Below are 72,089 nucleotides of genomic sequence, written 5' to 3'. Positions count from 1 at the left end.
TTTAAAATGCTCTAAAAAATGAGATCTATTTTTTAAAATCCTGGAGGATTCTGGAAAGATGATGGAGCAGGAAGCACTAAGCATCTGTCTCCTCTACTAGACAACAATGGTACTGGTGAAATTAGTCTTATGTAACTATTTTGGAACTCTGGACAGTTTACTGAAAGCTTTTACTGTCTGGGGGAAGACGTGGACAATTAATTTTGGTCTCAGTTGTGGGTCTTAGCACAGTAGCAGCTACTCATTCCCCACCCCCAGCCATGAGGCAGGCAGCTGTGCACACGCTCCTGAAGCAGCTTGCATACAGCTTGCAGGAGATAGGGTAAGGAAAAGGGGCCCTGTCCTCCAAATATCGGGGATCTGTGCTCTGATCCCTGATGGCTGCTTCTGATCACAGAGGTGCAGACAAAGAGGCAGGCAGGCATTGCTGTTGCACCTCCCCCCATTAAGCAAATCTCTCCCCATCTGGGTGAAATGACATCCAGGAGATTTAAAAGAATGGGCCTAATATAACACTGTATATTAATTATACTTGAATTAAAAATTTAAAAATAAATAATAAAAATTTTTTAAAAAATAAAAGGTTAGCGCCCTTTCTATACCCTTTTCATTTTCCCTTTCCCCTTCTTAGTAGTCAGACATTAAAGACCAGAACATTAAAAAGCAACTGTATATATAGGGAAAATCAGAAAGTAACCAGGCAGCCGGGAAAAGCTTAGAAAAGATCTAAGAAGACCTTAAATGTATACCTTGACCTACAGACTGTCTACACAATCAAAAACAAAAACAATAAACAAGTGCAATAAAAACAACAATAGCAACAACAAAAACAATAAACTCTGGGAAAGGTGGAGAATCTGATTTCCAGAGTTACCACACTATTAGAGTCAAATGTTCAATTTTCAGCAACAAAAAAATCAGAAAGCATACAAAGAAACAGGCAAATATGGCCTATTCAAAAAAAAAAAAAAAGATCTTTAGAAACTGACCCTAAAAAAGAACTGATTGCAGAAATACTAGAAAAAACTTTAAAATAGCTATCTTAAAGATGCTCAAAAAATTAAAGGAAGATATGAGAAAGTTGAGAAAACTATGTATGAACAAATTGGAAATAGCAATAAAGAAATAGGAAATCTAAAAAGAAAAAGAGAAACAAAATAGAGCTGTAAAGTTCAACAAATGAAATTAAAAATTCACTAGAGGAATTCAAAGGCAGATTTGAACAGGAAGAAGAAAGAATCAGTGAATTGGAAGAAAGGACAATGGAAATTATTGAATCCGAGGAACAGAAAGAAAAAAGACCAAAGAAAAATGAACAGAACTTAAGGGGCCTGTGAGACACTATCAAGTAGACCAACATACACATTATGGGGGTCTAAGAAGGAGAAGAGAGAGAAAGGGGCAGAAAGAATATTTAAAGAAAATAATGGCTGAAAACCTCCCAAACTTGATTAAAGACATGAATATAAACATCAAAGTGTCTCAGTGAAATCCAAGTAAGACGAACTCAAAGGGACTCACACCAAGACACATTATATTCAAACTTCCAAATGCCAAAACCAAAAAGATAATCTAGAAAACAGCAAGAGAGAAGCAAATAATCACATAAAAGGGATCTTCAATAAGATTATGAGCAGATTTCTTATCAGAAACTTTGGAGGCCGAAGGCAGTGGGCTGATATAGTGAAAGTACTAAAAGAAAAATAACCTGTCAACCAAGAATCCTATATTCAGAAAATTCTATATCCCTCAAAAGTAAGGGAGAAATTAAGACATTCTAAGATAAAAGCTGAAGGAATTTGTTACTACTGGACCTGCCCTGGAAGAAATGTTTAAGGCAGTTCTGCAAGGTAAAATGGAAAGACACTTGAAGCCATAACAATAACTCAAAGTTGTACAGAGAAATAAAGGTAATTGCATGAATAATTATAAAACCTAGTATTATTGTAACAATAGTTTGTAATTGTACTTTTTGTTTTCTACATGATTTAAGAAACTAATATAGTTAAAGAAGAAAAATTATAATTATAAAATTATAAGAAAAATTATAAAATTATAAAAATATAAAAATTATAAAGAAAAAAATTATAAGAAAAATTATATACCAAAAGCTGGTATTATTGTAACTTTGGTTTGTAACTCCAAATCTTGCTTTTTATATTTTTTAAGAGAGTAATGCATTTAAAAAATTATTAGTTTATGTTTTGGGACACACAATGTATAAAGATGTAATTTTTAAGATATCAATAGCTGAAAGAGGTGGGATAGAGCTATAGAGGAGCAGAGTTTTTGTATATTATTAAAGTTAGGTTGGTATAGGGATGCGTGGGTGGCTCAATCAGTTGAGTGTCTGACTCTTGGTTTTGGCTCAGGTCATGATCTCAGGGCTGTGGGATCGAGCCCCACAAAGCGCTCTATGCTGGGCATGGAGCCTGCTTAAGATTCTCTCTCTCCCTCTGCCCCTCCCCCCACTCAGGAGTACAAGCGCACGCTTTCTCTGTCTCTCTAAAATAAATAAATAAATAAAATCTTTTAAAAATAAATTCAAATTATAGTGTTATAACTTTAGTAGGACATTAACCACATTCTTTGTTACCACAAAGAAAATAGCTAAAGAATATTAAGAAAAGGAAATGAGAAAAGAATGTAAATATGTTACTACAAAAATTCAATTAAACACAAAAGAGGACAGTAATGTCAGAAATGAGGGTTAAAAACAATCTATAAGGCATTTAGAAAACAAATAGCAAAATAACAGAAGTAAACCTCCTAATTAGTAATTCCTTTAAATGTAAAGGGGTTAAACTCTCCAATCAAAAGATAGAGATTGGCAGAATCCAATCCAACGATCCAACTATATGTTGTCTACAAAAGACTCACTTTAGATCTAAAGACACAAATAGATTAAAAGTGAAAAGATGGAAAAAGATATTCCATGCAATTAGAAGCTACAATTGAGCACAGGTGGATAAACTATTAGACAACATAGAATTTAAATGGTAAAAGTTTACAAGAAGTCAAAGAAGCACATTATATATTAATAAAAGTTCCAATATAGCAAGAAGACATAACAATTATAAACCTTCGTGTACCTAACGACAGATCAAAATATACAAGGTAAAAACTAACAGAATTGAAGGGAAAACTATGACAGTTCTACAATAATAGTTGGAGATTTTAATATCCATTATCAAAATAACAACAGAACGAGACAGAACATAAGTAAGGAAATAAACACTTAACACAACAGACCAACTCAATCTAACAGACATACAGAACACCTTTGCCCAACAACAGCATACCACATTCTTCTCAAATGTGCATGGGATATTTCACAGGATTGATTACATGTTAGGCCAAAATTAAGTCTCAATAGATTTTTAAAGGTCGATTTCATACAAAGTATCCTCTCTAAGCACAATGGGTAAAAGTTAGAGATCAGTAACAGAAGGAAAACTGGAAAATTCACAGAATTGTGAAAATTAAGCAATACACTTTTAAACAATCAATGAGTCAAAGAAGAAATTACAAGGAAAATTTGAAAATCCTTAGAGACTAACGAAAACAAAAACACAATATGCCAAAAGTTGTGGGATGCAGAGAAAGTGGTGCTAATGGGGAAAGTTGTAGCTAAAAGTACTTACATTATAAACAAAAAGACCTCAGATCAACAACCTAACTTTATAACTTAAGGAACTAGAAAAAGAAGAACAAACTAAATCAAAAGCTAGCAGAAGCAAGGAAATAATAAAGATTAGAGCAGGGATAAATGAAATAGATGATAGTAAAACAATAGAGAAAATCAATAAAACCAAAAGTTGTCTCTTCAGAAAGATCAACAAAATTGATGAACAAATAAAAGGGACTAAAAATAGAAAGAGAAGAATCAAATTACTGACATCAGAAATGGAGACATTACTACTGATTCCACAGCAATAAAAAGGATATGAGAGAGTACTATGAACAATTGTATGCCAACATATTGCATAACCTAGATGAAATGGACAAATTCCTGGAAATGCAAAACCAACCAAGACTAAATCACAAAGAAATAGAAAATCTGAATAAACCTGTAACTAGTAAGGAGATTGAATTAACAATAAAAAAACCTCTTAACAAAGAGAAGCGCTGGACTCAATTGCCTTACTGGTGAATTCTACCAAACATTTAAAGAACTAATACCAATGTTTTTTCAAATTTTCCAAGAAATTGAAGAGAAGGAAACACTTTTTAATTCATTCTATGAAGCCAGAATTATCCACACACCAAAATCAGACAAAGACACTAAAAGAAAACTACAGACTAATATCTCTTGTGAACATTGATGCAAAAATCCTCAACAAAACACTAGCAAATCAAATTCAACAGTATATTAACAGGATTATGCACCATGACCAAAAGGGATTTATTCCTGGAATGTAAGGATGGTTCAACATACAAAAAATCAGTCAGTATAATACATCACATTAACAGAATAAAGGGTTTGGGGGGGAGGATATGATCATCTCAATTGATGCCAAAAAAAAGGTACCTAACAAAAATTTAACATTTCAGGGTAAAAAAACACCAAAAACAAAACAAAACAAAACAAAAAACCCTAACCCCCTCCAAAGACCTAGAGATAGAAAGAAACTACCTCAACACAATAGAAACCATATATGAAAAACACACAGTAAACCTCATACTCAATGGGAACGATTAAAAGTTTTTCCTCTAAGATCAGGAAAAAGGCAAGAATACCTGCTTTCACCACCTCTGCCTTACATAGTACTGAAAGTCCTAGTCAGAGCAATTAGGCAAGAAAAATAAGTAAAAGGCATCTAAGTTGGAAAAGAAGAAGAAAAATGTCTCTGTAGATGACATGATCTGATATGTAGAAAACCTTAAAGATTACACACACATATAAGAAAAAAAAGCTATTAGAATGAATAAACTTAGCAAAATAGCAGGATACAAAGTCAACACACAAAAATTAGTTGCATTTCTATATACTAGCAATGAACAACCTGAACAGAATATTACAAAACAATTCCACTTATAATAGCATGAAAAGGAATAAAATACTTTGGAATTAAGCTAACCAAGGAAGGAAAAGACTTGTACAATGAAAAATATAAAACACTGTTGAAAAAAATTAAAGAAGACAAATAAGTGGAAACACATCCCATGTTCATGGATTGGAAGACCTAATATTGTTAAAATGTCAATACCCAAAGCAATCTACAGATTAAATGTGATTCCTATCAAAATCCTAATGACATTTCTTTTTGCAGAAATAGAAAAGCCCATTCTAAAATTCATACAGAATCTCAGGAGACCCTGAGTAGCCAAAACACTCTTGAAAAAGAAGAACTGGAGGACTCACACTTCCTGATTTCAAAACTTACTACCAAGCTACAGTAATCAAAACAGTATGGTACTATCAGAAAGACAGACATATATGCCAATGGAATAGAATAAACCCTTGTATATATAGTCAACTGATTTTTGATAAGGCTGCCAAGACCATTCAATGGAGAAAGGACAGACTTCAAATAGTGCTGGGAAAACTGAATATCCACATGTAAAAGAATGGAGTCGGATTCTTACCAATATTGTATATAAAAAATTAACTCAAAATGGATTAAAGACCTAAATGTAAGACCTAAAACATAAAACTTTATGAAGAAAACAATCAAAAGCTTCACAACATTGGATTTGTCGATGATTTCTTAAATGTGATACCATATTGGACTTCATGAAAACTAAACAATTTTGTACATCAAAAGACACCATCAACAGAGTAAAAAGGCAACCCACAGAATGGAAGAAAATATTTGCAAATAATATATCTGATTAATAACTGGATTAATATCCAGAACTCAACTCCTAAAACTCAACAACACAAAAACAATCCAATCAAAAATTGGCAAAGGACTTAAATAGACATTTCTCCCAAAGATGTACAAATGGCCAGTAAGTACATGAAAAGATGTTCAACATCACTAATCATTAGGGAAATGCAAAGCAAAACTACAGTGAGATACCACCTCATACCCATTAAGGTGGCTACTATGAAAAAAAAAAAAAACCAACCAACTATTGGCAAGGATGTAGAGAAATTGGAACCTTTGTGCTCTGTTGGTGGGAATATAAGATGGGACAGCCACTGTGGAAAACAGTATGGAGGTTCCTCAAAAATTAAAAATAGAATTATAATACGATCCAATGATTCTTCTTCCAGGTATATACCTAAGAAAATTGAAAGCAGGGTCTCAAAGAAATATTTGTATACCCATGTTCCTCACAGCATTATTCACAATAGATAAAATCCAAAAGTCCATCAACAAGTGAACAGATAAGCAAAATGTAGTGTATATATACACTGAATATTATTCAGATTTAAAAATGAAAGAAATTCTACAATATACTACAACGTGCATGAACTTTGAAGACTGCCAAAATAAGGCAGTCACAAAAAGACAAATATGTATGATTGCACTTATATGAGGTTCTTAGATTAGTCAAATTCATAGAAACACAAAATACAATCATGGTTGCCAAGGAGTGTGGAGGGGGGCAGGAATGGAGGGGGGCAGGAGTGTGGAGGGGGGCTGTTACTGTTCAATGGAAATAAAATTTCAGTTTTATAAGATGAAAAAAGTTATGAAGATGGATGGTGGTGATGGTTTCACATTATGAATATATCTAATACCATTGAACTATACCCTTCAAATGGTTAAGGTGGTAAATTGTATGTTGTGTATTTTACCACAAAAAAAAAAAATTGAAAAAAACAGCAGTAAAATGCAAGAAAGAAAGAACAAATGAACTCTGTGGCAATTTTCTAGCTTCTTGAATGTTAATGTGGCAACATGGTACAGTGAGAACAGCAATGGTTTGGGGGTGAGAGAGACTGGGTTTAAATCCTAAAGTCCAACTCTACAGGATTATTACTTCACTTCTGTATAAAATCGACCAGAAGAGAACATGTTCATTTAGGCTTCTAAGGTACTCTATTGTCTTCAATAAATTGCTTAATCTCTCTGAGTCTCAATCCCATTTGTAACATAAGAGAACTAGTAACAGTCTCAGAGATTTGTCAATAAAGGCAGTGTGGCTACAGGGTAAATAATCAGTAAATGTCAATTCTCTTTCCCTTTAAAGAAAAAAACTATTAGGATGTTCTTACGTGAACTCTGTCAGATAAATTCAATATCAGCACAGAGACATATAATGGCCTTGATTGTCTGTAGCCATTTTTTATAAGAAATGCTGAGTTCTCATGATACAAAATACTCAAAAGTTAAATCTTTAAGCTGGCCTATAGCTTGAGACTTAAGATACTCACTTTTCCACAGTAAAGAGGAAGACGGAGTTACACAATACCTCTGTGTTCTAATTGCTCAATCTGTACCCAACTGAAACTTTGCTTCATAAGAGATTAGCCATAGCCCCTGGGAGCAATAAATATCCTGAATTGCAAACCCCGTTTTGTCACCTCACAAAACCCTTATAAATCTCAGTTGCAGTGAATATATCTCTTATATTATTTTATGAGATGAATATTTTGAGAGAATTTTTACAATAGTTGTCATCATTAGTCCTTCAGCCAACTCTCCAATATGGGAGAAGAAGAAATTAATGTGCAACATTAGTATTTCTATTTTGCATTTAAAGGGAAGACAGTTTGCTTTTTTTCAAGGAACAAGGACAATTTCCGGGATGTAAGACGAATAGATAATTTCCAGATTTGGGTCATTGCTGTTTCCATCTCATTTTGGAGATGGGCAAAAATTATTTATCACCAAAAGACAATGGACAAATGCCCTACAGCAAACAAGTGTGCAGTATCCACCAAGGGGGTACACAGTGCTAACCATTTGCTCCCTAGGAGGGAGACACCTAAGCAAGAGTACTTGAAGTGATGGTGCTCCACCAGTATAAGAGTCAGGGATAAGAATGCCAGGGTAAGTCACAGAAATACACATTCTCTCTGATAGAGAGAAAGGGGCAAAGCTCCACATTCTCCTACAGTTACCTTGAACACCGCTGACAGAAAGAAGTACACTTCAAGTTTTGCTCTTTTGTATGAGAACACTCTACGTTTTCTTCATTTAACCCAATTACGTTCTCTTTCAAATTACTAGTCCCTTTTATTTGATCACATGAGGGGGTCTGGTTAGGAACTGTGTTTGGTAGTGTACTCCTTCCTTTCCCACCCCTTGTTGAAGGACCTTCGGAACATCATCTTGCGGCCTCACTATGGCCCATCCCCCCAAGAAGAAGAGAAAGCAAGGACCACAGGAGCTGTAAGTTTGCTATTTGGTAAAATGATGTGGTTACAGTGTACTTGGTGAAACTGCATGGTCATAGATAATATGACTTGTTTCCTAAGGTTCAGGGCTATGAGACACTAGAATGCATTACAGAGAACATAATTTAGAATTATCTTCTGCTGATTTTAAAGAAGCAAGTAAGAAGATGACTTTCGGGGATGATTTGTGTTGAATCTAAAGAGAGGCACCGATGTTACAGAAGAAGGCCCAGGGCTGCTTGGATGTAGCCTACAGGATGGCAATATGGGGGCAGTGGTCACAGTGTTGTGGGGTCTGCTATTCAGCTGTGTAGGTCGAAAGAGTGGATTTTGTTTATATTGCTAGGAAATTAGGTTGCAGAACTAACTTATGCTAACCAAACCCTCAAAAGATTGACATATCAAATAAAACACAAACGTATTTATTTGTAACAGGTGTATAACAAATCTCTCCAGGGACCTCCAAACTTGTTCCCTCAATCCTGCCCATTACTAGGGTAACTGAGAAACGGAATTCATAATCAGAATGTTCCTTGTTGAATAAACATTTAGAACAAAAGAGTTGGATAAACTTAAGGAGTGTTTCATCCGGGTATTAGAAAAATCTTCTGAGGGGAATGTGCTTTCTAGGTGATCTGAACACTGGTAACCTCCAGGAAATGTGTCTCTCTCCTCTGGAAAATGTGAGATGATCAGCAACAAATTCTCACTGCTTAGTCTCCCCTATTCTAAACAAATGCAAATGACCTATCTACCACCCCTCTAGCCAAATTAATCCCAGTTTTCTTCAAAAGGAGCACAACCCAATTCTCACTGCTCTGTTTTATATCCAGTCATTTTCCTGAACCAGTATCTGGCTCATCTGGACTATCCCCAGTCTTCTCAGTCAGTACCTCATTACCAGCTCTCAGAGAGGGTTACTGATGGGCTGTCTCTTCAATTACGTGTTGGTTCTTATTACTTCCTCTGACAGAATGATTTTCAAGTGCTGGAGGCACTTGAATATACATGTGACAAGCTCCTACAACCTGCCTGGGGGCAGGAAGATGCCTCCCATAGGCTTGTTCAGCGCCATTTATTCTGTTCATCTGTGGAATGCGTTTGTAATGAGTTTTGTTTATTTAGCCTCCACACATTCCTGCCTTCCTAGAGGAAGAGATGAATAAACCACCCTGCCTTTTCCCCCAAGAAAGTAATTTTTTCACCTTAGGTGGGCCATCTGTTTCTCCTAACACAGCTCTGCTTTGACTTGAATACATCTTGTCCCAGGCATTTTGCCAGCTGTAGGCTCCAGGAAATGGAGCAACTAAAAGTGGTTTCCTTGTGATGTCAAGGCTTTTTTTCTTTTCTTTCTTTCTCTTTCTTTCTTTCTTTCTTTCTTTCTTTCTTTCTTTCTTTCTTTCTTTCTTTCTTTCTTTCTTTCTTTCTTTCTTTCTTTCTTTCTTTTTTTTTCTTGAAATGCAACTTATGGAATTAACCTAAAGGAAATTGTGCATCACTGTTCAGAGGAGGGGTTCACAGAATGGCAGGAATCTCAAAGTAACAACCAAACTATTTATGAATTTTCTAAGAATTAATCCTGTTGAGCCATGAGGGTACATCTGGCAGTGGGCCTAATAAATGGAGGGGAAAATGAGTACTTGCTTTGGAGCCAAAACAGACCCCTTAAGCTAAGGGTTCCCAACCCTGGATGCAGATCCAACTGACCTATGGAGTTTTCAGTCTTCATGCCTTGGTCCCACACAACTAACTGACTGTTTCTGAGGCCCAGCTATGTTGAGAACAATTCTCCTGTACCACTGGGGATCAAAGATCTCTTCCTAAGCTCTCAAGCTATTGGGGGAAAAAGTTATCTGGGACAAAAGAGTGTCAAAATCTATAGGCTGCACAACAAAAGAAATGATTAATAACCTACAGAATGGAAAAAACATTTGTAAATCATATATTTGATATCTAAAATATATAAAGAACTCATACAACTCAATAGCAAAAAAACCCCAAAAACAAATAGTCCAATTTTAAAAATGGGCAAATTTCGGGCGCCTGGGTGGCTCAGTTGGTTAAGCGACTGCCTTCGGCTCAGGTCATGATCTTGGAGTCCCTGGATCGAGTCCCGCATCGGGCTCCCTGCTCGGCAGGGAGTCTGCTTCTCCCTCTGACCCTCCCCCCATCTCATGTGCTTTCTCTCTCATTCTCTCTCTCTCTCTCAAATAAATAAATAAAATCTTTAAAAAAAAATAAATAAATAAAAATGGGCAAATTTCTATTTTTAGTTCCATAAAAATAAGAATACCATATGATCTAGCAATTCCACTTCTGGGAATATATGGAAGGGAAATGAAAACAGTATGGCAAATAGATATCTGCACCCCTATATTCATAGCAGCACTATTTACAATAGTCAAGACCCAGAAACAACACGTCTATAGACAGATGAAGGGATAAAGAAGCTGTAGATTGGATATTCATCCATAAATAAAAGGAAGGAAATCCTGCCATTTGTGACTATATAGATGGAACTTGAAGGCATTATGGTCAGTGAAATGAGTTGGACAGAAAAAGGCAAATACTGTATGATTTCACTTATATGTGGAATCTTAAAAAAGAAATAAAACACCGAACTCATAGAAAAAGAGATCAGACTTGTGGTTGCCAGAGGTGGGGGCTGTGGGGTGGAAGAACTGGATAAAGTTGGTCAAAAGGTACAAACCCTCAGTTACAAGAAAACTAAGTAGTGCAAATGTAAGGTACCTGATCACAATACACTGCTGCATGATATATTTGAAGGTTGTTAAGAGAGTAGACCCTAAGAGTTCTCATCACAATGAAATGTTCTTTCTTTTTTTTTATCTATATGAGACAATGCATGTTAACGAACCTTATTGTAGCAAACATTTTACAATAAATGTAAGTCATTATACTATACATCTTAAACTTATACAGTGATATATGTCAATTATATCTCAATAAAACAGAAAAGAAGACAGTGAGCTATGGGAGGCAACAGCAAACTGAGGATGGTATGATGCTCAGGTTGTTTTCTGCTATAGTTATCCAGAGACTCTGGGTTGTAATAGGAGTAAGTCACAAAGGGAGTAAGGCAGCCTTAGTTTGGTAACCTTGGGCAACTCAGGCCAATGAAGGGAATTTTCTCCAGCGTTCGCTCAGAGATAGAGCATTGGCAAGAGCAACACCACTTGAGTGACTTTAAGAGATGAAGCAAAAATCAGTAGCTGCTTCCAGGAATCAATACATGAATATGGGAGTCATTTTATGGCAGTGAGAGACAGAATAAGAAATGGCAGCTATCTTGAGATAGAAACATTAGAGATTTTCTGAACTACTCGGAAGAAACTGGGCCATGGCTGATATTCAGCTAATACATACTGGCGTAGCATTCTTACAGGTTAAAATATCGAAATACTGCCCTAATGGTTGGTAAATAGCTTACATTAGACCTCACGTCACCGAATGACATGATCCGATGGCCACTAAGTAGGTGGTAATGGGATTAGTGCCTCTGGACATTGGGGCATGAGTTGAGCAGACCAAGGTGGTGTCTGGGGGGACTCTGGTCTCTGTCTGCTGCTCAGGAGGGGCCCAGCGGTGGCAGGAGTGTGGGACCGGCCTGCTGGGAGCAGTTTTGTAAGTGGGGGGCACAAGCAAAGGTCCCCCAGGTTTGGCTCTGTGAGAAGCACTAGCATCTAGAACATGAAGGACAGTCCACCCAGTCACCCTCACACTACAGCAAGTGCCTGGTACGAGATTGAACGACCATCAGTTTCATGAGGAATCAATGAAAGAGTCTGGTGCTGTTTCCTCCATAAAACTGTAGCTTAGAGACAGGCAACATTTAGTTTCGTGAGAGCTTATCAAACATAAGACCACAGAAGTAATTTCTAAAAAACAATAATGACTTAAGAAATCATTAGAAAGATTTGATAACCATTTTGCCTTATACCAAATGGAAAGTAGTTTCATGATAATTTAGAGAATAGAAAGGAAACATTTTAAATTTTTTACCTATATGCTGATTTATTGAATTGACTTTATTTATAAAACTTACAGTTTTTAAATATGTTGCAAATCGCCCTTAGATTGGGCACAGAGTGGAGCTGGAGAATAGTGATTCAGCTGGTGGGGTTTGAAATGGCTTCATTGTACCCCTGCCCCCAATCCCAGGTTGGTTTGACTTGGGCAAATACGGGTTTCATTTGTTTTATAGATGAAATGTTATTTTCCATTTGTTTCAGGGAATTGGGCCTACCAAACCCTGTCAAGCTTTTCCAGTCATTACTCTTTTCAGACTTCCTGAATTTTCAGAAGGATCTGCTCTGCAGCTGCTAGGTATAAACTATGCAAAAGAAAAAAAGAAAAGAAAAGAAAAAAGAAAAGAAAAGAAAAGAAAAAAAGGCCATGTTAAGTTTGCTGGTTCTTTTTTTAAATATTTATTTATTTGTCAGGGAGAGAGAGAGAGAGCACAAGCAGGGGGAGTGGGAGAGGGAGAAGCAGGCTTCCCGCCGAGCAGGGAGCCCCATGCGGGGCTTGATCCCAGGACCCTGGGATCCTGACCTGAGCCGAAGGCAGACACTTAATGACTGAGCTACGTAGGCATCCTGGCCGTGTTAGGTTTTTAATAACTTTGCCAGGTCAGTGAAGGCCAGAAGTTCGTTCATTCAACAAATAGCTATTAAACACCTACATGGTACCAAGCGGAGCTCTAGGCACTGAGGATACTTAACACAATAAAACAAAAGTCCTTACTCATGGAGCCAACAAGAGATGGCAGTGGTGGTCATTATACAAAGGCAAAGGATAGATGGAGTCAAGGAGAAAGCTGTGTTTTTGTTTCAGCACCCCTTCTCTGTGCACTCTGCCCTCCTTGAGTCTGAGTTACTAGAATATTGTCATTAGCATCACAGAACTGTGGAACTCGTCTGTCACAGTTAAGCAATCATTTGAGTGGGTGCCAGGCAAAGGTCCTTGTCCCAGGTGTGCTGCTCCTTTGTCACGATTTAGTATCTAAAATTCTACCATTTGAGAAGCATTGTCCAAGTGTTCCTTGGAATCTAGTCCCTCAAGATGCTTGGTTAAGGGGAAAAAATGTTTGGTGGTTAAATAAATTTGACAAACACTTCATCTCTTGGAAATTCACGATAAACTAATATTACATGTAATCTGCATGACCTCCATCAGTTTGGATTGCCAAATTGGGCATCTTCTTTATTTTTCTAATTACTTGCTTAAGCCTCCATTCCTCCATATTGTAGGTAATCTCCCTCTCTCAAGCACTCACCATTCCTCAAACTGTCCAGGAACCCTGGGAAGTTACTTAGTCCAAAGGGAGCAGTATTGTTTCAAAGTTCCACACAGGAAGAACTAATCAGTCCATTTAAAGTTCTGATTTTAATTACTGCTACACTGTGTCATTGTTGAAAACTCATTCCTGAGCCTCCAATGTGTCCTTGACTTGCTTATAAGGATGTCCTGTCAGCTGTAGAACCCTGCATGGGCAGCAGAGTGACACTGAGGACACGGACTCCCAAAGCTCACTGGTTTTACACTCACAGAATCAGCCACTGTTCCCCAGACATTACAGCTTTGCCAAAGTGGCGAGGTATAATTGGGTTTCTAACCACAGCTACACTCTGTATCTAGAACACCCTGTCCCCACAAACCTCTGGGCCCTGGTGTTGAGCCTAAGTCACTATGCCAGACTCCCTCTTTCTTCTTGGGGGAACTTCAGTGGGTTTTGCTACCAGGGGACCTCTGTCAGGGTTTTCTCAGCCCTTCAGAAAGCTCTAATGTCCAAAGGACAGGGGATAGGGTCGTAATCCCTTTCTTCCTGGAGGATCTTTGGCCTTAGGTGAGTTTAATTTGGTATATCAGGGGGATACTGGGAAGAAAATCTCTGTAAATTTCCTTTCCTCAGAGACGTGTGTACTGACTGACCTCATATTGGCATAATTAAGAGTATTCAGGGAACTATTAAAGAAGATCCAGGGAATAAATGTCTTATTCTGTCTTGCTGCTTCTCCACCTAAACAAACAAAGGAACAAACACAGTTTCAAATCACCATGAATGTTTCTGGGAAGTTGGAACACTTAAAAATTATTGGTTATAAATAGTTTGACCCTATTTGAGAGGTAGCTAAAATGTGGGAGTATCTGGAACCTATCATTTATAAATTTTAATGGGAACAAAGGGTAGAAAGAGATTCTAGGACTTTGGAGGTAACTAAGCATCTGAAGGCCCCCTGTTACACGGGGAAGAGAAAATGAAAGAAAAAGACTTTTCCCTGTTTTATTTTTTGTACATTAAAAGGGTCATGGTCTATCTACAGAAGCCCCCATGTAATACATCATAAGGTATGTTCTGCTTCAGAGAGAATCAGACTCCCAAGAATTCTCTCTTAAATTCCTTCCACTGAACTAAAGCCCTAAAATCCTCCAGGCTTCTTGGTAAACCAGTCCTCATCTCTCAGTGAGTCAAGCTCCTAAGAGAGAAATCCCAGAACCTTTTAGGTCAGGAAATGCCAGCATTTGACAACATGGCTTTAGAATCATTAATCTTCTGATACTAAAAAAGTCACGTATTGACCTAGTATATTCTTAAGCCCCTCATTCTCACTGGTACTTGGCCTTCTCCAGTTTTTCAAATATTTTATGTCAGGTAACTAAATACACAAAATAAAACATAACATTCAATGTTAAAGCTTTCTTGATGCCAGGATTTTTATACTCGAGCTTTGCTAGACCAATCAGCATAAGCCACTTGGACACTGTGGGAAAATACAGTGAAAATTCTGTAAGGTGGTAACAATATGGGGGCAATTTTTGTTAATTCATCTCCAAAGAAGGAACCATCTTTGAATACTAGTATTAAAGGCAAAGACTAACTTGCAATTTAACAGAAGACGGTGTTTTAGAAAGACTTTTTTCTTTTTCTTTGGTAGAATTTCTACCATGTTTTAGACTTCAAGTGAATATACGTGTCTCCTGCTCTAATGTATACCCATATCCTATGGAATCACAAGTTATGTTTTAATAGGATTGGCTGTATGTAAAATATGTCATGTGTTAAAAATGAAATGTCCAGGGAAAATATTCCCAGTGCTTGTTATTTCTTGGTACTTCATGTGTCCTATCTGACATGGATACATGTAAAGGAAGCTGGGTTTACTTAATCTAATACGGTGTTGTATTTATTACTTCAAGTTGTAAAGCCTTGTATTTGGATTTCCAAACATGTAATTTTTAACATGTTTTGTTAGTGAGGGAGCAATAAAAGGAATATTTTGCAGTTAATTCAACACCTATAAATTCCCTGTTTGTGATATGAAAGAAATGGCCTTGGCAGACCACAGGTCTGCTCATATTTCAAAAAACATTAAATGTAAATAGTTCTAAATTGCCCTATATTTAAAGTTCTCTTATTCCATAAAATATTTTATGGGGTTATTATTTATACTTTTATAAAAGATGGTACCTGAGTCTGAACAGATTTTTTATGTGCAACTGTTCATTGCTTTTTAAATAACTATATTTGAGAGGTGCCTGGGTGGCTCAGTTGATTAAACGTCTGTCTTCTGCTCAGGTCATGATCCCAGGGTCCTGGGATCAAACCCCACATCAGGCTCCCTGCTCAGTGGGAAGCCTGTTTCTCCCTCTTCTGTTCCTCCTGCTTGTGCTCTCTCTCTGTCAAATAAATAAATAAAATCTTAACAAATAAATAAACAAATAACTATATTTGAGAAGCCATATAAAAGCTAGATGATTACAAACCAACAATTACAAACTGAAAAATAAATATCGAAAAGATATTGATCAACTTATTTCAAAATTCATGTCCAAACAAAACCTGCACATAAATATATATAGCACTTCTATTCATAACTGCGAAAACTATAAGTAACTGAGATGTCCTTTAACAGGTAAAAGGATAAACAAACCCTGGCATATCTATATAATGGAATATGATTCAGTGATAAAAAGAAATAAACTATCAAACCATAAAAATATGAGGATGACTCTTCAATACATATTGTTAAGTGAAAGAAGCCAGTCTATACAGTCTACATACTATACGATTCCAATTATATAAGAGTCTGGAAAAGGTAAAACTAGAAATGGTAAAAAGATCAGTGATGCCAGGAGTTCCAGTCAGCGGTAAGGCTGAGTAGATGAGGAACAGGAGATATTTTGGGGCAGTGAGACTATCTGTATCATAATGTGATAATCATGGCTATGCAATAATGCAATGTGTATAGTAGCATCATAGACCTTTATGGCACAAAGACTGAATCTTAATGCATGCAAATTAAAAAAAATTAAGAGGTTGGGGTATCCCTGGATAGAATGCAGAATGTGACAAAACAACCTAACTATATTTAAAATGTAAAAAACAACCTCACTGAAGGGTGTGGTGAAGGGAAAGGTGCTGACCTAAGTAACTTTGGAAGTAGAGTCTATAAAACCGAAGGCAAAAAGACAGTATACATAAGTATTGTACTCTAGTTGATAAAATTTTTTATCACAGGATGCAGGTTAACAATTCTGACACTGCTATACATGTATATTTGAATTTAACAACTGAATAAATGGCAGATGGTGTAGCCCATAATTTGAGTGTGAATGAACCACACATACTCTCTGTGACTCCTAAGAGCCATCATTCTCTTTTCGTGCCTCCTCAATCTATTTCCTGTTATTCTGATGGTTTCTTTAAATTTATTCTGACAAGCCCATTTAACCAATCTCTCATTCTACTCCTTTTACTGCTTATTGAGGCAATAAGTTAAGAGTATAGTTTTGTCTTGCTTTCCAGTTTCAGCTGTGTGATCTTGGCCAAGTTACCTAATCTTTTTGAGGTTCAGTTCCCCCATCCGAAAAATTACCTCATAAAAGAATGTTGCTTAGACTCAGTAAACCAACATTTCTAATGTGTTTAGCACACTTGGCAATGACATTATTACTACTAGTATCATTATTGTAATAATAAACCAACCAGTCAGATGCTTGTACCTCTGAAATAACTTTGGGCAATAACTCAAGATCTACAAAAGAACACACGTTGGCACACTTAACCTTTTGAATTTTCTAGGTTTAATAAGAGGGGTTGTTTCCAACAAACCACAGAATTATTGTTGGGATCTGGACTATGACTCTATTTACTGTCAGTCCAGTGCCTTTTTTAGACTGCTAGGAAATTAAAGGGGTTATTTTCAAGTTCCTTTCCTTCTTGGCCTTTTTTCCTGCCCAAGTGTGTTTTCATGTTAATATTATCATTCATTCTAAATATTCCATGGCCTCCCTCAAAGTGGATAGTTGTCCTTGATACACTCTTCTCCTGATGTTCATCTTTTCGCTTTATTTCTATCATATTTAAAGATCACATTACTCAGGGTGCTCACAACCTCTACGTATAAATGCTGAGAAAAAGTCCAGCACTCCCAGAGGGTGCCTCCCTCTCTGTGCCCAGGTAAAAGAGATCTTGTGTTTGTTATTCTGACTAAAAGTGTCAGGGCACCTGGGTGGCTTAGTCTGCTAAGCGGTTAAGCGTCTGCCCTCGGCTCAGGTCATGGTCCCAGGGTCCTGGGATCGAGCCCCGCATCGGGCTCCCCGCTCAGCGAGAAGCCTGCTTCTCCCTCTCCCACTCCCCCTGCTTGTGTTCCCTCTGTCAAATAAATAAATAAAATCTTTAAAAAATAAATAAAATAAAATAAAAGTGTGCGAGCAAGAATTCTCCTTCTGCAATCCGCACTAGCGCCACGGCTGCCTGCCTGTGTGGGAATCCCAGTAGTTCCCCAGGACATCAGCCCTTTAGACTGCACGGGCATATGAATGCCTCTTGGAAGCAGTGCTCTCTGCCTGTCGTTGTGGTGGTACCAGCTCAACACCTTCACAACAGCTCCTTGGTACTTCAGCTGCCTCCTCCAGGGTCTCCCTTGAGACTCTTACTGGAGTCTGTTTTCATAAGTTCTACCTCAGTAGCAGAAAGCTAAGTTTGAGTAATAGAGCTTATCTTGTTCAACCCAGTTGCAAAAACCATTCTAAGAACAAATGTTCCAACTTCAGAGAAAATCTTAAGGGAAACAAATTAGGTTTAATCAAAAAGGATACTCTTTTACAGGGTTCAAAAATAATTAAGTTAATTGTTTCTTTTTAACTCATTTTAAAGGAATTTTAAGCGATCATTTTATCTGTGGCTCATTATTATTGCAACAAACAGACTGAGGATTCGTTTTCAACTAGCATAATTATTTTGAAACTCCTTTTGTCAAGAATAGTCACGAAGAACAGGTCCTACTTCTCTCTTAGGAGAAACGTGTGAAGGTTGAAACGAGCTGCTGCTTCTCCCCACATGGCCAACCTTAGTGACTTCAGAAGGATTTAGGCCTGAGGGAGATGAGAGAAAGGGGTCAGTTATGGAACACAGATTCTAAATCGGGGCGTATGCATGAGCTCCCCAGTAGAAATCAGAGGAAGTGCTTAGGTGTGTTCCCATTTTCTTCATAAGCTTAAGCTGTCCAATACCTAAAAATTATTTGTATCTAAGATACCTCCTGAGACTTCAGCTGATTGGAAGGATTTTGTTGTTGTTATTATTTGTTTGTTTGTTTATAAAATACTAACCAGCTTGTTTTTCAAATTTAATAACAATACTTTTAACATAATTGCTTAAGTTCTACATCAAATGTTTCTCTACTCATGAATTGACTCTGTCACTAATTTGTGGGGATTTTCTATTTGTAACAAACCTGATTGGACATAAGGGTGATAACATATATCTATATAAATCACACACACATACATACAGTAAATACCACATGAAAATCTAGCAGAACATATTTTCTAGAAATCTGGACAGTATATTTAAATGTCCTAACCTACCACACATAAGAGGTTTACTTTGGGAGGCCCCAGAGACTGTCTCAGATGGTCTCCAGAGCAATTTAAACCAGGGTTTGATGAGGTCTGAGTAACTAGCCATCAGGAAAGAAAACAAAAGCAAACAAGATGCCTTAAGTCTCCTTATATAAGAAGATAAAAAGTGGTCTCAGATTTGAACCCCAAATCAAAAGTCACAAGGGCACCCTCTCCAATTGCTGGCCTTGGTTTGCAATTCCATTGCTTTTCAAATGGGCAAATCTGTGTAAAGGACATCAGGATAAATAATGGCAGATGTTTTTAGATTTAAAAACATTCAATAATTCTCCCTAGAAATGGTGGGAAGTCTAGATAGTAATAAGTAAATGTTTGAGACACAACAAGGGACTAGGAAGCCAAGATCAAAAATGTGTTGTTTAGGGGAAATCTTTCCTAAGTGTCTAGGAACATGATCCAGAGGCATTAGATAGTTACTTCACTATCTAGGGCTGTTGGCACCACTTGAAGCAGGCATGCAAGAAATATGGTGGCAGGCATATTAGGATTTGAATATTGCTGAATATAAAAATGAATCAACAATTCTGGCCAGCTATGGAATAAATGCAAGGAAACAAAATGAGCAGTGCACTAAGGTAAATAAAAAAGAATCAGACACACAGGGAAATAACAGTAAAACAGAGGAAAAGAGAGAACCTGTTTACCAGAGAATCAGTTTGGGTTGGCACCATACTTCTGGTCTAGATTGATTGACATGGGGTAAACAAGATGGATAGCTCTTAAGATGGAGTGAAGGCTGAATAGTTTCCATTTTCCTCTTCAAATTCACATATTTCTACACTTTTAAGTTATACACATAAATTAACCCTATCTGTGACATAGGCTTTTTTTTTTTAGTAAGTATCATAGGAAACTTATTTATAAATATGCAAAGAAAATGTGCAGTCGATTGCACATATGCCTCTCATCTCTTTTCTTGAATTCCATGCCATTTGCTTCAGATTCAATAAAATTGAGACCAGAGATTTGATCTTTCCTAAGACTAATAACTGCTTCTGGTCTTACTGGTCTTCACTTTGCTCTACATACCTCCATATCAGGGTGTGCCTGTATGGCTTCCCTAAAACACCGGTCACGAAGGGCCTTCCACTCACCTCCATTCTTGAAATACCCTTTCTTTGACTTCCACGATAATACGCTTCTGATTTTTCCACTACCTCCTGTTCTCAGGTCAACCCTTAGATGCTGATGGTCCGTAAGATTCTGATTCTGATTAGTCCTATTTTCTTCTTACTCTATAATGCATTCTGAGAAGCACAATGGTAAAAAGCATGAACACTAGAACCATACAGCAAGGGTCTTGCCACTTTCTGGCTGTGTGTGAGATTTAGGGCAGGTTACCTAACTGATTCTCCTCACTTATAAAAAGGGACTAATAATAGTATCTACTTCATAGGCTCATAAGGAAGAGTAAATGAGTTCAGACATGTGAAGTGCTTGGCACACAGCAAGTACTTGGTAACTTTTAAGGGGTAAAGTTATGGCTTCAATTACATTTAGTTGAATAACTTTTAGTTAATTAGTTAATATTTAGTTGATTAATTGATAAACCATAATTCTCTAGCCCATAGTTTTTTTCTGGACTCCAAGCCCATTTAACCGACTGCCTACTAACCATTTCCCCACTGCATCCAGGGCTCCTTAAATTCAACATTCATAAACTAACTCATTTCTTGAAGTAGCAGAAAGAGAAATTAAGAAAACAATACCACATGTAACTATACCAAAAGTAATACATAAAACAAATTCATTCACAAAACCATTCACAAAACCCATACACAAAAACAAATTCAAAATAGATTAAAGACCTAAATGTAAGACTTGAAACCATAAAAACCATAGAACAGAACACAGACAGTAATTTCTCTGACATTGGCCATAGCAACATGTTTCTAGACATGTCTACTGAGGCAAGCGAAATAAAAGCAAAAATAAACTATTGAGACTACATAAAAATAAAAAGCCTCTGCACAGTGAAGGAAATAATCAACAAAACTAAATGGCAACCTACTAAGTGGGAGAAGATATTTGCAAATGACATATCCAATAAAGGGTTAGCATTCAAAAAATATAAAGAACTTACACAACTCAACACCCCAAACCTAAATAATCCAATTTAAAAATGGGCAGAAGACATGAAGAGACATTTCTGCAAGAAGACATCTAGCTGGCCAACAAACACATGAAAAGATGCTCAGTAGGGATGCCTGGGTAGCTCAGTTGGTTGGGCATCTGACTTTAGCTTAGGTCATGATCCCAGGGTACTGGGAACCTGCTTCTCCCTCTGCCTGCCGCTCCCCTTGCTTGTGCTCTCTCTCTCTCTCAAATCAGTAAATAAAATATTAAAAAAAAAGATACTCAACATCACTTATCATCAGGAAAATGCAAATCAAAACCACAGTGAGATATCTTCTTACACCTGTTAGAATGGCTGAAATCCCAAACAGAGGAAACAATGGGTGCTGGCGAGGATGTGGAGAAAAAGGAACCCTCTTGCACCATTGGTGGAAATGCAAACTGGGGCAGTCCCTGTGGAAAACAGTAAGGAGTTTCCTCCCAAAATTAAAAATAGGGGTGCCTGGGTGGCTCAGTTGGTTAAACGTCCGCCTTCAGCTCAGGTCATGATCTCCGGGTCCTGGGATAGAGTCCCGTATTGGGCTCCCTGCTTTGTGGGGAGCCTGTTTCTCCCTCTGCCTCCTTCTCTCTCTCTCTATGTCTCTCATGAATAAATAAATAAAATCTTTAAAAAAATAAAGTTAAAAATAGAACTACTCTATGATCCAGTAATTGCACTACTGGGTATTTATCCCCAAAATACAAAAATGTTAATTCAAAGAGATATATGCACCCCTATCTTTACAGCAGCATTATTTACAATAGCCAAGATGTGGAAGCAGCCCAAATGTCCATCAATTGAAGAATGGATAAAGAAGATGTGGCATAGATATATATGCAATGGAACATTATTCAGCCATAAAAAGAATGAAATCTTACAGTTTGCAACACCATGGATGGACGATGGGAGTATAATGCTAAGTGAAATAAGTTGGTCAGAGAAAAACAAATGCCATATGATTTTATTCATATGTGGAATTTAAGAAACAAAACAAATAACCAAAGGAAAAAAAGGGAGAGAGAGACAAACCAAGAAACAAATTCTTAACTATAGAGAACAAAGTGATGGTTCCCAGAGGGGAGGTGGGTGGGTGGGTGGGAGGGTGGGGGAAATAGATGGGGATTAAGGAGTGCACTTGTCATGATGAGCACTGGGAGATGTATGGAATTGTTGAATCACTATACTGTACACCTGAAACAACTATAACATTTTATGCTAACTATACTGGAGTTAAAATGAAAAAAAAATTCAAACTCAATAAAAAAAATAAACTAACTCATTTCTATCTCCCTTTCCTGCTCCACCAAAACTGCTCTTACTTTTGTATTCTTTTTCCTAGATGGATAATACATTATCCATTCAAGGCTCCTGAAAGTTAATAAAGTCTCCTCGCCTTCTTTCAACGACCTCTACCCTAAACATAAAACCTAATTGGTCACCAAATCTTTTCCGCTTTGCTTCCTATCTTCTCTTCTGGGTTACTGCAAGGGCCCCTCTTCTGTCCCTAGCTTCCTTCTTTCACACTGCAGTCAGGGTCGTCATCCTTTTTAATACTTTTCACCATCTTTCCATTCACTTTTAGGGTAAAATCCAAAATTTTCAATGTAGCATATGAGGTACTTCATCAACTTGCTTCTTTCTAGTCCTCTAATTTTATCCCCTGCCATCGCTAGATCCAGCTACATGAAACTACTTGTGATCCTCAGAGCCTTTACCCTCTCCTTCACCTTCCTGCCTTCCTTTCTACAACCTAGACTGCTCTTCCCTCCGTTCTCTGTCTTAGATCATCCGTGTTCTAATTTTTCCAACTCCTGCAACATTACTCCAAATTGAATTTTTAAAATTAGCCAACAATTAAAGGATAGTTAACAGATGCTACAATTCCAGTGCAGTTTGCTCAAAACAGAGTGAAATTCCTTTATTTGAGACGCAGATTTCTTTTTTAGTCATTTTATTTTTTACTTTCCACTGACTGGTAACGACTTGTTGGGTGAGGATTTGGAGACTTTGAACATATATTCAACCAAAATATTATAATAAGAGATCTAGATGGTGAGGAAAACTTAGTGAAAAAACACAAAGAAACCGTGAAAGAGGAAGAGGTGCTCAGCTATTTGCCTAAATCACATTAGCCATTTCTCCTCCTCTCCTTCTCTTCTCTCTCTGCTCTCTCTGTTCCCATCTATCTCTCTGTCTCTCTCTATCTCTGTCTCTCTGTCTCTGTCTCTCTCTCTCTCACACACACACACTTCTCCTAAAGTTGAAATCACTCTGTGTTCCCTCAGGTTTTACATTTTATTGCTCCAAGAGTCTGCCTCCCTGAGGTTCTTGTATAGACTAGTTATTTCCCTCTGTAAAGAAGCTGTTCAGTTCTTCCTCGCCTGGTTTGGAAGAATCCAGGGGAGGCAGTTCTTTCAGCCCTGTCTCTCTTCCACTCCCCTCCTCCCCCAGTCCTGGCTGGAGCAGTGAGTCTGTCAATCCCAGGCAAGAGACAAGGCAGACAAAGGTTTATTTGTAAAGAACTTCCTTCTAGCACCTCCTTTTTTCTCCTTTTGCCCAAACTCACCCAGTGAATTGGAGCATTTAAGAAGATTCCTTTGCCAAGAAGACCAAAAGGAACGGAGAAGAAAGGGTATGTATTTTTTCTTAAATATCATTTTGTATCACTTATTCTACTACAAATTATTACTGTATTTATGTGTTGAATCAGAAGAGAAAGAGAGAAAGGGATGGATATACTTTGAAAAAGATAATGCTTCCTAGGATAAAAGAAAATAATCAGATTAAAAGGGACTAGAAAATGTACATTCCTTAACTGGGAAAGTCACTTAATCATAGTTTTAAAAAGAGACAGCTCCCTCACTGTGATTCCTGATTGATGCCCACGTCCACTCTGAAGCTGATCCCATGTAACAGGACCTTATTATTCCACATCTCAGAATCATATGAGAATAATGAAGTATATAAGGTTAGTCTTTTAACGCAGTACCTATATTACCTACTCTATGTGAAGTTAACTGCAATGTCTAAGAAAGGAAACGTTTTTTGTTTGTTTGTTTGTTTGTTTTTGCTTTTAAAATCCTGATTCCTAAAAAGGAACTGTTATAAATGTGTGATACAAAGAGGGAATTCACTGAATTCATCCTTGGTGTCCCCACCATAGAACACACTACAGTGTCTGTACTGCTAAGATAAAGGGAACACTTTTTCCCTTTCAGGCTTATAAAAATTCCTCTTTAAAATTCCTTAACTTAGTTATGCAAGCTGTGAAAAGCTCCCCCAAATGCTGGTCCTTTTCCCCAGGGATGATGATTTATTATAGCCAGCAAAACAAGTAGAATGATGCAAGACTGTGAACATTAATATCATCTTACAGCATTCTCCGAATGCATTCTCTGAAGGAAGATTACTTTCAGGAAGGATGTGAACTTCATGTTTCCACTGATGAAGGTCTCTTGGGTACTTGGGCTGATTGTTTCTTGTTTAATGATGTTTGAAAGGCTTATCCACTTTCTCATACCACCTCTTCTGTAACATACGCTTTCAGAAGTTCTACTTCAGGGCACATTCTATCACAAACCTCTTCTAACACAGTTAATAAGAGATTTTTTGAAATGACAGGGTTTTTTTTTCTTCCCATCATCCAAGAAAGATGAATGGGAAATATCACGGACTAGATGGCAATTTTAATCTTTTCCAGCTATAATTTTTGATATTTTAAATGTCAGGTTCTGGGCTGGAATTTTCATTTGTTTTTGCAGCCTTTGCTTCTCTCTTGCTGTGTTTTGAAAGAAATCTGAAAATGGACTGCCCTTTCTGTCGAATTCATCAACTCTGTTTCATTCCATTGCTCTTAATACCAGTTCCCAGAATTGACATCAGTTGCCTGTATGAGCACTGCACCATAAATCTCTGAACACTTAAACTGTATAGCCCTGTTAGTTTTGGCCATTAAGTGGGATAATTTTTCTTTTTAAGTCTTCATTTAACTCAACCATTCAAAAGCCTTCTGATGGCAAATACCCTCACATAATCAAAATTTGCAATTCCCTATTTTATGATGGTGGCCATGATTTGTTGCTTAATTGGAAATACCTTGCCCATGATTCTATATCCTCTGCATTGATCCTTTAAAAATTATGCCACTATTGGGATATGAATGGTATCATACAGTGTTAGGAACAATATTAATTACATAAATTTGAATCAAAAAAACCAATAGATAACTATCTAAGGATCTCTTGCTTATTCCTTTAGGTATTCAGTTTTTAGCTTTGTTTTCTTTTGTAATTTGGATGTACTCCAGGAGGAATTTTAAGTGCGTGTACTTCAAACGAAATAGAAAAAAAAAAATAGAGCAGTTTGCTTCAAATTTGCCAAAGTCATCTCACTCTTGTTGGCACTTGAAAATATATGGTCTTGATGGATTGCCAAGGATTAAGTTTGGTGTCTTCTAATGAAAAAAATAATCAAAGTATCACATTGGAACATACTGGTTGAGACATTTTCCCACTTGCTAAATCAAAGTTAAATCTACCTGCACTCAAGTAAAAGAAGCAGAGAAAACTTCAGTTCAAACATGTAATTTATTAAGTGTTAAAAAAAAAACTACCAGTAAGTGCTTGCCAGGTGTGGAAATTTCCATCCTAGTATGTGACTGAGACTGACAGAAGCACTATTTTGTGCTCTGGCATGGACATATTCAGAAGAGGTGCATGGTATGGCAAGTTTTCCAGCAATTTATTTGTTCATTCCTTCAGTGAATGTTTTTGGAACATTTACTGTGAGCCCAGTTTTGAAGCAGGCACTCTGAGAGGTGCAAAAGAAGTAGAAGTTATAGTCCTTGCCTTCATGATGCTGGCATCTCCTCTTGCAATCCTCTGAATATTGGCTTGCCCCAGGTCTCAGTCTTTTGTCTCTTCTCTTCTTCATCTATACTCACTACCTTGCCAGTCCCATAGCTATAAATATGATCAATAAATATCCTGATGACTCTCAAATTTTTATTTCTAGCCCTAACCTTCAGACACATACTGCCTACTCAACATCTTAACTTGGATGTCTAGTAGGCTTCTCAAACTTAACTTGTCTGAAAATTTACTTTTAAATTTTCCCCAAATTGACCCCATCTAATTCTTCCTCAGCTCAAAAAATGTCAATATCACTCATGTCAAAAACCTAAGAGTCATCTTTGATTCTCTGCCTCTTGCCTCTTATCTTCCATCGACTGTCACCAATAGCCTTTTTCTTCTTCCAATTTTGTCCCACCACCACACATCTTTGTAAAGCAGTCAGGGATTATTTTTTAAGGCATAAATCAGATCACGTTACTATTCTATCAAAATCTTCTGATGGTTTCATAATATCTTAAATAAAATCCAACCTCTTAATCATGTTCTATAAGACCCTTTATGACGTTTCCATATCTTCCTTCCTGGTTCTAGGTAAATACACAGAGTGACCAATTTACTCAATGGCCAAATGCCTTTCAGTGAGTTTCCCACTCCCAACGGTAGCCATATTCTCTATTGCTAACTGGCTTATGAAAAATGTTGACAATGACAAGGCATTATTTATTCAAATTCACAGTTCTTAAAGAATGGATTACACATGAGTGCTATAGGCACATAGAATAAGGGAGCTATTAGAGTGGTATGGGCTAGATTTGGGAAGGCTTCTTAGAAGCGATGAGTTTGAGGTTCATCCTCAATAGACGGTTTGGTCAGAAATTATAAAGGGAAGAGGTGAGAGGGAACAATAAGGCAAAGACGTATGTGTAGGATTGAAGAGATGACTGGTGTTTCTATTGGTTGAGCTATAGTGAATGGCAGATGTGGAGGGGAAGTGGAAGGAAGGTCTTAGGATTAGCCTTAGGAAGTTCACCATTTTTTAGATACCATGAAACCACTGCAGGCTCTTCCCCAGGATTTAAAAAAAAAAAAAAAAGTGTTTTCAGAGAATCATTCATGTAATACTACACATAGGGGCCATGCATTGTATTAGCCACTGGGTATGTGGTGGTGAACAAAATAGACTGCCTTCATGGAGCTTTCTGTCTTAAGGTAATGATAAACATAAAATGAGTAAATTCATAAATATATAATTTAAAATGTGATAAATATCATTAGAAAAAAGAAGGCACTATGAAAGAATCAAGTTGAAACTACTTTAGGTTGGATGGTCAATGAAAGCTTTTGAAAAAAATGACATTTAAAATGAGAACTGAAAGCCAAGAATAAGCCAGGCAAGTAAAGAGCATTCTTTCTAGAGAGGCAGCATATATAAAAATCCTAATGGAGGAAGAAAGATTTCTATTTAATTATAAGGAAATACTCTATATATCTTTACTGCAATATATTTTTAAATGGGTCAGATGAGCTATTTTGTGGCTTTTGGAAAGATATAAATTATATCAAAATATAAATTATGAAAATTAACTCAAGAGATAGAAACTATGTAATATTTAGGACATATTTATATTATAAATTATTTATTGTTTATCGGAAATTCAAATTTAACTGAGTATCCTGTATTTTATCTAACAATTATATTTTAACAATATTGAATATCATCTGAGTGTCAATATCATGTATATAATCAGAGACAAAGGACTGTAAAAGAGGTCAGGGAGTGGTGATATATGGGTTTTGAATTTATCTGCTTTAATGTAGAAAGGTGTAGTGGAGACACTCTGAGGAATATACGTCAGTTAATACCAATCTTTGTGATGAGTTTGTCCTCAGCTTTCCACCCATTTATACTTTTCCCCTTTTCTCATTATCTTATGACCCTGTACTTCCTTCTCAATACCTTTCACTGGTATAACATCTTTCTCTGACTTTTCTTCCACCCAGTCTACAAATGTTAGTTTCCCAATGTTCTGTCCCTGACCATCTCAATTTCTCCTTAATACCCTCACCTATGCATACCAAAAAGAGATATACCAAAATGCTAACAACCCTTATCTCTACATGGAAACTCTAGTTGTATTTTATTCTATCTATTCTTTTCTGTGTTTTCCATGTTTTACACTGAGTATTATTACTTTTTTTAAAAGTATTTTTTCAAAAAAATCCAATCAGTTTTCTGGATATAATTAGACCCATCTAATGGAAAGAAAGCTTAAGCAGGTAACAATCATGAAATGAGCTCACAAACAAATTACATTTATATGCAGGAAAAATATAAAGGGTAGTAAGAGCCTAAGCTTAGTAAATGCACGACTTTCCAAAAGCCACAAGAATTAGACAAAATTAAGCTAATTACTAAAAATAAGAACAACATGATTGCATAGTAAAAAAAAAAAAAAAACTATGGAGACACAAACTGTAAAATACATGAAAAATGCTAATGACTAATATGATAGAAAAATTCTTCAAACACAATTGGTAAAAAGGTTACAAAGAATTTAAAACTCTCTCTCCACCCATCTCCCTACACCCAATTTTTTGATAAGAAAGTAATCTGGTAAGGGAGGTTAGAGAAAAGGGGAGGGATCTTTGTTATTGTTGAATCTTCTGATAAAAGCACACACACACATACACATTTTAAGATTTATTTATTTTAGAGAGAGAGAGAGAGAGCGAGAGAGATAATCTCAAGCAGACTCCCCAGTGAGCGCAGAGCCCAACCCAGGGCTCGATCTCATGACCCTGAGATCATAACCTGAGCTGAAATCAAATTAGGTGCTTAGCCGACTGAGCCACCCAGGTGCCCCTATAAATATATATTTTTAAACAGGTATGAGCTGACTAGAATAAATGATAGTTTTTTTTTAAGATTTTATTTATTTATTTGACAGAGAAAGACACAGCGAAGAGAGGGAACACAAGCAGGGGGCATGGGAGAGGGAGAGGGAGAAGCAGGCTTCCCACAGAGCAGGGAGCCAGATGCAGGGCTCGATCCCAGGATCCTGGGATCATGACCTGAGCCGAAGGTAGATGCTTAACGACTGAGCCACCCAGGTGCCCCTAAATGATAGTTTTGATAAAAAAAGGAAAACAAAACAGAAATCGGGAAGTACATTTAAAGTCAGACTATTTAGAAAAAAATACAGTACAATTTAATCAAAACAATAGTACTTGATGATATCCAAATTTAAGAATTTGACAGCTCACTAACATCTTCCCATGATAATTGTTCCCTGCAACTCGATATTGAGTTTAGCAATCTGAGAAACTCCTCCTTCCCTGACTATATATAAGCATCTAGAGATTAGGGTATATTATTTATTCTTTCACTAACATGCCAGGCATTGTTTGAGGTGCTTGGGATACACATTTGAGATAAAACCCTGCCTTCCTGGAGCTTACATTCAAGTTCTGAGAGACATAATAAGAATATTTTTAACAATTTAGAGGTTCATAAATGCCATGGAAAAGTGGAGCAACTAAGGCAGGTGGGAATATGTGAGGTGAGATACAGTTTTAAGTAGAATAGATCTTAGGAGCAAAGTGAACAAAAACTTGAAGAGGGTGAGGGAGGTAGACATGCAGTTAATCTGTTGGAAGAGCTTTCCAAGCAAAGGAATTAACCAGTGCAAAGGCCCTAAGGCAAGAATGTGTCTAGTATTTTTGAAGATTAGCTAGAACAGAAAGAACAAGGGGAAGAGTAGATAATTTCAGAGAGAGATAACAGGAAGCCAGATTGCATATGGAGGCCACCACAATGACTTTAGCTTTAATTGAAGTAACTGGAGTGATTGGAAGAGGATAGGTTTCGTTATTAATATTTTTCTTAATTCCTTTGCACTGCTGGTACTTAGGACAGTGCCTGGCATAAAGGAAATAATAAATAATGTCTGTTACATTGAATCAAATTAAACCAGCTTGCTCCTGTTTTTCTCTCTCTCACATAGTTACTTAATCACTTTATCAGCGAGTCCTACATCAGTGCTATTCTTTGACTCCCTCACTTTCTCAATATTGGCTGCTCTCCTCCTGAATACTCTTGCCAGCTTGGTCTTGGTATGGGCAGAGAAGTTCTAAGTCACCTGAAGCAGTAAATGAAGATTTGGGCCTAAAGATAAAAGAATGATTTCAGGCTATTTTTCAGCAGCCTAAATCAATTAGAACAAAATATACAAGCATCATTCCAGAAATAGGAAGGGCAGACTGAATGGCTCCTTGTGCAAACCATAATGGGTCTTATTTGTTGTCCTTTGGGACCCAGTAGCTCCTACCCTATCCAAGAGATCAGAGTCAGAGCAACCATAATTCAATTTGAGAAAGGTTGTGGAAGAGAAAAACATAGTTCTGAGAATTTGGCTTAAGTATTAAAATTATCAGAGTACCACACAATTCATTTTTAGAATCTCTAAGATTTGGCTATCTGTCCTTCATATTCCTCCAAAAATAGCTGCAAATAGTAAGAGTAGTATAGAAGCTTTCCTTCTACCCAAGATGGAGTAAAAAGAACCAGATTTACTCACACTTCTGAAACAACAACAACAACAAAAAACAGACAAAACATATGAAAGAACCTCTATCAAAACACTGGATTTCAAGCAAGGAAGTACATCATCTTATGAGAGATGGGAAACAAATGAGGTAGATTTCCCCAAGTCTCTTGCTTTGAGGGAATTTCCAGGCTGGAAAAATAAAAGGAGAGGGAACACAGAGTCCTGAAGATTCCCTGAATTGAGAAAATGGAGCTGAGAGTCAGAGAGACTAAAACGGCCACAATTCACAGAACAGAGTACTGGAGAGGAGAAAGATACATAGAGAATGCTGGATGTCTGCAGAGGGACCCACTGAAGTATTCAGAAAACTGATTCGTACATGCAGATGAGGAAACTATCCATGGTCAGGGAGAAAAATCTGAAAGAATTAGAGAACAGAGTGTCTGGCACTCACAAACTGTCAGGCATACTCATAAAGACAAATTGAAAAAACTTGCAATTCATTGGCCATTGGGTAGAATACTCAGGAAGGAATGGCCTCAGTTGTGAGGAATAATTAGCCCTAGGCTGAGTTAGAACCATCTAACAAATCATAAAAGCAAGTCCTGAAGGAATCAAACTGTTTCCAAGTAACTTAGTTACATCCTAGAACAAAGTACAAGAATATTTATAAGAATACAAAAATATCCAGCACCCAACCATGCAAAATTTAAACTGTCTGAAATCTAATCAAAGATTACCAGGTAAACAAAAAAGTAGGAAAACACAACTCATAACTAGAATAATCAATTGAAACCAACCCAAAATTAATACATATGTTAGTATTAGCAACAAAGATATTAGAACAGATACATCTTTAAGGTGTTGAAAAAAATCCAAACTGTCAATCTACCATACTACAACCAGCAGAAATATCTTTCAAAAACAAATGTAAAATAAAAACAGTTTCAGACATACAAAAGTTTAAAGAATTCCTCACCAGAAAACCTAACACTATAAGAATATTAAAGGACATCATTCAGGCATAAGGAAAATGATATCAGATGGAAACATGGATCTACACAGAAAAATGAGCACTGGAAAAGGAAACTACATGAATAAACACATAAGATTTTTTCTTATTATTTAATGCCCTAAAATACAATTGTTTAAGCAACAATAATAATATATTTTGAGTTTTTAGCATATACATCAGTAAACTATGTAACAGTGATAGCATAAAGGATGGAATAAGAAAAATGGAAGTATACTATTGTAAAGTTTTTATACTATATGTAAAGTATAATATCATTTGAAGGAAATGATGTTAAAGTATATATACTATAAATCTTAAGGTAACCACTAAAATAACAAAATGAAGAATTATAGCTATGAGCTAACCAAAGAAGTAAAATGAAATCACACACACACACACACACACACACACACACACACACACAAATTCAATTAATCCAAAAGAACACGTACAAAGAGGAAAAAAGGAACAAAGAACAAACAGACCAAACAGAAAACAAAATGCAAGTTGATAATTTTAAACCTAATGATGTCGGGGCACCTGGGTGGCTCAGTCAGTTAAACACAATGATGTCAGTAATCACATTAAATGTAAATGATCTAAATGTTCCACTTAAAGGGCAGAGATTGGATAAATATATCCAGTGAGTTTGGATAAAAAAGCAAGACCAAATGATAGACTATCTATAAGAAACACATTGGAAATCTAAAACCACAAATGAGTAAAAATAAAAGTATGGAAAAATATATTCAGAGTCGGAAGATCCAATGCCATTAGAATGCCATTATTCTCCAAATTTATCTATAGGTCAATGCAATCTTAATCAAAATTTCAGAAGGCCTTTTCTGTAAAACTGAGAAGCTGATAATACGACTCATACAGAAATGCAAAAGACCTATAACTGCCAAAACAACTTTGTGAAAGAAGAAGTTTTCAGGGCTAATTCTACATGATTCTAAGAATTATTAAGAAGTGACAGTAATCAAAACTATAGTATTGGCATAAAGATAAATAAATAGATCAATGGAAAGAATAGAGTCCAGAAACAGGCTCACAGCTATGTTGGAAAACTGATATTTGACAAAGATGCAAAGGCAATTCGGTGGAGAAACAACAATCTTTTCAAATATAGTACTGAAACTACTGGACAACTGTATGAAGAAATGCAGAAAGAATTTCAACCACACCACTCACTAAATAAAAAATTAACTAATATAGATCACAGAACTAAATGGGAAACCTAAAATTATAAAACCAGTAGAAAACATGAGAAAAATCTTTGTGACCTTGAGTAAGGCAATGATTTCTTAAATATGACAATGAAAACATTTTTTTTAAGAAAAAGAGAATATTGATAAATCAGACTTCATCAATTTTAAGAACTTTTTCTCTTTGAAACCCACTGGTAAGGGAGTGATAAGAAAAGCCATAGATAAAGAGTAAATATTTAGGAAGTATATATCTGATAAAGAACTTGTATCCAGAATATGTAAAGGACTCTCAAAACTCAGGAAAACCACCCCAATTTTTAAAAGAGAGCAAGAGATTTGAACATGTCATTCACCAAAGAAGACACACAGATGACAAATAAGTACATGAAAAGGGCCTCAACACCATTAATCATTAAAGAAATGCAATATAAGATCACAATGAGACACTTAATAGAATGGCCAAAAATTAAAAAGACTGACCATACCAAGTCTTGGAGGGAATGTAGAGAAACTGGAACTTTCATACCCTGATGGGGGGAATGTAAAAATGGTACAATCACTTTGGAAAAACAATTTGGCAATTTCTTATAAAGTAAAACATACTCCTATCATACAATCCAGCTATTCTACTTCTAGGTATTAGTTTAAGAGTAATGAAAGCTATGACCTTACAAAGACTCATACACAAGTGTTCAAAACAGCTTTATTTGCAATAGCCCAAAACATAAAACAACTCAAATGACCATCAACAGGTAAATAGATAAGCAATCTAAAGCATATATAATGTAATACTTCTCAGCAATAAAAAGAAATCAGTTATTGATACCTGCAATGACATATATAAATCTCAAAATAAGTATGCTGAGTGAAAGAAGCCAGAAAAAATGAGTACATATTTTATGATTCTATTTATGTGAAACTCTAGAAAATGCAAATTTATCTCTGGAGATGGCAGATAAGTTGTTATCTGTGTAAGAGTGGAGGGAAGGGAGGAGGTAAGAGTGATGAACTACAAAAGGGCATGAGGAAACTTAGGGATAAAATATATGTTCATTATCTTGATTGTGGTAATGGTTTCATGGGAATATACATATGCCAAAGCTTATCAAAATGTATACTTTAAATATTTACAGTTTATTATATGTCAGTTTTACCTCAATAAAACTCCTTAAAAATGTTTTGCTTATACAGTAGAATTTTGTTTTATATCTCAATATGTTGTTGAAAGCTTAATGGTTGTGGTGATTCCTGCCACATAGTAAATGTTCAGTGAACAGAAGGTCTAGTTAACCTTCTTTGAAGATTAACCTGAAAAAAAATGTCAAGAAATGTGGCTCTTTTAAAAAATATTACCTATTTCATGGGTATAAAGAAGACCCTGATCTGAAGTAATTGAGAACTAGAGCACCTCAGAGAATTATACTTTTTAAAATATAAAATTTTAACTCTGATCTGTAATAAGTTTATTGTAAGGCATTATTATATGTCTATATATTAGATTGTGATGTAATACAACACGAATATCTTGCTCCATCAAATCTGAAAAAATATAAAGTGAAATAGATCTCATATCTGTCTTTTCTTTCACTAATGTTTGGAGTTGGGATAAAATTAAATATTTAAAATTCTAAGAAAACATAAAAGAAAAGCCCAAAATAACTAATTCAAATTAGATTATGAAACAAAGAAAATATTAAACTCCTTTGGAGTATGAAGGAATATTTTTAGTTTCTGAGTTTAGAAAAAAGCAGTGAATATGTTTATCAAATTTTTTTTTATCAGATTTCTGGTTTATCAGACTTCTTACAGTTCCACATGTAAGGAACTTGGAAACCATTACTCTGTCTTAACAATAAGTAAAAAGCTGAACAGATTGAAAAATCAACAACTCTTCTTGGATTCACAAGTGAGGGGAGGACACAAGGGAAACCATGCCCCTGAGATTGGGAAGACAGGCAGATGAATATAGGAATTAAAGTCTTCCCAGAGCCAAGACTCAGTAGTAGAAACTGTCATGGGAACCAGTGCCAGAGTAAAAAACAAAAAACAAAAAACCCACCACCAACAAAAAGCCTGAACCTAATCAATGAATTGGTGGAGTCTCACTGTGGACAACTCTGAGAGTTAACAACTCCACAAGGACCCAGTCATGGGGGTCCCCACAATATTGTGAGATTCATGTCTGAGTGAACTAAGTACACACAGTGAATAACAGAAAAATCCCCTCAGGGTTTCATCAGGGGGAAAAAAAAGGAACCATTTTGAAATATGCCAGAGCGCTCTGTTCTTAAGTAGGGCTTGCCCTCAGGAGAAACTACTTAACCAGAACCTAACCTGCCAAGATATTATCAGAGCCTAACTGACATAGTGAAAGAGAAATATCCAACTACAGTTGGCTCTAGGCTTGCTGTCCAACCAAAGAGGGGAGGGAAAAAAACCTGAGAAACACTTGTGAAAATCACAGCTCAGAAGCATGGACTCACTAAAAGACTGAGACCTAGTTATAGGCCTATAAAATGCTTCCTCTCCCCTCACATCTCACCACATTACTAAAGGCCTATTTACAGCAGTTCCTTTTACTTGGTACATCATATGTGGCTATCAAGAAAACATTATAAGGCATACTAAAAAACAGATAAAATGAGCATCAGAACGCCCCATGGCAGGGATGTTAGAATTATCAGACCAGGAATTTAAACAACTATGATTAATATACTAAAGACTCTAATGGATAAAGTACACAGAGTGCAAGAACAGATGGGCAAAGTAAGCAGAGAGTTGGAAATTCTAAGAAAGAACCAAAAAGAAATGCTAGAGATGAAAAACACTTTAACAGAAATAAAGCTTGCCTTTTATGGGCTCATTACCAGACTGGACACAGCTGAGGAGAGAATCACTGAGCTAGAGGATATAATAAATGAAGCCTCCAAAAGCACAGAATAAAGACTGAAAAAAAAAATGGAACAGAATATCCAGGGACTGTGGGACAACTACAAAAGGTATAACATACTCATAATGGGAATACTAGAAGGAAAAGAAAGAGAGAAAGGAACAGAAGAAATACTTGAAACAATAATGACTGAGTCTACCCAAATTAATGTCAGACACCAAACCACCAATTCAGGAAGCTCAGAGACCACCAAACAGGATATATATCCCAAACACTACACACAGACATATAATTTTCAAACTACAGAAAATCAAAGGTTAAAAAAAAAATCCTTAAAGAAACCAGAGGTAAAAAACATCTTACTTATAGAGAAAAAAGGTAAGTATTATACCCAACTTCTCTTCAGAAACCATTAAAGCAAGAAGAGAATGGAGTATATAAGAAATAGTGCAGAGGATCATAGGGGAAGAGAGGGAAAACTGAATGGGAAGAAATCAGAGAGGGAGACAAACCCTGAGAGACTCTGGATTCCAGGATACAAACTGAGGGTTGTGGAAAGGGAGGTGGGTGGGGGGATGGGGTAATTGGGCATTAAGGAGGGCACGTGATGTGATGAACACTGGGTGTTATAAGCAACTGATGAATCATTGAACACTACATCAGAAACTAATGATGTACTATATGTTGGTTAATTGAATTTAAATTAAAAAAAAAGAAGAGAACGGAGTGAAATATTTATTTATTTTTTTTTAAAGATTTTATTTATTTATTTGAGAGAGAGAGAATGAGAGATAGAAAGCACGAGAGGGAAGAGGGTCAGAGGGAGAAGCAGACTCCCTGCTGAGCAGGAAGCCCGATGTGGGACTCGATCCCGGGACTCCAGGATCATGACCTGAGCCGAAGGCAGTCGCTTAACCAACTGAGCCACCCAGGCGCCCACAGAGTGAAATATTTAAACTGTTGAGAGAAAAAATCTCAACCTAGAATTCTGTACTCTGCAAACTTATCCTTCAAACATAAAAAAGATTTTCTCAGACAAATAAAAATTGAGAAAATTTGTTGCTAGTAAACCTGGCTTGCACGAAATGTTAAAATAAGTTCTTTTGAGAGAAAGAAAATACTATAGGTCAGAAACTCAGATCTACATAAAGAAAGGAAGAGCATGAAAGGAGGAATAAGTAAAAGAAAAATTAATTTTTCTTATTCTTAACTGATCTAACAGATAACAGTTTGTTCAAAATAATAGCAATGATAAAAAAATAAATAATAGCAATGATGTATTCAATTAGGCATGTTTATGTATAGATCATATATATATGTATATGTATGTTTATATATAAAGGCACCTGGGTGGCTCAGTCAGTTGAGTGTCCGACTCTTGATTTGGGCTCAGGTCATGATCTTGGGGTTATGGGATCGAGCCCCAAGTTGGGTTCTGTGCTCAACAGGGAGTCTGCTTCTCTCCTCTCCCTCTTCCCCTTCCCCCCTCAAATAAAGATTTATTTATTTGAGAGAGAGAGTGGGGGGGAAGGGTAGAGAGAGGGAGAGAGAGAATCTCAGGCAGACTCCCCACTGAGCTGGGAGCCTGACATGGGGCTCAATCTTACAACCATAAAGTCATGACCTGAGCCCAAATCATGAGTCAGACACTCAAGTGACTAAGCCACCCACGTGCCCCAAGGTATAGTATTTTTTGAAAGGGGATGTAGATTAGTTGCAAATGTATATTTCAAACTCTAGGGTAACCACTAAAAAAAAAGGTATAACCAATATGCTAAGAAAGGAGACAAAATGGAATCATATAAAATGTTCAATTAAAACCACAAAAGAAGGCAGAAAAAAAGTCAAAGAGAAAAATAGGAACAAGGAACAGGGCAACAAGTAGAAAACAAAAACAGATATGGTAGATATTAGTCCAAATATATAAATAGTCACTTTGGATGTCAAGGGTCTAAATGTCCCAATTAAAAGATCATCAGAGTAGATCAAAAAGCATGACCCAGTGTTAAACTTTGTATATAACGCTTTATAATTTAAAAGCATTTTTTATTTTTTTATCAGTATAAGTGTACTGTTTAATGCCTATTTCCTATTTCACTCATTCCCCCACCTACCTCCCCTTTTATAACCATCCTTTGTTCACTGTAGTTGGAAATCTGCTTCTTGGTTTCTAATTCTCCCTTTTTTTCCTTTGCTCATTTGTTTTGTTTCCTAAATTGCACATATGAGTGGGATCATGTGGTGTTTGTCTTTCTCTGACTGATTTATTTCACTTGACATTATTTTCTCTAGCTCTAGTCATGTTGTTGCAGATGGCAAGATTTCATTCTTTTTTTATGATTGAATAATATTAAATTATGCCCCCCTCCAAATCCATATGTTGAAGTTCTAACCCCCAATGTGACTGTTTTTAGAGATAAGGCCTTTAAGGAGGTAATTAAAGTTAAATGAGTTCATAAGCATGGGGTTCTAATCCAATAGGACTAAAAAAGAGGAAGAAACACCAGACACCTCTCTCTCTCTTTCTCTCCACATGTGCACAAGAGAAAAGCAATAGGAGGGCACAGTGAGAAAGAGGCCATCTGGTAGCCAATGACAGAGGCCAAATCTGCTGTGATCTTGGACTTCTAGTGTCCAGAACTGTGACAAATAAATTTCTGTTGTTTAGGCCACCTAATCTGTGGTATCTTGTTATGGCAGTTATTATAGGTGTTAGTAAAGAATTGAGAATGATACTATGAAGGAAAGAAAAAAAATGACCCAACTATATGTTGCCTACAAGAAACCTACTTCAAGAATAAAGACACATATAGAGGCACCTGGCTGGCTCAGTTGGAGGAGAGTGTGACTCTTGATCTCGGGGTCGTGCATTCAAGCTCCACGTTGAGTGTAGAGATTACTTAAAAATAAAAACTTAAAAAAAAGACATATAGATAAAAAGTAAGTGTATGGAGAAAAATACACCGTACTAACACTAACCAGACAAAGCAAGAGTAGCTATATTAATTTGAGACAGAGCAGACATCAAAAGAAAGTTATCAAGAATAAAGTCGGATATTACATAATATAAATGGGTTAATTCTCCAATAAGACATAACAATTCTTAACAAGTATGTGCCTAACAAAAGAGCATCAAACTGCATTAAGTAAAAACTGATAGGATTGTGAGAAAAAACAGATGAATCCACTATCCATATATCATAGATTTCAACACTCCACAGAAATGGAATAAATCCAGCAGGCAGAAAATTAGTAAGGACATAGTAGAACTCAGCACCACCGCCAATGAACTGGATATAATTGACACCTACAGACTACTTCACCCAGTAATAGCACAATACACATTCTTCTCAAACTCACACGGAACATTCATCAAGACAGATCACATTCTGGGCCATAAAACACAATTTAACAAAGTGAAAAGAATAGAAATCATACAATTTCTTCTCTCATACCATAATGGAATTAAACTAAAAGTCAATAACAGAAAGATAACTGGAAAATCCCCAAATAGGTGGAGATTAACACAATTCTAAATAACATGTTGGGGCTAAAAAGAAATCTCAAGAGAACTTTTAGAATATTTTGAACTAAATGAAAAGGAAAACAACTTAACAAAATGTGTGGGATGCAGCAAAATCAGAGCTTAGAGGGAAATTTATGAATGCATTAAATGCAAATATTAGAAAAGAAGAAAGATCTAAAATCAATTATCTCAGTTTCCACCTTGGGAAACTAGAGCAAATTCAATTTGCTCCAAAGTAAGCAGGAAAAAAAGAAATAATAAGTAGAACAGGTAAGTGAAACAAGTCAGAGAAAGACAAATACCATATGATTTCATTTATATGTGGAATCTAAAAAACAAAAATGAGAAACAATATTCATAAATATAGAGAACTAGTGGTTGCCAGAGGAAAGAGGGTTGGGGAATAGGCAAAACAGGTGGAAGGGATTAGGAGGTACACATTTCTGGTTATCAAATAAATACATTAGAAGGATGAAAAAGTACAGCATAGGGAATATAGTCAATAACATTGTAATAATTTTGTATAATGACAGATGGTAACTACATTTATCATGGTGAGCATTTCATTATGTACATAATTGCTGAACCACTATGTTGTGCACTTGAAACTAATATATGTCAACTACACTTCAATCAAAAAATAAAAGGAGAAAATTAGGAATTCAAGTGGAAAAACTTAAACAATGACTGGCTTTTTGATGACATGAAGAAATTATTAAATTTTTTTAGTTATGTTAAAGGATATTGTGTTATGAGTTTTAAAAGTCCTTACCTTTAGTGAAATATATTGAAATATTTGTGGATAAGATGAGATGACTAGAATTAGCTTCAAAGTAATCAAAATTGAGGGAGAAAAAAAGTGGAGGTATAAATGATATAAGGGAGGCTATGGAGTGATAAAAACTGAAGCTAACAGATGAGTATTTTGAGGTTCATTAAACCATTATATCTGTTTTGTATATATTTGAAGTTTTTCACAATAAAAATAAAAATCAATACCTTAATACAAAATGATTAGAGCAGAAATCAATGAAATTTAAAACAGGAAATCAATAGAGAAAATCAATGAAACCAAAAGCTGGTTCTTTAAAAAGATTTAAAAAACCAATAAGCTTCTAGCCAAGTAAACTAAGAAAAAAAGAGGACACAAATTATTAATATCAGAAATGAAAGAAGGAACATCACTACAGGTCCCATGGAAATTGAAAGGTTAATAAAGCAATACTATGAACAACTCTATGCCCATAAATCTGTTAAACAAAACGAGTGAATCAACTCCTTGCAAGACACAGTTTGCCAAAATTCACACAAACGTACAATCTGAATAGATCTATATCTATTAAAGAAATTGAGTTAATAATTAGTAACCTCCCCAAACAGAAAGCACCAGGCTCAAGTGGGTTCCCCGGTAAATTTTATGAAATATTTCAGGAAGAAATTATACCAATTCTCTACAATCTCTTTCAGAGGATAGAAGCAGAGGGAATATTTCCTAACTCACTCTATGAGGCCAGCATCACTGTAATACCAAAACCAGACAATGGCTTTACAGGAAAAGAAAGCTATAGACCAATATCTCTCATGAACATAGATACAAAAATCCTCAACAAAATATTAGCAAATTGAATCCAAACAAGTATAAAAAGAATGATATACCACAGTCAATGTGATTTAGGTATGCAAGGCTGGTTCAACATTTGAAAATTAATTAATGCAATCCATCACATCAATAGACTAAAAAAAAAAATCACATGAGCATATCAATAGATGCAGAAAACTCATTTGAGAAAACCTAACATGCATGCATGATAAAAGTTCTCAGTAAACTAGAAATAGAGGGGAACTTTCTCAACTTGGTAAAGACTATCTACAAAAAAACCTATAGCTAACATCCTTAATGGTGACAAATTCAAATCTTTCCTATTAAGATCAGGAACGAGGCAAGAAAGTGCCCTCTCACCACTCTTTTTCAATATCATACTGAACATCCTTGCTAATATAATAAGGCAAGAAAAGGAAATAAAAGTAGGAAAGAAGACATAATACTGTCTTTGCAGATGACATGATTGTCTATGTAGAAAATCCAAAAGAATCAACAAAAAACCTTCTGGAACTAATAAGTGATTATAGCAAAGTTGCAGGATACAAGGTTAATATATAAGCATCAGTTGCTTTCCAATATACAAGCAATGAATAAGTGGAATTTGAAATTAAAAACAATACCATTTACATTAACACCCCCAAAATAAAATATTTAGGTATAAATCTGACAAAATATATACAAGATGTATATGAGAAAAACTATAAAACTCTGTTGAATAAAATCAGCATTTGGATATGATGATGACTTTTAAGATATAACATCAAAAACATAATCCATGAAAGAAATAATTGGTAAGCTAAACTTTATTATAGTTAAAATTTCTCTGTGAAAGAATATGTCAAGAGAATTAGAAGATAAGCCATAGGCTGGGAAAAAATACTTGCAAAATACACATCTGATACAGGACTATGATCCAAAATATACAAAAAACTCTTTTAAACTCAACAATAAGAAAACAACCAACCCAATTAAAAAAATAGGCCAAAGACCTTAACAGATTCTTCACCAAAGAAGACATACAGATGACAAATATGTATATGAAAAGACACCCCACATCATATGTCATCAAGGAAATGCAAATTAAAAGAACAATGAGATATCACTACACACCTATTAGAATGGCCAATATCCAGAACACTGACAACACCAAACACTGGTGAGGATATGAAACAACAAGAACTCTCATACGTTGCTGGTGGATATGTGAAATGGTACAGTCACTTTGGAATACAGTTTAGCAGTTTCTTACAAAACTAAACAACTTTTACCATGTAATTCAGCAATTGTGCTCATTGGTATTTATCCACAGGAGTTGAAAACTTATGACCATACAAAAACTGGTCCATGGATATTTACAGAAACTTTATTCATAATTGCCAAAAATTGGAAGCAACCAAGATGTCCTTGAGTAGGTAAATGGATAAATAAATTGTGGTACATTCAGACAATGGAATATTATTTAGTACTAAAAGAAATGAGCTGTCAAGACATGAAAAGACATGGAGGAAACTTAAATGCATTTTACTAAGTGAAAGAAGCCAATCTTAAGTGGCTACATATTATGATTACAACTATATGACATTCTGAAAAAGGTAAAACTATAGAGACAATAAAAAACATCAGTAGTTGCCAGAAGTTAAGGAGAGAGAAATGTATAGGCAGATCACAGAGGATTTTTAGGGCAGTGAAAATATTCTGTATGATATTGTAATGATGGATAAATGTCATTATACATTTGTCCAACCCATAGAATGTACAGTACCATGCATGGAATTATGGCCTTTGAGAGATTATTATGTGCCATGTAGGTTCATCTTGGGAAAACACAAAGTACTGTTCTGGTGAGTGATGTTCATATTTAGGAGACTATGGATGTGTGAGGGCAGAGGGTATATGGGAAATCTGTACCTCCCTTTCCATTTTATTGTAAACCAATGACTACTCTAAAATAATTGTCCTTTTAAAAAATCCACAATCTTACCTAAATTAATTCACCTTTAAGATGTATCAAGTCACTGAAAACTTCATACAAAAATTTCCTTTCAACAACATTGTTTTCTTTCAAAGTACAATATGCATATATGTCTTCTCCTCTTTTTAATATTCCATGGTAGGAAAGATCCTCTGGCATCTGTCAACAAGATGAAATCTGATTGGCTGTGGATTCTGATTCTGATTCCTCCACTATTTTGCTAGTTTTTCTTTGCTACAATAGCTTCCATTCTTTTCATGTCTAACCTGAAAGCCAGAGAAGCCTGATTAAATAGATGATAAAAAAAAGAAAAAAATAGATGATGAATATTCCACAGTTGTATGCAAATACTGTATTTAAAGAATTCTCTCCTGGAAGAGAAAAACACTTGTTTGGTATGACCCCAAGAGCTTAAACTGGGACTGGTTGGTAGAAGCTACAAAAAAAATTTTTACAGTAAGGGAAGTGTTAGAACTGCATCAGTAGAATATGTTGACTTAGTCAATAATGAGCTCCCTAGCACGGTAGGTGTTCGAGAACAGGGCTAAATGTTTATTAGGGGAAATTCAAGTCTCTGTTTTCAATGAGGCTAAGATGAAGTAATCTACATGGGATAAAAATTCACAATATTACTAAAAATTTGAAACAAAAATGAGCCCCCAAAGTATTTTTGGTAGGTTTTAAAAACTTAATTGAACTATAAGTATATGTATAGAATATTATTTCTCAATGTCAGAATAGATAGGTTTTTTGTTCCTGTCAGAGTGGAACCCAAGTTATTTGACAATGTTGTTGGTAGGATATGCAAGTTAAGAACCACTGAACTTGGGATACCTGAGTGGCTCAGTTGGTGAAGCGTCTGCCTTCGGCTCAGGTCATGATCCCAGGGTCCTGGGATGGAGTCCTAAATCAGGCTTCTCCCTTTGCCTGCCGCTCCCCCTGCTTGCGCTAGCTCTTTCTGACAAATAAAATGTTAAAAAAAAAAAAAAAGAACCACTGAACTTGATGATGAACCATCATCATCAGTCAGACTACTCAATAGTCTATTCGTTCTAGAAATTCACTTGAGTTTTACCACCTTAAAAAACAATTCTTCTCTACTGAATATATCAAAAATAAAAAATTACTTTGAGTACTTAAAAATGCAGATTCTGACTCTTACTATCACCTCCCCCTGGTCCCCAGCATTTCTTATTTAATATTTTGTTGTGGAACCCAGGCATTTGATTTTTTTTTAAAGATTTTATTTATTTATTTGACAGACAGAGCAGGAGAGCACAAGCAGCGGGAGCGGCAGACAGAGAGGGAGAAGCAGTCTCCCTGTAGAGCAGGGAGCCCGACTCGGGGCTCCATCCCAGAACCCTGGGATCATGATCCGAGCTGAAGGCAGTCCCTTAACCAATGAGTCACACCCAGGTGCCCCCGGGCATTTGATTTTTAACAATTATTCTAAGGGATTTTTATTGTCAGTAGTCATAAAATTACACTTGAGAAACACAAAGAAGAGAGTAGAAAAGATGAACTTCCAATCTTTCTATCCAAATATTTATGAGAATGCTACAGAATTTTAAGTTCAGATGAATTTCATCTTTTAAAAAAACAAACACTGACACATTTTGCTTTTTCTTCTATCTCAGAGCAAAAAGCCAAGATGAAATTTATAGTACTTGCTGTCACCGTTGGTCTAACTTTGCTGCTAGGAGTCCAAGCCATGCCTGCCAATCGCCTCTCTTGCTACAGAAAGACACTAAAAGATCGCAACTGTCACAACCTTCCAGAGGGAGTAACTGACCTGACAAAGATGGATGTAAACGTCCAGGATCACTTCTGGGATGGGAAGGGATGTGAGATGATCTGTTACTGCAACTTCAGCGAATTGCTCTGCTGCCCAAAGTAAGGAAATGTAATTACAAAGTATATGGCTATGAAATGTATGCATAACAACTCTTTTCTTAAGACAACTTTATAATGTGTTTGCTGAAATTAATCACCCTTTTTTAGTAAAATCCTACTTAAATCTCAGCTATTTTCTAGGATCATCACCATTGTGTATGAAACTGGATGTTTTCATTTAAGAAAGAGAATTTGGCAGATTTTAATAAAACTAAATATAAAAAAACCCAAAAAACAAACAAAAAACTAAATATAATCCAGAAAATTAATAACACTCCAATATATCAAATTCTAAATTCCCTGACTTTAACCACAAAAAAATCTACCAGTAGGAGAGGCCAACTTTAAGGTTGATATCTTAAATCAATTTGAAAACCAATAAAAGCCTTTAGATAAAAGATCCTAGTGAACAGGGCCACATAATTAATTGGACAGAGAAGTGGTAATGGTCAAAGAAAAACTTTCTAGCTCTATGTATGAGTTAACCAGAAATGAACTAAATAAAAATTATCTACTGATTTGGAAAAGAGATGCATTTTAAGTATAATACAGTGGCAGATAAATCAATAATTTTTTTTTGGTTCGTTTTTGAAAATCATCTTCTTCTGATACTGAAGAGCCTCAAATACCATGATCTTGGCTATTTCATACTGAAATTAGCTCTTTCAAATTACTTTCAACATATGTGATCATATTTTCATTTTTCTAAGAAACCTGTGAGGTAGAAAGGACAGATACAATCATTTTACGAAGGAGAGGTGCAGAGAGGTAAAGTGACCAGCATCATCCTACGCAACTTGTTAATATCAGTACTGAAACTAAAATCCAGGTCTTCTGATTTGGACCAGATATTTTTTCTACCAAGGCAGTTGGGTTCTTAATATGTGGTTCCCAGATCAGCAGCTTCAATATCACCTAGTTCTTATTAAAGATGCATATCCGTTCTGGAGCCCTAGACCAGACCTACTGAATTAGGAAGACTGGAGGTGAGGCATAACAACTATGGCTTAACAAATCCTGTAGGTGATTCTGATGCCTGATAAAGTTTGAGAATCACTTGTACTAAATGATATCAAGAATGTGAGTGAACTGATTCCATTAAAATGACTTAATTTTTCCCAGACTACATAAATGAAATGCTATTTAATATTAAAATACCATGTTTGCTCTTTTGTAATTGTAAGACCTGAAGCCAATTTATTGAGAAGTACTTGTATTTAATTTATGATATAATTTTGTGACCATCTGTGTTAATGGATGAGAATAGAAGTCTGGATACACAAAAGTAATTTTTATCTGATTTTGTTTACCATTTCCCCAGTACCAACAGATTTACATTGCTAAATATATTTCCTTTTCCCCCCTGTGAACACAAATTCTAATTTGCCATCCTATATTCCTCTCATTTGTATTGAGATATAATTGACATACAGCACTGTATATGTTTAAGGTATACAACATAATAACTTGACAGACATATAGCACAAAATGGTTACCATAATAAATTTAGTTAACATTCATCACTTCATATAGTTACCCAAAATTTTTTCTCCTTGTGATGAGAACTTTTAGAATTTACTCTCTTAGCAGCTTTCAAATACATGATACAGCAGTGTAAACTATACTTACATTATAGTTTACATATGAAGTATATTTCTAATGAGCCATAATCCTGATAAAATTTTATATTATTTTCATGCATTTTAATACTTTACCTAATGTGATCTTTTCAGTAACAGTAGAGTTGAATAGCTTAACATTTGTCCTTTCCCTATAAAACCTAGAAATTTATTTATTGACATTCTAAGAATTTTTTAACCTTCTATTTCTTATCTGTGGATTTAAACTTCATGGCCCATCTCCACTCATATCAGAGAAATAATACTTTTGGTATGATCATAAAGTTTTGAAATCATTTAATTTTCCCTTTTCCTTATAGATAAAGGATAGCATAATATCAATGGCAAAGGGGTGGAAAGTAGGAGACTTGATTACTTTCTTGGTCTTTGTTGCTCCTGTGGCAAGTCCTCCCACTCATTCTCTTGGTACTTTATTCCCTAAAAAGAATAGTTTTGTCTGAAATCCTGGAAATCGTTGTCCATTTTTAACCCAGTAAAGACTAATAGATATCTTAGTTTTCAGCTGAATTTAACTGATGTCCTACTTTCTTTCAGAGATATCTTCTTTGGACCAAAGATCTCTTTTGTGATTCCTTGCAACAATCATTGAGAATCTTCATGTATTCCAGAGAACATCATCTCTCGTTTCCCACAAATTGCACTATATCAACATAACTGCATTTCAGGTTTCTATCCAGTGCAATAAAGCACAGATTCTATAAATTCTTACTTGTCTAAGACAGTAAACTTGTGTTTAAATAAGTAGTAATAAAAATTAATTCAATTTAACTTTTCTGTGGACATTGTTGGCACTGGTTAAAAATTTTGGCCAGAAAATTTTCATCTATGAGGTGTTCAGTAGGCTCAGGATTTTTGAATAGTTCATTAGCCACACTCCTTGCTCAAAGGTTGAGAACTTCTAGCTCTTAGTTGACAGTTATTAACCATGTATACTTAATGGAAAGAATCAGATATAAATTGAGGTTCCTAGAAGGGAATCTAGAAGATTTCTAGTAAGAGGGTAAAAGGGCTGGGGCAATTGGCTGGCTCAGTTGGTAGGGCATGAAACTCAATCTCAGGTCCTGAGTTCCAGCCCCATGTTGGGAAGAGAGTTTACTTAAAAAAAAAAAAAAAAGATTATAAAGGGAGCCAATATTTAAGTACATATTATATATGCCAACTATTTTAAGTGCATTTTCACTTCGCTCTCTCAAAAAACAACAAAAACCTTCATGGTAAGTATTCTTAAACCCATTTTTTAGATATTAAATTAAGTTTAACATATTTGCTAAAATCAAATGTAGCCCATACACGTTCACACACAGCTGTATCCTTAAAATTATGATGTTTATCACTGATATATCAATTCTTCTTTAGAATAACATGTATTAAAAGAAACATGTAATGGATTAGAATTAAAGTCACATGAATGTTAAAAGTAAATAAAACAGTTGCTTTGAAAGATATTTTCTGATAGAGGCAGCTTTGGACTATGCCCCATATCTTAGGAAGTATGCATTGACTAGTGGCCATCAGAGGTAATTTCAGAAAGTCCTTCATGCTATAAAAATTTATTAAATGCTTGCTAAGTGCCAGCTATGATTTAGATTTGGGGATGCAGTAATAAATAAGATGGACTTGTCCTCTTGGAACTTGTATTCTAACAAAAGTGTAATAATTACAAACAAATACTTATTTATAAACGTGAACCCTGCTAAAAAGGGGAAGTGTAGAGGGCTATACAAAGTATTATTATGGGGAAAATTTTGAGAAGTACCATACCCTGTAGTAAACCTAAGAGATATCATTTTGTCAATAAAAGTGACATTATTTAGGGGTGTCTAGGTGGCTCAGCTGGTTAAGATTCTGACTCTTGATTTCAGCTCAGGTCATGATCTTAGGGTTGTGAGATTGAGCCCCGTGATGGGCCTGTGCTAGGCATGGAGTCTGCTTGTGATTCTCAATCTCCCTCTGTCCCTCCCCAGTCACACACTCTCTCTTGAAAAAAAAAAAGTGACATTATTCAACTGAAATACATACTTGGAGTTCCCTGTTACCTATTCAGTATCCAATAAGTGTTAATGGGCTGGACCAAACAATTTTGAAGTAGTCTGTATTCAGTCCCTCTTAAAATCTACACAAAAATAAGTTACAATATGTTTTTCAAATAGTATGACTTCCTACAAAAATGCATGAAGAAGAATTGTTTAAAAAAACTAATTCATGGGACGCCTGGGTGGCTCAGTCAGTTAAGCGGCTGCCTTCAGCCCGGGTCATGATCCCAGGGTCCTGGGATCGAGTCCCACATCGGGCTCCTTGCTCAGCAGGGAACCTGCTTCTCCCTCTCTCTCCTTGTGCTTGTGCTCTCTCTGTCAAATAAATAAAATCTTTAAAAAAAAACTAATTCATTATTTCATCAACATAATATGATCTGATAGGGCTTTTTTTCTTCACTGAATTAATTGGTATTAAAATCAGACTAAATAATATGTCTTATATCCTTTCTAGAATAGTGCATAGAACAAGCAAATAAAATAATCAGTAAAACTGCTTCATTTTCTGCTTGGTATAGACTGTCTTTGAGGGAGGAAAAAAGTGTTAAGGATTCAGTATCTCTACTTGTAAATGACACATCAGCGTGAGAGCATCTGTGAGGCAACAGTGGCTTTTGAAGGAGTGTTCCCTTATTACTGCAAACAAAACCTGATAAGAAAAATAGCATTTGAAAAAAAGCTAAATATTTAATGGAATTTTATAGATTATTATGATTATTCTTCATTGTATACTCCCCTTTCCGGGAATAACGTTTGTAATATGAAATTAAATTACATTCTTTTAGAAATGAATGCATAACAGAAGCACACATTCTTCTTTATATTACCAAATAAATATAAAAATGTGAATGTTCACATTACCTTATGTAACTTTTCCTGACTAGGTCAATATATTTTTAAAAGCAAACTCTTCATTCAATCATATTAATAAGTAGATCCTTTATTTTTTTCATAGCTTTTAGCTAAAAGGAAAGACAATTAAGCTTTTACTAAAAATTTACTATTTGTCTTAACACTGTCTTACAACTGAGTACAGTAGGTACTGTCACGATACCTTTCTATTGCCAAAGAACCAAGGTTTAGACGATTAAGGAGCTTAAGGTTACATTATCAGAGCAGTAGTGCCAGGTTTTGAATAGGGCTTACTTACTTACAGTCTTACTTTAGCATCTAGAATCTTTTTTTTATTATTATTATGTTATGTTAATCACCATACATTACATCATTAGTTTTTGATGTAGTGTTCCATGATTCATTATTTGCGTATAACACCCAGTGCTCCATGCAGAACGTGCCCTCTTTAATACCCATCACCAGGCTAACCCATCCCCCCACCCCCTCCCCTCTAGAACCCTCAGTTTGTTTTTCAGAGTCCATCGTCTCTCATGGTTCATCTCCCCCTCCGATTTCCCCCCCTTCATTCTTCCCCTCCTGCTATCTTCTTCTTTTTTTTTTTAACATATAATGTTAAAGGTACAGATCTGTGATTCAACAGTCTTACACAATTCACAGCGCTCACCATAGCACATACCCTCCCCAATGTCTATCACCCGGCCACCCCATCCCTCCCACCCCCCACCACTCCAGCAACTCTGTTTGTTTCCTGAGATTGAGAATTCCTCATATCAGTGAGGTCATATGATACACGTCTTTCTCTGATTGACTTATTTCGCTCAGCATAACACCCTCCAGTTCCATTCACGCCGTTACAAATGGCAAGATTTCATTACTTTTGATAGCATCTATAATCTTAACCACTATGTTATTTAACAGCATCATCTAATTCATTTCCTTTTTAGGAAAACAAACCTTTACTGATATGGGACATATGATTGTACACTTCAGCTAGCTCATATAAGCTAAATGCTTACTGAATTAACAATTTCTATATTTTTATCTTGGATGTTTTATATCCTTTTCCTTATTATGAATCTGAGCACAAAGTTGACAGTAATACTAATAGCTCATCTCTTCTTGATAAAATTTCTCTTTTCCTTATCATAATCCGAAGGGATGCCTTGAATATTTTTGTTTGCTGGGATTAAGTACTAATCATAAAAGATTATTAGAGAATTGGAAGCTATATAGAGAACCCAAACAATGAGCAATAACTACTGGAGGAAGGGAAGGACAGACAGATAAGAACACTCACAGATCTTGAAACTTTAACTTCCTTATAGTTGCTAACATGTACACATGAGTTCTTTCCAAAAGAAATTATTTTTGCAAAATATTATGACAAGTGTTTTTAAAATGTAAATAATCACATCAGTAGAACATTACGGGCTTAAAAATAATTTTCCCAAAAAGAAAAAATAATCAAATTCATATATTTCTAAATCATTTTGCATTAACAGCCTCAGCCTAAACTTTTCTCTCAAAGACTTGAAGAGAAATTGATATTAAAAAATTATACTAAATTGGGGTGCTGGGTGGCTCAGTTAAGTGTCCCACTCCTGGTTTCAGCTCAGATCATGATCCCAGGGTCTTGAGATCAAGCCCGCATTGGACTCCACACTCAGTGTGGAGTCTGTTTGAGATTCTTTCCCCCTCCTTCTCTCTCCTCCCTGTTTTTCCCCTACTCCCACTCTCTCTCTCTCAAATAAAATCTTTAAAAAAAAAAGAAAGAAAATTATAGTAAATTGAGACTGATTTAACTTCCCCAATTTACTTCTATAGAGTGCTTGAGCCCATCTTCCCCAATATACTTCTATAGAGTGCTATCACCATAATGGGCTCATCTTTGCAGAGTGGTGTATCTGGAGAGAAATATGTAGCATATATATAGCCCCTATATTCTAAGAATTTTACAAATAAAAACCTATATCAGCATTATCCTGATACAAAAGTCAGACATGGACAGTACAAGAAAACTCTAGACCAATATACCTTATGAATATAGATGCAAAAATCTTCAAAAAATATTAATATATCAAGCCAAGAGCATATTAAAAATCTCATAGAATATACATAAATACCACTAAAGGTAATAAAAAATTCGGCACAGTTGTAGGGAATCAACATACAAAAATTGGTTGTGTTTCTGTACACCAGTAATGAAAAAAATGGGCCAATGACCTGAATTTAAATGCTAAAGTTATTATATATATATATATATATATATATATATAAAACCTAGAAAAATAGGGGTTAATCTTCATAACCTCAGATTTGGCAAAGAATTCTTAGATCTGACACCAAAAATATGAGTAACAAAAGAAAAAATAAACTGGATTATATAAAAACTAAAAACTTTTGTGCATCAAAGAACATTATCAAGAATATGAAAAGGCAATTCACAGAATGAGAGAAAATATATTGAATATGGACTTAATATCCATATCCAGAATAAAAAACTCCTGCAACAAGAAGATAAGCAATCCAATTGAAAAATAAGCAAAGGATTTAAATAAATATTCTCTAAAGAAGACATACAAGTCAGCAAAAGCACGTGAAAAGATATACAATCATCGGTCAGTAAGGAAATACAAATCAAAACTACAATGAGATACCACTTCACACCCAGTAGGAAAGCTTTAATTAAAAAAAAAAAAAGGAAATACGAGTATTGGCGATTTGGAGAAATAGAAACTCTTGTACACTGCTGGTGGGAATGGAAATGGTACAGCCGCTATGGAAATCTGGAGGTTCTTCAAAAAGTTAAATATAGAATACCATGTGATTCAACAATTCTACTCCTACATATATACCCAAAAGAAATGAAAACATGTCCACATAGAAACTTGCACACAAATGTTCAAGTCAGCATTATTAATTGTCAAAGGTAGGAACCAAAATGTCCATCTATGGATGAATAAACAATTTGTGATATATATATATATATATATCTCACATATATTAGCTATGATATATATATATATATATCATAATGGAATATTGTTCAGCCATTAAAAGGAACAAAGTACTGATAAATATGCAGCAACTTGGATAAACCTTGAACACATATGCTATGTGAAATGAAACCCAGACACAAAAGAACATATATGATTTCCTTTATAGGATATATCCAAAATAGGCAAATTCATAGAGACAGAAAGCAGATTAGAGGTATCAGGGGACGAAGAGGAGGAATTGGGAGTGAGTACTTATGGGTGTTTTTATGGGGTAATGAAAAATGTTGAAATTAGAGTTGGTGGTGGTACAACATTGTGAATACACTAAATACCAACAAATTATGCAGTTTAAAATGGTATTATAAATAATACCATGTATATGGTAGTATTAAAATAATACTACCATATACATTTTGGCTCAATTAAAAAAAAAAAAAACTTTATGTAGGGGCTCCTGGGTGGCTCAGTTTGCTAAGTGTCTGCCTTTGGCTCAGGTCATGATCCTAGGGTCCTGGGATAGAGCCCATTATCGGGCTTCCTGCTTAAGGGGAGACTGCCCCTCCCCCCACTCATGCTCTCTCTCAAATAAAATCTTAAAAAAAAAATCTTATGTAGAAATAATATAGAGCTTGTTTTTGTAAAGATCTATATTTCAGGTATTTCTAGCCTTTTCTTAAATGTTCAATAAAAGGTAGTTCTACCAAATAACTGACTTCTTTTTCTTTTTTTTAGTGAGCATATGGCAAAGATTTATTTAACTCATTGACAAGGAAACCATCAGGGCTTATTTCATTATGTTTTCTTCCTTCTACTTCACAGTCAATTTTGGATTCTTTTACATTGCAGCATCTTGAGTTTCTGAGCTTTGATGGAAGTTCTCTCAGTTTTTCATGTTTTAAATTGCTCAGCAAGGATTTAATTTCATTGGATAACTAACACCCAGAACTCTTATTTTCACTTTTATCCAACTACATTTTATGCAAATAATTAACTACGAAATTAAGTTAAAGGTTATATCCATAAACAGATAATTTAATGTAAGCAAATGGTTTCCAACTTCTTTCACAAGAACAGAGTGTTTTTATAGGGAAAAGTAAGCCTATAGTTAAGTTTTATTAAAAAATTAACTTTTTACAGATTATAGATTTAGATAAAAATATGTAGAGGTAATATTTTCTTCAAATAAACCACCGCCACATCTTGTAGTTATGTGGCTCACTTTCAGACGTTTAAGAAAAAATTTCTCACAGAGAGATTTCTGGAATGCCAAAAATGAGAGGATTTTATAATACCAATTATCAGAGTCTCTGCTCACCATAAAAGTACAGTTGACCTTTGAACAACATGGGTTTGAACTGTTCAAATCCATGTATATGCAGATTCTTTACAGTGTGCATTACTGCAAATGTACTTTCTCTTCCTTATGATTTCAAAAACATTTTTCTCTAGCTTACTTTAAGAATACAGTATGTAACGCATGTAACATGCAAAATGTATATTAATTGACTGTTATTGGAGAGGCTTCCGGCCAACAGTAGGCTATTAGTAGTTAAGTTTTGGGAGAGTCAAAAGTTGTATATGGATTTCCAACTGGTTGGAAATGGTTGGTTGCTCCAACCCCTGCATTGGTTAAGGGTCAACTATAAATCTTTAAATGGTATAGTAAGAACAAAGACCAGTGCTTTATTTTTCACTGTATTTTCTAGATGTCAATACACTCAGAATACTTAAAAATACACAGACTAACTTTCTAATGAACCATTACTTTACATGTAGCTAAATCAGTAGTTCTTCACCATGGCTGATTTTGCTTCCCAGGGCGTTTGGCAACATTTAGCGATAGTTTTGTCACACCTTCAGAGTGTCACTGGCACTAGTGTTGACTGCAGTGATGCTGCTAAAACTACAAACACACGCGATAGCCTCCCATGGTAAAGAATTATCAGGCCCAAATGTCAACCTTGGAGAGAAACCTTGAGCTACATTAATGTTCTGATCCATTTTCAGCCTAAAATCTGCACCCTAATCAAGGACATTAACTGAAGCTGTTGTTTTGTTTTGATGTCATAAGGTATAAATTTGATTGGCAACTATGAGACCTTTAATAGAAAACTGATAGAGAATAAAATGTAAAAGAAAGCAGAATATAAATCAAGTCAGAGCTATGTATGGACCAAAATTTAAAGATCTTGTTGGATTTCTAGATCTCTCCAACTTACTAGTTTTAATTTGCAATGTAAACAGTACAGGACATGACTGAAAATTAAAGGGCACTGCAGAACTTCTTTCTATGTTCATGCCATATAAACACCTTTTCCCTACGAAAATTTAAAGAAACAAAACTAATTCTATGTTATTTCAACTTTCAGCACTGTGTTTACTTTTGCTGGCACATTAAGTCTTCTTTGGAAGGAGGTAGGCATATAAATTAAACTCTTTGTTCTTCCTAATACTTTTTCAAGTAATAATAATAATAATAAAAAGGAAATAAAAAAGAAGTTGCACCCCAAAGGAAGTCTATTTTTCAAACCCATTAGCACCAAAAAGTACTTTATAGCATTAGGATATCTTTAATTCCAAATCAGATTGTCCCAGAGAAAGCAAATGTGCTCTTTGTTACTTCTTAATTTCTTGGAATTAAAAAAAAAAAAAAAAAAAAGGTGGTAACAAAATGATCTTTAAACTCTCAATTAAAACTAGTACCTTGTGAGTTTAACATAAAAATCAAATTTCACAAAATAAATACACTGAAGCAACTATAATAGTAATCACCTTTATTTAAAATATTTTTCAATCTAGGAAAGCTCATTTTACACGAGTTTCCAACTAATTTATTAAGAGTCAGAAACAAAGAAAATAAAACCAGAGAAAATCCTCTGTAAAAAAATACACAAGGAACATTTCTACATGTGAAAAAACAGTAAACAGTCTTAACATCAGAACATCCAAGTCTCAGTCTCAATTCCATCTCTTCTAGTGAACACTACTATCAACCTTGAGATCTGATTTGTTCTTGTCATTCTTCACTGAGTAGATGAAATATGTTAAGGTGTCCTTTTCATTCACTGGAATAGACCTAAAGTGGCAACCAACTATCTATTAAAAAAAAAAATTGAAATTAAATTATAGATATTGACAGATGTCATACTAGGTAAAAAAACACATTCATCTAAAGAAAAAAGGCTATGTGATAAGAGCTATTTCCTTTTAAAAATAAACTATTTAACAAAATACCAACAAGATGAAAAGCATGTAAGAATAAAATGTTATGAAGAAGAGATAGTGTGATTTCACCAACCCACTCAGTTAAACACACATTTTTAATTAGAATATTATTACCTTTTAAATTTTATAACTAGAATCTACATCAGGAGGTAAGTATTTTTAAACTTTAAGTACCAATGAAATAAAACAGAATGGAGACCCTCCTCACACAGAAAAAGGATAAATATATAAGTTGAAAAAATTTTGGTTCTATACAAATGATAAACTATCTTACAAATATATTTGCTTTAACTTATTCATTCATTGGCAGTACTCTTTGTTAAAAGGTTCCTTGAAAGTTTTTCTGAATAAAGATTATGGATGGAAAATGAGAAGGGAAAGAGAGATGTTCACTGAAGAATATTTATCTGCTTTCTGGCCTTTCATTCTGCTAATCCAACATGTGCACTATAACAACCAAGAGGAATACAACAGACTAAACTGGGGTGTTCATATGCATATCTAGAATGTGGAAGATAAAACTTCCTAAAATGTCATTCAGACAATAATTAAGAGATTTAAAGAGGACAGTCACCTAAACTCTGGAATCACTCATGACTAAGTAAACTATAATTTTCATGGCCATTTGGATTTTTTCTCATTTCTAAAGAAGAAAGTAGCTTTAGAAATAATATAACTTTTTAAATATCAGATTATCAAATATTTCAGGTACACTTAAAAAGTACATACTTCTGACCCTTGTACAACACAGGTTTTAATTGTGAGGGTCCACTTACACACTTTTTTTTTTTTTCAGTAAATACAGTACAGTACTGTAAATGTATTTTCTCTTCCACATGATTTTAACATTTTTTTCCTTTAGCTTACTTTATTGAGAATACAGTAAAAATATATAAAATACATATGACATAGAAAATATGTTGACTATATTATCAGGAAGGCTTCCAGTCAACAGTAGGCTATTAGTAAAGTTTTTGGGGAATCAAAAGTTATTTTTTACTATGCTCCTAACCCCTTGTCGTTCAAGGGACAACTGTACATTATATGTAACATTTATAATAATCAGTTCTTTGGTTCTCATTTGTCCCAAAACAAAAGTACCTTCCACTTGATTAGTATCTGTATATATGGATACAGTTTCATCATGGTAGATAGTATCTATGTTTATGTTATATCAATATACTATACAACCTAAAAAGGACTGGATCTTTTAAATCAAATATAAAGAAAAACTTAATTTTTGTTGCTTAGGCAAGAAGGAAAGAAGAAATTCTGGCTAAAAAGTCAATATATTAGATCTTAACAATGTTAAAATAGCATTCTGCCAAAGAATTGTACCTTCTGTATCTTTTACCATATTCAATATGCACGTTTTAGAAAACGTTGCATTATTAAACCCAAGCTGAAAAATATGGAGAAAACTGATTTATATATTTAATTTCTATTCTAATAGATTAAGTATTTTTACTTAAAATGATTAAAATATAAATATACAAGTCTATAAACACCTTAATAGGATTCACATATTTCTTGGTTCTATTAATTCCTGAGAACACACATATTCCAAAATTTATGAAAAGACTAGAAGTTCTATATCAAAGCAAACTAAGTAAAGCCTTGGATAAAAGTCTTTGCATCTTCCAGATGTGAAGAAAGCACAGATGCCTCAAAACAAACATCAACAAGGACAAATTCTGAAATAGTTAAATCAACAAGTTATAGGAATACTATTTACGGTCTAATCAGTAGACCTAATCCATCAAAAACTTAAAAAAAAATTCTAATAAAGACAACAAAGCTTATCAATTTCTTTTATTATGCCTCCATTAGGTGTTCAATAAATGTTTACTAAGTGGAATTTTAAAACCAACAGATTTCCAGAATGAGAATTTAAAAATTATCACCCAGTATTTCTGAAAGCCAGTATTAAAAAATGCTTAGAAAATTACATACAATCCAGAGTGGTTGTATTATAAAGGAATTTAAGAGGCAGACAAACATTTCTAGGAAACTAGATTCTTCCGCAATAGATTTTTTATTAACTGATCTTTCTAACTAAAATGTATTGTTATATACACTACGTTAACAATTTCCTTAGCCTTTAATGACTCTTTTTTGTATAAACAGGCTCATTTAAAGTATAAATAGTTTAAAGCTCATAAATACCTCAACAAGTTGTGCTTTATTAAGTCCTGGTCTGGTTGATAGTTTGAAGTGTCTTTTGTATCTCCGAAGTGTATTGACTTGTAATTGGTATAAATCAACCTAGAAAAAAATAAACATGTAAGGATTAGTTCATGCATTTTTTTAAAATAGTTATCTTTGATACGTACAATAACATTTCAATTTTGGCACAATAAAAATGTAATTCTGTAATTCCATTATGAAATAACAAAAATTATATTATTTAATTCCATTCCATTATTCCTTTTATATAATCAAAACTATAAATATATTGTACACTTTAATCTTCTGAATATAAATATTGAAAATTGGGAGCAAAAAAGAAGTCAGAAGGCAATAGAGCTATAAGCATTGTCAACTGAAAACGTAAGTCACTACAACTGCTTGTTAACTGGCTATATTTAATTTTGCTTTCATTTTCAGATTTTTCGCTTTAAGCATTTTTAAAATTTGTTCTTTTTTTAATATAAGTTTCAGAATGAAATACTTAGGATTTACATTTAACATACAGAAACTTTACCTCTGGAGTATCAATATCTTGAACAGGTGAATCTCCTCCATCATCATCACTCCCTTTTCTCTTTCTTCTGTTTCGAACACTCTGAATTAAGTTTTTATGATAATCACAAATGTAAAGATGCCTTGCCTGAAACAGAAAAGTTTCACAGACTACTTATGATTATGTAATGTGTCCATGTATTAGTAAAATACATAGAGCACAGTGAATTATTAAAAATAAAAACAACAGTCAAAACAGGCCATTGTTAAGACAACAGCATGCTTCTATGCTTAAATCCTGTATTGTTAGATTGGGGAGTGGGGTGGGGTGAACGGGAGGAAGGGAGGCAGAGAAGCAGAATGCGAAATTCCAACTCTGGATTTTGTCATTAAATTGCAGTGAGGGTGAACTAGATTTGTTAGGTCATGCTGTTTTTTAACAAGGGGAAAGATATGTTGCCCACAACTTTGCTATTTGGTAATATTTTCTCTACTTAAAGAGCATATTTTAGTAGCATGATGTATTATGCTTCCTATTCTTTTTATAATCCAGATACAAAACTATTCCCTTTTACAAATGAGCTGATTTCATATGCTTATATTTAAATTTGAATTATAAACTTCCGAGTATTTAATGTATTTATTTGTACTGCGTTTTCCAACCAAAGCAATGTGAAATTATTCAAGTTTACTTGAAAAGTTTCTTATGAGCGTGCCTGCTCATAAGAACACGAACTAGTTAACAGGCACAAAGTATGACAAGTATGCCCTTAACAGGCATAAAGTATCACAAACTCGGCAAAAGCTTCAATTAAATGTAGTCTTGAGAGCTGTACGGTAACATCTGAAATATTGGGCTGCATATATTAACAGTTAAACTCCTTTAAAAAAACCAAACGATTAAAGATTAAGGCTTTTAAATTAACTTCTAAACTAAATCCAAGTTAAAATTATGCAGGACATGTGCTAGGTTCTGGCATCTTGTTACTCATTTACCGCCAGCCAGAGCTCCGAAAAGTGGCAATGGTTGTTTCTAAAAACCTCATAGATGGTCAAAAAAAGCGAGACGTGTAAAAGGACTGAAAAAGAAATCCCGATGGCTGCCAAAGGGATGGCAAAACCGCAGAGGCTACGTGCTCCCCACGTTGCGAGCAGCTGCGCTAGATGCTGACATCGTTCACAATCCCCGCTCCCAGCAAGGCGCGGGGTGAGCTCGCTTCCCCTCACTCCATACTCGGACGAACGAGGAAAGGGGTCTTTCTTTACTGCAGTATCAGGTCCTTGGTCTTTGCAAAGACTCCACTTTTGCCTACACGAAGACGAGTTACTCCCTGGGGCCACACGCCAGCTAGGGCAGCAAAACAAAGAAGGCATCTCCATTCCAGAAGGAGCTGCCGGGCTACAAGAAAACTACTCCGGGCCCTCTGAGCGGCGGTCCCCTTTGTTTCGTTTCCCGATGTCGGTGAAGGAGGAAGGGGTTAGACAGTGAGCAGAACGGACTCAGGGAGCGTGGGGGTGGGGGGGGGGGAAGAGGAGGCGTGGGGGAGGAGCGGAACCGCGGCGTGCAAGTATGTGTCTGTAGGGGGTGGCAGTCGGAGTTGCAGCGACTTTGTTGTCTGTCTCCTACCAGAGACCACACAACGGGTTCGCACTGCAGCCAGGTCTAGGGGGACCCCTGAACCCTCCGCCCAACAATCCCTGTAGGCACCTCTCCAGGAGCCCCAAGGGGGTGGGCAGGGCAGGGCCATCCCGCCGTCACTTACGCTCTTATCCAGCTCGATTTTCACCTTCTTCTGGGAGATGCTCTTTTGGATCCTCTTGCTGAAGCTGGCGTTGCCAGCCGCCCGGCCACACCGCTCACCGTCCTCCCGCAGACAGCAGAGCTGTCCGGGGCCGGGCCCGGCCGCTCCCGGGGACCCGGCTGCAGAGACGGCCCCGGCCCCGGGCACCTCAGCCCCGGCGCCGGCCCCTGCCCCGTTCCCCGCCGAAGCGGCGGCAGCCGCGGCGGCAGCGACCACGGCGGCCACTGCGGCGGCCGCGTCCCCACCGCGGCTCATCTCCTCAGGCGTGAAGCCGTTCATGTCTCCGCGCTCTGGGATGCCGGTGCTGACAGAAATCCCCGCTCCGCCTCTCTCGGGAGACTCCGGGGTCTCCGCAGGGTCCCTCAGGCACCTGACCCCGCCGAGGCAATCCCTCCGGCGGCACGGCCAGACACCAAACGTCCTAGCCTGTTGTTGCCTGCTGGCGCCGGGACAAGCGCTTTGGTTCAAGAACCAGAGTCGGGCGGCGCCAGGAGTTACGACCCCGCTCACTGTCACATGGAGACGCTTCAGCAGTTGGCCCCCGGCGCCTCCGCCTCCCTCCGGCCCCTCGACCTGCGCAAGCGCGACGCGCTCTCTCCTGTCCCGCCCCTTCCACTCTGTGGCGGGGCACCACGGGAATTGTAGTTCTCTGCGGGGGAAATCAACTTGAGTTCCTCCCTGACTCGGCGCCTTGGGGATTGGGGGAACTACTTATCCTAGCATGCATCGCGTGGCCACGGGCAGGGCTTTTTTTTTTTTTCTTTCTTTCTTCTTTTTTTTTTTTTTAAGTACGGGGAAAACAGGGGCGTGTGTTTGGGGGTTGTGATGTTTTCTCGCTTCTTGTCTCTCCCGGGAAGTTGGTTTGTTTGGCTACCGGAATTTTGCAGAGTTAGCATTCCAGACGAAGAGGTCACTCAGCTCCTGAGGCGAAGCGCAAAATGCAGGGGGCGGGGGCTAGGAGGGGAAGGGAGTGAAGGTATGGAGTAAAAAAGTTTCAGGGCCGTTTCCTATCTGTGGAAAAAGAATTTTTGGTGTGGCCATGCTTTTGTGGGAAACCCAAACCGAGGAGAACTCAGTGAAGCTGGCGCTCTTCAGGCCCTGGAGGTCCTGCAGATCCTGCTGCTAACAAGGCGGCTGGAAAACCGTTCCATTCATTGACTTGTTTAGGGGCCCCTGCATAGGCAAAAACGCCCATCCCGACCTTGACCGTGACAGGGCCTCTTCCCAAGTGCCTCAGTTTAAGGCCGTTTTTAAATCCTTGCATGTTTCTGCAAGGATCAGGTTTCATTCCTGGGTGCACAAAGTTGGCCGCTTCCTGAGGTGGAGCTGCTGACTGGTTATAACAGGGCTTTGTTCCGCCTCCACCTCCAACCTTTACAATTTCTCCACTAATGGACCTGGAAAGGGGCGGAGTCCAGTATCCTATAAAAGGGGACGTGGAACCCCCCCCCCCCACCAATACCAAGTTAGCGTGAGTGATCCTCAGAAACTTCCGGGCGTTCTCTCTACGGAATGAGAAGCGAGAAAGAACTGCATTTTCTTGGGTGCCTGCCAGCGCCTGTGTGCTTGTGCGTGTAGAGTGCGTGTGTGTACGAGTGTGTGCGTGCGTGCCTGTGGGCGCGTGCTTGTGGAGGGCGGGGTAGAAGAATGGGAGCGGCTAATACGAAAGCTGCACCTTTCCTAGTTGCAGCGTGTCACCTGTTTTTATCAGATGTATCCTGTTTAGCAATCCCATTGTTTAAATAAAAATACGAAGCAGGTTCTTTTGAAAGTTCTTTTAGACTTGCTGAGTGAATTTAGTGATAGATGATTTAAAAAAAAAAAGTAAATGTCATCTGCCCTGAAATTCAAAGCCCTCCATTCCATCTGTGCTTTTCCGTTCTAGGATAGGTCAAAGGAAAAAAAAAGAAACATTAAAATATTACCCAAATTGAATGGGCGAAAGAAAGATGCTGAATGGTAAGTATTTTGTGTTACTTTTTAAAGCTGCACTCTGCAGTGCAGCTGGTGTCTGATAGCCATATGTGCCTATTGAACACTTGAAATGGGGTTATTTCTACTGAAAAACCAAATTGTTCATTTAATTTTAACTAATTTAAATTTTAAAAACGGATTTCAGTTATTGGAAAACCTTTAAGTGTGTTTGGAACAACTTGGATATATGAATATATTTTTTCAATTTAAATTTTGTGAAATCTAAATTTAGAATCCAAGTTGAGATGTGCTGTAAGTATGAACTAGCAGAATTTCAAAGACTTAGTATCAGAAAACTTTTATAAAGTATATTGAATGGCTCATTAATAATTTTTATATTGATTACAGGTTGAAATGATAATATTTTGAGCATACTGGCTTAAATGAAATATAACATTAAAATAATATTTACCTGTCTATTGTCTTAAATGTGGCTACGAGGACGTTTAAATGTTTAAACATGTGGCTCATGTATTTGTATTAGATAATGCTGGCTTAATCTATTAAACATAGACTACTAGTATCTATTGTTTGTGTATATATTTTCTTAAGTGGTTAAAAATGAGAACATATGGACGGGATGGATACACTCCAACTTCAGGGTGGGGTTCATATCTCAGGAGAGAGGCAAAGGGATAGTATCAGGGAATGGTTTAAAGGTGGAGTCTGTTATGTTTGTAGGTTTTTATTAAAAAAATCTGAAACAAATGTAGTGTTAGGATGTTGGATTTTCACATTTTTTGTACTTTTATTTGTTTTTAAAATGATTCATAATATTGTTTGGTCCTTGGCCTTAAAAGTTTATAATCTATCTTATGCAAAATGTGACCAAATTACTTCATGTATATGTGTATAGTTTAGCAATGTATCCGTTTCATATGAATTTTAGGAAACTGATGACTTGTGGCTAGGCTTCCTTTACACACAATACGGTATTTTTAAAACATCATATTAAACGTTTATTGCGTACTAGGATCTTTCCTAGGCCCTGGGATATAAAAATAATTGAAACAGGGTCCTAGCCATTTTGTAGCTCACTTCATAGTAGAGCAGCTTAACAAGCACAGTATACAGGCTGCCAAAGACTGAATGTTGTGTCCTCCCAAAATTCATATGTTGAAACCTAATCCCCAGTGTAATGGTATTCAGAGGTAGCATCTTTGGGAATTGATTAAATCATGAGGTGGAGCCCTCCTGAATGGGATTAGTGCCTTCCTGAAAGAGGCTCCTGAGAGCTCCCTCACTCCTTTTGCCATGTGAGCACACAAGTGAGAAGACAGCAGTTTATGAACGAGAAGGCCGACTCACCAGATACAAACCTGCCAGCGCCTTGGTCTTGAACTTCCCAGCGACTAGAACTGTAAGAAATAAATTTCTTTTGTTTATAAGCCACCCAGTCTATGGTGTTTGTTATAGCCGCCAAACAGACTAAAATACGTGCCTCAATAAAATTAGAGAAAAAGTACAGATTTAGTGCACAAGAGGCAATGATTCACCTCTGGCAAGTAGAAGGCATTCCTAGAGTAGGTGAACTGTAAATTCTCAATGCCTGATTTAAACTGTATCTTCAGTGAATCTGTTGTTCAAAGAAATTTTCATAACCACCATAGTTCATTATTTCTACAAATCTTCATATTCAGGGCAGGTAAGAATTCCTTCCTTTAAGTATAATTCGCAAGCCTACATTGGAATCAGGCTTTGGGGAGCTTCAAACTTACATAATTTGAGGAGTCTTCTTTAAGAAAATGTATTTACAATTGTAAATACAAAATTAGGCACAAGCGTTTAAAAGGGCCTGTCCAAGTGAGGGACTCTGAAGCTTAAATCCATTAGCTTCATGGTAATCCTACCTCAGAGTAGACAATATGGAAATGCAGATTTATGAAACCTAAGTTATAGGGAGGTTGTTGATATCATTAAAATATTTGCTTTCTGAAATGGTTATAATATGATTCTTTAAAGTATTTTTCCCTGACTTCCTTCCCTCTGGAGCTTTTAACAGGATTGAATCTTTCTGGTTTTACATTAAAATAAGTAATTAAATAATTTTATTTAATTTATAAAAATTTACAAATTGACCCATAATCCTAACATGAACATGATTAGGAAATTCAAATAATACAAAAGGTTCAGTATGAAAAAAGCCTGTTTCCTTTCATCTTCTCAAATCCCTGTCCCTAAAAGCAATGAATGTTAATAATTTCTTGGATTTCCTGTTAGAAAAAAATTGTATATGTCAGTATATACATCTCTATATGTGAATAATTCTATTTTATACACTGTTTTACACCATGCTTTCTTTTACCTAGTTTAAAATAAAGCAAGCTGGGCGCCTGGGTGGCTCAGTTGGTTAAGCACTGCCTTCGGCTCAGGTCATGATCCTGGAGTCCCGGGATCGAGTCCCGCATCGGGCTTCCTGCTCAGCAGGGAGTCTGCTTCTCCCTCTGACCCTCTTCCCTCTCGTGCTTTCTATCCCTCATTCTCTCTCTCTCTCTCAAATAAATAAATAAAATCTTTAAAAAAAAAATAAAATAAAATAAAGCAAGCATACAAAAACTGCATAAAACATAAATGTCCAGTTTCAGTAGTTATGGAAAAACAAACATGTATATAACTGCTACCCAAGTCCAGAAAAACAAGACAAAACAAACAATACAACCACAATAGAACCTTTTGAGATTTTTGGTTGACATTGCATTGAATCCATACATTAACCTAGGAGAGAATAGACATCTTTACAATACTGAGCCTTCTAATCCGTGAACATGATATATTTTTAATTCATTCAGATCTTCTGTAATGTCTCTTAACAGAATTTTGTCATTTTGTAGAAGTTTTGCATATCTTTTATTAGACTTATTCATGTGTACTTGATATTTCTGATACTATTATAAATGGCATCTTTTTAATATTTCATTTTCTTTGTTGCCAATATATAGAAATTAAGCTGGTTTTTTTTCCCCCAAATAATGTTTAAATTCAACAAACTTCCCTATTCGTAAAATTTTCTACTCACAGTAATTATTTCTATATTCATTTGGATTGTCAAGGCACCCAGTCACATCATTGACAAATATTGAATTTTGTTCCTTCATTCCTAATTTATTTACTTTTCTTTTTTTTTTTAAAGATTATTTATTTATTTATTTGACAGGGGGAGAGAGACAGCGAGAGAGGGAACAAAAGCACGGGGAGTGGGAGAGGGAGAAGCAGGCTCCACGCTGAGCAGGGAGCCCAATGCGGGGCTCCATCCCAGGACTCTGGGATCATGACCTGAGCCAAAGGCAGCCACTTAACTGCCTGAGCCACCGAGGTGCCCTTTACTTTTCTTTCTTACTCTACTACATGGCTAGGACTCCAGACCAATATTGGAGAAGAAGTGGTGTTAGTAGGCTTACTGTCCTGTTCCCAGTCTCAAAAGAAAGACTGTATGTTTCACCTCTATATATAGTGTTTATGACAGATATTTTTGTTTCTTATACTGTTTACTTGCTCATAATATCCTCTTATGTTTTTAATGTACGCAATATTTGTACTACTGTTTCTCCTTTCATTCTTAATTTCAGTTATTTGTACCTTCTCTCTTTTTTGGGTCAGACCTCAACAGTGTTTTATCAATTTCATTAGATCTTTTAAAGGACAAATTTTAGTTTTCATAGTTTCTATTATATTTTTTCTATTTTCTTTATTATTTCCTTCTTTTTTATTTTGCTGTTTTACTAAATTCTTTACAAATATGTGAATTAGAAGCTATATATGTCTCTATGAAAAGTGTTTTGCCTGCACTCCACGAGTCTTAATATGTGTTATTCTTATTATCATTGAGCTCAAAATATTATCTAAATTCCCTCAGGATTATTTTTGATGCATAATTATTTAGATGTACACGTCTTAATTTTCAAATATATGAAGGTGATCTGTTACCCTTTTTGATTTCTAACACATTTGCATTGTTGTTACAGAAATATATATGATTTAAATCCTTTAAAATTTATTGAGGTTTGCTTTTGAACCAAGAATAATTTTTTTTTTTTAAGATTTATTATTTATTTTAGAGAGGGAGAACACACGTGAGAGCTGGGAAAGGGGCAGAGGGTAAGAGAATCTCAAGCGGACTCACTGCCAAGCATGGAGCCAGAGGTGGGGCTTGATCTCATGACCCTGAGACCATGACCTGAGTCGAGTGCTTAACCGACTGAGCTACCCAGGCACCCCTAACATGGTTGATTTTTTAATCAACATATTTTGTGTTTAAAAACAATTCGTATTCTCCTATTAGGTTAGTATTCTATTTATGTCTGTTGGGTCCTATTAATTGCGCTATTCACTTTTATGTATTCTTAGACTTTTTGTCTGCTTGTTCTATAAATTAGTAAGTTAAAATATCCTACACAGCCTTATAAATTTGTTTATTTCTCCTTTTCATTCTGTCAATTTTTGCTTTACTTATGTTGAGACCATATTATTTAGTTGACACAAATTTAGAATTGTTATATGAAGCTGGAACTGAATTTTTCAGCATTCTGAAATGACCTTCTGTATGTCTGTAATGGTTTTAGCCTTAAATTCTATTTTGTCTGGCTGGTATTAATATAGTTACACCACCTGCCTTTTATTTAGTGTTTGCATGATACACAGCTGGCCCTTGAACAATGTGGGCTTTAGGGGTACCATACCCCCCATGCAGTCAAAAAGTCTGGTATAACTTTTGACTCCCCCAAAACTTTACCAATAGCCTGTTGACCAGAAGCCTTATCAATAACATAAACAGCCGATTAATGCATATTTTGTATGTTTTATCTGCTATATATGGTATTCTTACAATAGAGTAAGCTAAAGAAAAAATGTTATTAAAATTATAAGGAAGAGAAAATACATTTAGAGCACTGTACTGTAAAAAATCCCCATATAATTAGACCTGTAAGTTCAAACCTATGTTGTTCAAGGATCAACCAAATTTTTCCATCTTTTTATTTTCAGCCTTTCTGTATCCTGATAACTTAAAAGTATCTTTAGAGCACAGGCTTTTGCATTTCTAAAAAACCTAGTCTAATAATCTTTGTGTCTTAACTAGGGCATTTAGTCTATTTATAGTCATGAATTACTAATATACTTGGGTTTAAGTCTGCTATCCATCATCTTTTGTGCTTTCTATTTGTTGTGCCTACTCTCTGTTTGCTTTATTTTACTTTTTTGCTTTCTTTTGTAGTATTTTAAAATGGTTCAGTTTCCTTGAAATTAGTTTGGAAATTATAAACTCTTTTTCTGTTTTTCTGATCCTAAAATGTACAACATATATCCTTACTTTTTAAAGTCCAATATTAATCTTTACTTTGCCTTCTTTCCAGAAAGTGTGAGGTTCTTTTGAGGGTCATGTCCTTCCCCCACACCGCCCCCCAGCTTCTTTTAAGTTTTTCTCTTTGATTTTCTATGGTTTTACTTCAATAATATGCCTTTTATTTTTACAAATCCTGTTGTACTTCATTGGGCTTCTCAAATTATAGATTAATATTTTTAATCAATTCTCAGAAATTCTCAGCCATTATCTCTTCACATATAATTTCTGCTGTCATTCGATTTCTGGAACTGCAATATATATTAGGCCACCCCACTGTATCCTCTATGTCTCTTGCTCTATCTTCAGTATTTTTAATTTTATTTTTCCTTCCCTCATTGGGAATTGTTTCTTTTAGCATACCTTCCAGTTACTCATTCTCTTTAGGTATGTCAAATCTGCTGTAAGAGTCATCCATCATTTTTATACTTTTAGTTATTCTCTTTATTTTATAATTTATCTTTGGTTAAGATGTGTCACTTTCTTTAGTTTCTAGTTCCTTGACAAAATTTATAAGCTTGACTTTTTCTTCCATGACCATAGCAAACAGAATGGTTTTTAGAGTATGTTTGTCTTTTGTCTGTTGTTTCTCTGGTGTTGGCTCATACTCAATTCTTCTTGCATCCTATTATCTTTGATTGTTTGCTGTTGATGTTATTTAAAAAATTAATGATAGAAATAATTTGAAGCATTAGATACTGTTAGGTTCCTCCAGAGAAGAGTTTCATTTCCTTCTCTCAAGTCCATAATAAGGGTGCCAATAGTCCTGAATCAATGCTTGAGGATTTCTGAGCCAACCAAATGATTCTAGTCCATATCCCCACTTTTGGGCTGTGTTTCCTGGGGTCCTGTCACAGAGTGGGAGTGTTTCACTGAGGTTAATACATATTGGACTCCAGCCCTAGATCCAAGTGACTGCCAAATGCTCGGTTTTTCCTCTCACCTCCTTTGTTAAGTTGCCTTGTTATAACTAATACTGTTGATGTTAAAATAATATTCACATTCTGATATTGTCTAGAGTGTAACATTTTGGTCAGCATATCTCTGCTTCTTCCACTGTGATTTTCTTCTCATCAGAATGTGAAGCACACAAAAAGCAATGTAGTTTCCAGGTAATGCTGGAGCTTGCTCTGGGTAGAAAACTATTTGTGGCTGATTACCAAGATGGAATGGTATTAACCATCAAAAAGAAACTGAACATAGCTTTAAATCCCCAGGATCAAAAAAGCATTCTTGGGATATCCCCTCATCCATAATCCAATAAAATCCTCTCAAATGTTCCTATACGATATTTTAGTTGCATGGGTTCAGGAGGAATAGTTAACTAAAAATTCGCTTTCTAGCATATCGGAATAAAGTGCTGCTTCTCTCTGAGCTTCTTCCATTAAATTTTTTTTTCTACACTGTATGCCTCAAATGTTTTTTCATTAAAACTACTTTGTTGCCTTATTTCTGTACATAATCATAGCAGATACGAACATCTAAATAATTGGCTCTAATTTGACTACTGACAACTGTAACATTTTTGTTCATTATCTGAAGCCAATAATCATAGTACTTTCAGAAAATTTCTTCATACCTTTTGAAAACATGGGAGAAAATGAAGTATATTAGCATTCTGTAAGAACCCAGGGTCTGCTTAGTCCTAAACTTTTTCATTCATTCTCCTTTGACAAATCCAGAGCAAAAAGGAGAATGGAAATAAATTCAAAGAAACTCAATTTTCAGCAAACAGCTAACTAAAAAAACCCCTCAAACTCCAAAATCACATGTGAGTGCTACAATAGGCAACTGAGACCAGAAGCACTGGGCAGGAAGCCCATATAGGAAATCAAGAGAACATTTTGAGAAAGAACTGAGATTGAATAGAGTCCAAACACTGACGAGGGAGAGAGAGAAGGATAGAAAGTGACTAATCAGAGAGAGCAGATCTTAGAAAGCACCAGTAAAGTAACTTTCTAAAAGCAATAATATCTTTGAAGGCAAATTTTGGCTCCCTGTGGCCTGTGAATAAATTAGGAAGTCCAGGACTGTGTGTAGAATCTCTTTAGAACTAGGTTAGGTAATGAGAAGCAGAGTAAGTGTGGCTTCGTAGAGTTGCCGTATTTTAAAGAAATAGTCTTTTGCTATAGCAACAGGAGAGAACCCATGAGAGATGAATTCTGTAAAGCTACTCTGGCCTTTCTTTCTACTCCTGGTTATAGTCCAGGAAAATTCAACTCATTCAAATATGAGGATTATGAAAGTCATATGTACGACATCACTCAAAAATACAGTGAGAAAGCTATGAAATAGAGTAGACAATTTTTCTACAGAAGATGAAAATTTATCAGAAAATTGTTATAAATGAAACTTATAACTCTACATCCCAACATGAATTTGAAAAACTTACTGAAGCAGTCATCCTGTGAAGTAAAAATCACCAAAAACCCAATAAATATGAGTCAGGTAGCAGGGAGCCAGAAAACAGGTTATTAATATCTACTTTTTATAAGAATGCAATCAGAGAATTGATTATTTTGATGTTTTAGGTATGCACAGTAAAGAATTAACCTTACCCGAAGAGAGGTCTGGTCTTTGCCCTCATGTTCTAGGAGGTGATCTCCAAAAAAAGTGGCCTTATTTACTTGGAGGCTTTGGGCCACACTGGACAGTCTAACAGTGTGATTTATGATGGGGGCTTTGGGCCACATGGAATCATCTCTACCGAGAGGGGCTGAATACTAAATCTGCTACAAGGGCAGTCAACCACATCTACATAGTTGAGCCCCAATAAAAACTCTGGAAACCAAGGCTCAGATAAGCTTCCCTGGTTGGCATTGTTTCCATTGTATTGTTGCACATAATTTCTGGGAAGGTAACACTGTCCACAACTCGACAAGAACAGGAGAACTGGAAGCTCCATGTATGGAACTTTCCTGGACTCTGCCCTGTGCACCAATTCCCTTGGCTGATTTTATCTGTATCCTTTTGCTGTAACCTTAACTGTGAGTATAACAGCTTTCAGTGAGTTCTCTAAGCCCTTTGAGTAAATTATCAAATCTAAGGGTGATCCTGGGAACCTTTATAAACTATGAAGTTGGGGGGCGCCTGGGTGGCTCAGCCGTTAAACGTCTGCCTTCAGCTCAGGTCATGATCCCAGGGTCCTGGGATCGAGCCCCGCATCAGGCTCCCTCAGAAGCCTGCTTCTTCCTCTCCCACTCCCCCTGCTTGTGTTCCCTCTTTCGCTGTGTCTCTCTCTGTCAAATAAACTATGAAGTTGGTGTCAGAGTGAGGATGATCTCATATGGACTGCTTCCGTAACTTTGCAGGAAATTTTTGAAGTTTGGCCACAAAGCATATAATTGGATTTTGTAAGTCATGCCTAGTGATGGGGTATGTTTTGTGTTTATACAGAAAATCCCGCTTGGGGTGCCTGGGTGGCTCAGTCCGTGAAGCATCTGCCTTTGGCTCAGGTCATGATCCCAGGGTCCTGGGATTGAGCCTTGCATCGGGCTCCCTGCTCAGCGGGGAGTCTGCTTCTCTCTCTCCTGCTTCCCCTGCTTGTGCTCTCTCTCTCTAATAAATAAAATCTTAAAAAAAAAAAGAAAGAAAGAAAAGCCCCTGATGGGTGTATGTGTGGACTATTTGTGTGTTTCTGTGAATTTCTGCTTGTAATACCAATAGTTCTTGCTACATTTATTTTAATCCTGTTATCCTTAATTTAGATAATATATTTGGTACATAAAAAGGCTTCTTTTCCTGTTTTAAAAAATGAGGGCAAACTGATACTGTTCTGATAAGGAAAAAAAATAATTGCGTCTGTTTTTGCCGTTAGCATGTAAAATATACAATTCAGAACAACTAGAGAAAGTGTTACTCCTATACCTAGCAACAGTGACTTCGGAATACAGACATAATGAGAAAGTAACATTCTTCAGGTTTTTTTCCTATTCTTACCTCACGTTCTGTCACTTTAGCCATTTTCATTATCTTGAATTCCCTTGCAAACCTCCCTTCTCACCTGCTTGGCAAAAATCAACCCTATTTCCATCTAATCTTAGTTGACTGCTGAGTCCTTCCTCTTGAGTGCTTCACTGCAGGTCCTTCTTCTAACCACCCCTAGTTAATATTGAATTGCCAGTACTTTTTCTGACCTCCCATCCCGCCATCTGCCCTCTTGTTTTAACCCAAAGACCAACCTGCTATTTAACAAAGAAAATTGATGCCGTCAGAAATTCCCTAGTTGTCTTATGCCTACCAACAAAACAATCTGCATTCTCAACAAATCTCACAAAGTCTTCTTTGTTTTATTTTGTTTTATTTTATTACCTCTTGTCTCCCAAAGTTTTTTGTTCCATTAATTATCTTTCCCTCCCTCCTATATCTTCAGTCTCTTTCTACAAGCTGCAAGTTTCTCCCATGTTAAAACAAACACCTCATACAAGACAATACCCTCCCTTAACTCTAGGAGGCCCTCTAGATATTTATCTAAACTCTGATTTCCTTAATAGTCAAACTCCTTAAAAAGGTGGCATATGTACACTTACTATATCCACTTCTTTGCCTTCCATTACTTCCCATGCATAAAACTCTTCCCTACTTTCCCCACCTCCATCATTTCCCATGACCTACAGGATAAAGTCTGAACCCTTTATAAATTGGCCCCTGTCTCTGAAGCCTCTTTGATACCACT

The 72,089-nt window shown here is 36.0% G+C and overlaps 2 protein-coding genes across 2 annotated transcripts; one reads left to right on the top strand and one right to left on the bottom strand.

The window, feature by feature from the left end:
• The first annotated feature begins 23,836 nt into the window (after positions 1-23,836).
• SCRG1 (stimulator of chondrogenesis 1) lies at positions 23,837-47,214 on the top strand. Its single transcript, XM_027599134.2, has 3 exons — positions 23,837-23,991; positions 44,614-44,869; positions 47,044-47,214. Exons 2-3 carry the CDS (start codon positions 44,628-44,630, stop codon positions 47,096-47,098), a joined length of 297 nt encoding a protein of 98 aa, XP_027454935.1. The 5' UTR covers positions 23,837-23,991; positions 44,614-44,627; the 3' UTR covers positions 47,099-47,214.
• Positions 47,215-55,153: 7,939 nt separating this feature from the next.
• On the bottom strand, positions 55,154-60,652 carry SAP30 (Sin3A associated protein 30). Its single transcript, XM_027600231.2, has 4 exons — positions 60,067-60,652; positions 58,326-58,451; positions 57,788-57,886; positions 55,154-55,492 (listed from the first exon to the last, which is right to left on the bottom strand). The coding sequence occupies exons 1-4, from the start codon at positions 60,382-60,384 to the stop codon at positions 55,370-55,372; spliced, it is 666 nt and encodes a 221-aa protein (XP_027456032.2). The 5' UTR covers positions 60,385-60,652; the 3' UTR covers positions 55,154-55,369.
• Positions 60,653-72,089: the final 11,437 nt, after the last annotated feature.

The sequence above is a fragment of the Zalophus californianus genome, chromosome 2 (assembly GCF_009762305.2).
Source record: "Zalophus californianus isolate mZalCal1 chromosome 2, mZalCal1.pri.v2, whole genome shotgun sequence".
NCBI classification, from domain to species: domain Eukaryota; kingdom Metazoa; phylum Chordata; class Mammalia; order Carnivora; family Otariidae; genus Zalophus; species Zalophus californianus.
The sequence above is the reverse complement of the archived record's forward strand: the minus strand, read 5'-3'. Positions and strand labels throughout refer to the sequence as shown.

Bases quoted from the DNA above. Each gene is read 5' to 3' on its own strand.
- SAP30 (XM_027600231.2), bottom strand. From the start codon at position 60,384: ATGAACGGCTTCACGCCTGAGGAGATGAGCCGCGGTGGGGACGCGGCC. The intron at 58,452-60,066 runs GTAAGTGACGGC...TTTCTGTTTCAG, and splicing joins AAATCGAGCTGGATAAGAGC to GCAAGGCATCTTTACATTTG. The intron at 57,887-58,325 runs GTAAAGTTTCTG...ATTTTTTTCTAG, and splicing joins AAGATATTGATACTCCAGAG to GTTGATTTATACCAATTACA.
- SCRG1 (XM_027599134.2), top strand. From the start codon at position 44,628: ATGAAATTTATAGTACTTGCTGTCACCGTTGGTCTAACTTTGCTGCTA. The intron at 44,870-47,043 runs GTAAGGAAATGT...ACTTTCTTTCAG, and splicing joins GAATTGCTCTGCTGCCCAAA to AGATATCTTCTTTGGACCAA.